The following is a 71,416-nucleotide window of genomic DNA, read 5'->3' as shown; positions in this document are numbered from 1 at the left end:
GCTCTCTGCCATCCTTGCACATCAAACGTCTGCAGAGTAAAGACAGTGTTTAGAATCTCAGCAAGATTTCAGACTTTCAGGAGGGCTATTAATTCTGCTGTGGGTTTTTCAGAGAGAAGAAATTATTCCAATGGGAAACCTCACACCCAAGAACCTTCTGGCTGTTTATTCCTACCCAGGGTAATTCACTGGCTAACACATTACAGCTTCCACCCCGATACCGTGAGAGTCGGAGGCACGTTTCCATCAACCCTCTGACTTGGTTAATCACATCAAATAATTTGTTTACGAAGTTCAATTCTATAAAGCCCAACCTGGAAGCAGGTATTCATCCTCCCAGATACAAGCACTTTTAAAAGAAATTATAACAAAGTCAAAGCTGATCTTTATCTACAAAAGGCCAGAGCAATAAGTATTTAGAGTGTTTAGAAAACACGTCTCTTTCACCACACCTGCAGCCCGGCTGCCAACTTTCAGCCGTGTGGACTCTTCACTGCTCTGGGAGACTCCGGTGCAGTAAACAAAGTAGTTTTCCCTGGCTTCCCTTGTACCAGCTACCTCTCCTAAATATCTTTTCGTACGCACACCCTAAAAGTCTTCATGCAGGTCCTGTTTGCACAGCATTTCCAAGGGCTCAGATTGGGTGCTGGCGGTGGGAGTTGATGGTAGTTGGGTTTTCCTCCCCTTCCTCTGGGTTGTCCTCTTAATGACTTTGCAAGAGATGCAGAAGACCCTTCACTGTTGAACAAGAGTGGGACCCATTTCAGGAGTTACTCCAAAGATTTTTTCCTTACCCTTGATGTAAGAGACAAATGAACTCCCGTCTTTTTCAGTCTTCCGAGCGAAATTTGTTACAGCACCCAGACCTGCAGCTGTCTCCCACAAGCTCTTCTATCTGACACAAGGTAATGTCCCATAAGCCTCTCCCTTGGCATCGACGGTGTTCATTTTGGTCATAGCAATGCCACTGAACAAACAAACTTCAAAGTAAAAAGCAATGCCAGAGCCAAGGAGACACGCCTGGGGGTGAAAGAACTGGGATAATAAAACTCACGGCATCGTCCCGGTGCCAACAACCCTGTACTTTCTTGCACCTCTAATTTCTGCAGCTTCTCGGAATGGTCTCCTAAGACTTCATTTCATTCTGGAGATGAAAGGAACACGCAAGGGTTAAACCGGAGCTGCCATCCCGCCACCCCCAGTCTATTCACAGCAGAAGGAAATCTGTCGTCTCCCACCCCTCAGCATCCTGTCTCTGCCGCTTTGGAAAACACACAAATCCCGTACAGCTTCCTGAGGGGCAGAGACCTCAGCCCGCTCCCAGCCGCCCTCCGCCCCGGCGGACCCTGCGGCATCCTGGTTTCCCCATGGCAGAGCGTCCTTCCCGGGGGGGTCCAGGCCGCAGCAGCTCCTTCCCTCCCGCCTGGCCCGGCCGGAGAAGCTGCTCCAGCAGCACCAGCTGGGTCTCCTGGGTGTCACCCCAGTAGCTGCTCAGCCTGGCCAAGCGCGAGGACTTGACCTCGGATGCAGCAAGCACGGCTCTTCCTTGGTCGTGGGCTGAATTGTTCCCGAGTGGCTTTTTTCCCCCCTCTTGTCCCCCTTACCGGGTCTACCCCAATGGCTCGTTTTCTCTTTTCTCTCTACAGTCGATGCGGACAGCCAGAAGGGATTTGAAACTGCTTCCTCAAGGTTGTCCCAAGCTTGCCCCACCGAGCATCCAAGACTTTCCCCATCCCACCAATGCCTACCCTGTAGTTCCAAGGAGCTGAGACACGCTCACAGCCATCAGCCACTGGAGATGGGGAACCCGCAGGCAACTTTCAATATTCAACCAAGTCACCCGAGCCTCCAGAAGTCCCCCAGAGGTCACACAGGCGTCATTGCCTTCCCTACGTGGCCCTTGGGTACCGCCGAGCACGTTTGCCTCCCTGCTGAGCAGAAAGGCCAGCTCCAGAGCCACAGGTCCTCACCCTCTTCCCTCCAACAAGCTCAGAGAACGGACCAGCCATCCAGCTCCCCCTTGAGACACAGGGGACGGGTGCTACGAGGAGAAGCCAACCCTTGGCACCCGAGGAGCCTCAGCATCGCTCAGAGCACCCAGAAGGCATCCCACCCACCGCAGCCGTATGGCACAGCACAGCCAAGAGGTGCTCGATATCCGCACAGCGGCATCACCTCGGGGCTCTGCCCCTGCTGATAAGTGAAGTTGGAAGCACGAAACGGCCGTGCTACCTTCGATCCATGAGCTGGAGCACGTCGCTGTCAGCTCCAGGGCCTCCGAACCAGGCGCCGTATGTTACTCACATAGAGGCATGCCCTGAGAACGCTTCCAAAGGGCAGGTACTGCACACTTTGCATCCACGTGGGGAATCTGTGCAACGTAACTAGGGCACTGTGAATTCACACCCCGGCTCTCTGTGCTGTAACTTGTCCGTGGAGACAAGCCCTGCACGGCTTCTTCCAACACTCCTGGTCACGGGGGAGCGGCACAGAGAGCTACAGCGTTGCCAAATCTAAACATTCAAAATCATGAGTCATAGTTTCCAAAATCTAACTGGTATTTAAAAAAAAAAAAAAATTTAATGAATTCCGGTTTTTTCCCCTTTCAGATGACACCCAAAAGTTTCTCCACAGTTCTTGGTGCTAGAAACTCAAGGAAAAACAAACATGTGACCAAAAGCAGAACTAGAAATTTTCATGCATTCTCATGATTCCAGAAGCTGGAGCTTTAAGGGGGGGGGAGAGGGGGGGACGGGACGACAAAAAAAAAACAACAACAAAACCACACAACAAAAGGCTTATGATACAAGGATTATGATTTGGCTAGCAGCAGAAGTAAAACCTCATGATTTATGTGACAAACCTCAACTCAAAATCTTGGAAAAAGAAGGTGAAACATTCCAGCATCATTTTGGCTGCCAAAATAACAGAAACAATCGTGCAAAATTTCAACACAAGAAAAAAAAATTAATGAGATTTGTTCCACTTTCATGAACTCAAAGACAAACAGATGTTGACAAAAAGATGTTGCAAATAGTTCTTGCTGTTGTTCAGCCGAGCTCAACTTGCAGCGATGCGAATGCATCTCTCGTTCATTATGTCATCCCCTTTGCTCTCGCTTTTCACTCGCTCACACAGAGCAGCCAGTGTCTTTGCATGCTGTGTGTTCTTTCATGTCTTTTACCAACACAATGGGTTTAATTTCAGTCTCTTGTATGCCATGTTAACAGTCGCAATTAATTATTCTCATTTATTCTGCAGGAACACACCTGTACTGGGTACTTCCCTAAGAGAAAGAGGCATGGACCCCATTTCAAAGACACATGAAAAAGCCCCACTCCTTCATAACATCTGCACTTTTTAATACGATTCTATAATTGGGACTACAAGTACCAAAGGGCTCAGCTGGCTCCTGTGTACTACTTTCTGTCCTCCTTCAGTACCGAAGCAACCCTTAATTTTATTTACTCTAGATTAGACCTGTAGGACCCAACCTAAACGATACTGAGATCCAAGAGGCCCTCTCCTAGAAAAAGGCTTCAGAAATGGATCCCATGTCCAAATTGAAGATGACGCCAGCACTGGTTTCATTTCAAGGCAATCCAGATGTTCAGTAAAGTGATTAGGAAGTGGTGTGTATCAAATATAAGATACTCTGCATTGAACTAATGCATTTATTTTCTCAGAATGGTTTTCCAGTTCAGGGCAGCACTTTGCCTGTCACAAGTAAAGTGCTTTGACAGAACACATGGACATTTCTGCTGCTTAAACTGAGGCAGCAAACAGAATCGCCAGCAACTCCCAAGTCTCAAAAGACTCCAGAGAAGTACTGTCACGCTGATATATTTATTTCCTGGTCAACTAAATGCATGAGTTCAGCTCCCATTTGTCAGCACCCTGCATATCCACAGCCATTTGAAAGGAAGCAAATAAACATAACAATGTTATCGGGGAGTCATTGAGTTTTCACCCTATTACTGGCTCACAGGTGTCCAGAGCATCACTAAAATCAGGTCACATGGCCCTTTGCTCTGAAGAATGGAGGCCAAGACCTTGTCCCAGCTATCGGTGGTGCAGCATCTCTGCCCAGACGGACTCGGCTTGTCGCAGCGCTGTCTCCAAGCCAGGTGGCCACGCTTGCAGGCCCAGGGCTCTGGTACTTAACCTGGCATCGGCTCTGTAACCGCAACGAGGGAGGCAAGACCCGTTGCGGGCTAGCAAGAGGTGGTAAAGCCTCGTCTCAAGCTACCGTAGAGCGCAAACGCCTCCTGCCTCTCCCATAGGGACCTGCTGGTGGTTTGTTGTTCCCTTCAAGGGGGAGGAATGAGGATGAAGAACAGCCGAGAGAGTTAAATAGGTGGATCCCCTGTTTTACTGCCATATTTCATAATCCGAGAGAAAGGGTAGCCCCCTTCTCCTTCATGGAGAAAGCTTCAGTGGATATGTCGACTATTACCCCGGCTGCCCTGGTTTTCTAGGGGGAGTTAAAGGAACAAAGTCTCCAGGCAATCGCAAAAACACACGATCCAGAGGCATCACACCCTCTGCTAATGGAAAACATCGTAGCTCCATCCAGCTCAGAAAAGGCACCAGCCACCCCAAAGGCAGCACCCACAGACGCAGGCAGGATCTCCCGCACCATCAGGAGAGTCCCTTTTGAATTTGGGCCTATGTCTCTTTCTCACCCAAGTTTCTCCTTGCACCTTCTACTTGTGAACAGGGAAGGACTCACAGGCACGTGGGGGGGGGAAATAAAAAATCCAGATAAGAGAATGCAGCTGGGTTGTAATTTGTAGTTTCACAGTCCTCTGTGGATAAGCCCCAACACAATACATCCATTTGCCTGCAAATGGAGAATTGTGTTAAACCCACGGTAGTTCTGATGTAACAATATCTTCATGCTGAGAAACTTGAAGACTGCTGAGAAATACAGCACTTAAGCAGAACAAAAAGCAAATTCCCAGCAGCACCTTCCACCCCCATGTTTTTATTGAGTTTTAGTAGAAAAGAATTCAAAAATACAGAGGGCCTGCAGACCAGACTAGGCATTGTCTGCATTAATTTGGGGTATATATTACTTTCAGCTGATACTCAGATGAAAAATTAACCCAGCATTCCTCTATGGTTTGGGATTTCGTGAGCGAGTTTTGCAGACACATCTCTGCTCCCTGGACCCCGTGCTCTCGATGATTTCCACTTAGGTGGGCACATGGGAAAAGGAGGAACAGCTCTGCGTGCGTGTGTGTGTGCGTGCATGGTGGCAAGACAGTCTCCCAGATGAAAAAGGAACATGCAGAATAATAGCAGCTCCGAACTCAGGAGAGCTCTTCTGGAAGGGATAGTGGTAATGTGGCTTTTCCCCAGCTTGAGTGACAGCAGAATCTGGCCACCAAGATACCTGATCTGTATTGGCCATGCAAAAGTAAATATCAGAAACAGATTTCAGTGGCACTAAGATTTTTTTGATTATTGCCTAAAGGGGCTGGAACCCACATCTTCCTGCACATCAGGGAGTGTAGGACTCCTCAGTCTTAAGTGATTTTGAAAGTTTTTATCCTAAGCTTATCCCTTAAGGAAAAAAAAAAAAAAAGTTTTTCAGGTTATATAGGTACTATGCTCCCAGCTGCTCTTGTCCCATTATCATGAGATTTTAATTTTCCAAATACATAACTTTATAGCTGTCATTTCATTAGGTTATGTAAAATGCAAACCAGAGGACTGTATTTATAAAGATATAAAGATTCATCAGTGGAACATATTCACATTTTCTAGCTTATTTCTGATGGAAGCTATGTTTTTAGCAACCACATGTAAAGTCAAGCACCTAAGGCCCTCCCTCGCGGTTACAAACTTGAGCCACTTCTCCCAAGAACATCTAGGGCCAACCAACTCTTTCCATAAGGGGCACTAATAAGCAAAAGCTCCATCTGTGAACGAGAGGGAGGAAAAACACAACCATGGGAAGGTAACAGGGCATCGCCACGACCCAGCCGAACAAAGCACGTGCCGAGCACTCCACCCAGACACCTTCACCAGCCACCCCACAGGCTTCACCATCCTTTAACGACAGGATCCCCCTCCTTGCCGCAAGCCCCTGATATCCACGGAGCTGAAATGGATGGGACCCTCTTCTCAGGGGCTGTATTTCCCTTTCCCCTTCCAAACCACCCCCTCTACAGGGAGCTTACCTTCCTCCTGGGCTCTTACAGCCTTGGGGAGCTCTGGGAAAACAGCTTGAAGCAGGTCAGGCCCCTTCCCTCATTACCTGCTCACAGGTGTAGGCGTCTTCCTCTCCTGAGCAGGAGCTGGAGGTTGCAGAAACATTATGTGAACCATCTCCCTGCTCTGCTTCCTAGGGTGGGATGGCTGGCAGGAATACAGGGACCTCAGCTCCAGGCTTTCTGGTCTGGACTGACACCTCCCAGTGAAAGGAGTTGGAGCCTTTAAGTTAAAGGAGTTTACATCAGGCAGGCAGGGTGGCAAAATTAGGATGAAAGCAGGTCGAACATTGGATTTTCAAAAAATATAGTAAAAATAACATTAGATGCAAGTGATTGGCAAGAATTAACATGGCCATCCTCACTGGAGCAAGATCTGCAAGCTGTAGCAGACAAATACGGGCATTTCTGTCAGGCATCGCTTTATATATACACCCTGCAAAAGCAAATCATTGGGTGGGAAATGAAAATCAAGAAGGAAAAATATATATGTTTCTGATTATTCTATCCTAATGTTGTGTTCTGTCATTACGGCAGATTGCTTAATTGTGCTGCTGATTACTTTTCCTGAATTCTTCCTACAGCTGTAGTTTTTGCAGCGCCGTGGAAACACTAATAAGCAGGAGGAACGTTGCCTTAAATTTTGTTACAATATCTACATGTAAAAAAAAAAACAGAAATCCTCGGCATTTACTTACTTAGTCCCCCTCTCTTGTTTGTTTAACCCATCTCACTCCCTGTTTATCTGTCCCTCCTGTACACCGCGCCTGGACGAAGGTGCAGAGGTCGCAGGCAGCCACGGCCCGCTGCCAGCGAGAGGCAGCTGTGATCCCAGGCAGCAGTTTAGATCAGTCCTTTCCACCCCACAAAATTCACCTTGTAGAACAATCCGAATGTGCATTCACCATAGGATGGGCTAGTCTTTGCGTGCGTTTGCTACTAGGAATTACAGATATACTTTGCAATATGCAAAACAAGCTGCTGGTATAGGAACATCTGCACGATGCTGTAATCTTACTGCACATTTAGACTCCACATTCTTAATGATCCATCACGGGGAATGATTTGATGTTGTTTAACTCTTGTTTCACTAAGCTGTGGCATGCGTTTGCCCTGCTTGTTCTGCAATATATTCCTGCAATATATCCACTCGCTAAGGAGAAATGCTTCTTATTTTGTGTAAATTAATGCTGTGACATCTTAATTTTTTTTATTTTTTTGTCCCTAAGTGCTTAACTGCTGGTTCAGCCAACCTTCCTCTTCCTCCTCCTCTTCACCCTCTCTCCAGCAGGTGTAATGGGAAGAGCGCAGTTGCTTTTCACTCAGAAGCACGTATGGAGCCCTCACAGAGGTTATTTTAAGAGGGGTCAGAGGGGATCCCAGTCTTACACTTCCACAAACCCACCAGTACGGGACTGTTTGGATTAGCAGCAAAATTTGAGGGGGGTAAAGCAGCACGCATCCGTTGACCCGATCTAGTACAGCATTTTTTCTGTTTCTTTTGCACATTTAACCACGGACTGAGCCAGCACCTCGGCTGTGACCTGCGGCCAGCCACCTCTGTCTAATCAGCATTTTAAGCCTCCAGCACGGGAGGTTTTTTGCTCTGGGCGCTTGAGACTACAGCTATTCCGTCAGCTCAGTTTGGGTTTGACTCCCCGGGAGCTCGCGCAGCCCACGCGCCCCGGCAGAGCCACCTCGCTTCCCAGGAAAGGAAACTCGGGTGGGATGAGAAACCTCTTCAGGCGCCCGCGGCTGCCCAGCGTGGCGACGGCTGACTCACGAGCGATGCCCGTCCCTGTGAAAGTGGGGTGCCTCAGCCGCCTTCCCCAACCCCCGGGCAGCCCTGCCTGCGCCCCCGAGACGCGAGAGAGCGAGCGATGGGTGTTTCGGTTCGCCGGCAGCACCAAAAAGTCAAGATGAAGCAAATCAAAAGCGGGTTGGGCTGAGCTGTTTAACAGACCGAAACCCAAGGCGAGGAAAGCAGCTCGGCTCAGCTTAGCAACTGCGGTGGGTGAGAAGTGCCCAAAACGTACTGAAATGGAGTTTGACCGTCTGAAGGCTGGGAAGGAAATCAGAAATCTGGCTACGGTCAAGGGCAGCTCACTAAGTCTCATTTACAAGCACGGAGCCAACCTTGGGGCTTAGAGCAAGTGCTCGAGGAGCAGAGGCTACGCACTGACACGGATTGCTCGGAGGCAACGCTTTACGCGTGCGCGCAAAATCCATTGGCTTCTTCCCGCATACGGTTTTCCACCAATATATTGCTCCTAGAACACCGCTAAAATGACTTGAAAAAATAGTGCTGCACACCAGGAGAAGGACTTCAGGGTGCATCACGCCTACCGAAGCCAGCTGTGCCGCTGGCACCGTGCGTAGGCAGAAACCCTGGCATCTCTTGGGCTTCCGACCTGCTCTTAAAAGGACCAGACAGCACGTGCACAGCCGGCCCGTGATGCTGGAGGCACTGGACTTGCTCTGAGCCTGCCATGGAAGAGCTCGTGCATGCTTAGCGGGCGAGGTCAGCATCTCTGGACATCTGGCAGCTCCCAACAGGCTGCCAGACATTGGGAAATCTGAGACAAACACACAAAAACCTCCAAATCTGCCTGTACGCAACGTTCAGGTGGAAAACGTCTGGGGAAACCTGCATGCGTGATAACCCTCTGCTCTGCAGCCTGCTTTGCTTTAGCCACGACTGAAACGCAACCAGTTCTGGGATGGGCTCGGACACCTGCGAACTGCGCTGGGCTGTGGTGGGAGACAGCAGCCACGTGAGCTGAACTTTATGGACCGGCAAAACGTTGCTTTTGCGATACAAACCTCAGCAGCCCGCGTACCGTGCATGTCTGGCTGTGCTGCTGGAGCAAAGCAAGCACAAACGCACAGCAATGCCTGGCGTTAGTACTGTACCAGTCACTGCTAGTTAGAAACGCTCCCACCGAGTCCTGCTTCAGAGCTCGGGCTTCTCTGGGGCTTGGGTTTTTTGGAGAGAGCATCCCTGAAGACGCTGCACAGCACATCCAGGACAAGCAGCACCGGAGACATCCCTCTGCCTCACAGCTGGGGAAGATGAAGTGCCCCAAGGCTTGGGGTTTTGTGGAGTCAAAATTAGGACCTTTATCCCTGGACCCACTCCACGGTCTGGTACCAATAAGGTATTTAGGCTCAAGAATCTCACTGAACAGCTAAATCCCATTGATTTCCCAGGACCTCTATTCACAGGGAGCAGTCCCTACCCAAAAGAGCTTGCAGGTGAGGAGCAGGAATGTCAGGTAGTACAGATTATTAAAAACTAACAGCACATACAGCAGATTATTAAAAACCAACAGCAGATACATGTCCTCTAGGAGAAAAGCCATTTTATCTGCCTGTTCCTAGTAAGTACAGGAAGATGTTTCATGGTCACCGTAAGTATTAGGATTGAATAATGTTTGGCTATATTAATCTGAAGTGCACAGCAGGGAATAAGGTAATTTTTCCATCCTTCTGATTATATGTAAAAATTTTATATGAGCTTTTTGTGGATTTGATTGCAGCAACTTGGGATGTTTCCCAATTTGCTCCTCTCCCAGGACAGTTTTTCTGGATCAGCTGCTAGTGAGCCCTGGTGGAACACACAGTATAAAATATTTGTTGCTTTAACATTTTAAACAACCTAGAGAGAGGAGGTCACACTCTCCTGGCACATGGCCCACGTGCAGTGCCTTCGTTGTCTCGGAGGTCCTCCTTTAATATCTGCTGCAGCCGAGCAGCGAGGAGTGAGATGGTCCTACAGCACCGCGTCGGCTCACAGTGACACCCGTGCAAACATAAATCCATACTTTCCTGCCCTGGCATTCTCCTCTTGACAACCTTTCAGTTTGGTTGAGGCAATGACATGTTGGCTAAGAATGGCCTCACCCACCCTCTAAATCTCAGCACATGTAAGTCACTTTGTTACTTAAATTCTGTATTTCTTTATTAGAGGAGATGCTGCAAAGTACTTGAAAATAAGCTTGGCTGCTGTGAACTGCGGTGCCTGATCAATGAGGGACATGACAGTCAATTACCCGTCCACTTTCTGATTGCCCCCAGCAATCAGCCCGGATCAATACCTTCAATCTCAATTGACAGCAGATATAAAATCTGAAATAATACGTTTCATTATTTTGGAAGTACTATCGCATTGTGTACAGGCGGCCACCGCATTTATTTAACCATTCGTTTCACTTCCATCTGGTCCAATCCAGCCAGGCGATGTGGCGTTCGAATGGCTCGCACGCATCCTTTCGGCACCAGCGCCCGGCCGCGGGCAGTTCAGCCTGAGCGGTGAGGAGCAGCAGGACGGCAGCTCATTGCCCTGGGGCATCTTTAGTGCAGAATTAGCCACCTGAGAGAGGCTGTGTGGGAGAATAAGGAAAAAAAAGCAGCAGCGTAGGCCACCGCAGCAGGGCAAAAGCAGGAAAATCAGGAGGGAAACTCCAGCGGCGAAGCGATGAAGATGTTTCATAAGGTGCTGCTCTGCCGCAGCCCTTGCTGTTGTCCCAGGCAGGCGGCTTCTCCGTCCCTTGCCACCCCTCGTGTCGCCCAGTTACCGTTCCAGCAGCGAGGGGCTCTCGGTGTGCACTCGCAGAGGGCTCGGCGTCACGGGAGGGAGAGCGGCGGAGGAGCAGGAGGTTGCGCCTGCCTTTGTTTCAGGAGACTTAGCAAAGCTTCCAAATATTCAAAGCAGCGCTGTGCCAGGAGCTCTTGCAGAGTTTCCTTTAAAGATGCCAGTTCGCACAGGCTTTTGTAATCGAGAAGGATCATTTACATTTGTAATGGTTTAAACAAAAAAACATACACACCGATATGGGTGTGATGAGCCAGGGCCCTGCTGTGGTGTCGGCAGGGACGGGACTGACTGGGATGGAAACGGTCTGGAACAGGGAAGAGCTTTTCTGCATTCCTGCCCTCCCATCCAAAAGCCTTGTGGGCTTTGATTTCGGTGTCCCCCGCGCATCCCTGCAACCACGGGCTGTATTCCATCTCCCAGCCATTGGCACCTATGGGTGTCCGGGCCCCCCACCATGCCAGACCCATCCTCTCGGTGCCCCTTCAACACCTGGCTTTTGTACAAGTGGTACAAGATCCTCCATGGGATGGCCACAGCAGCCAGAAATCCCCATGCCGACTCCCGGAGCGCTGCTGCCAGGTAGATGCGGGCAGCTCAGCTGAGAAGCCAAAGGTCTCTTGCACGTGGCAGTTGCTCCCTGCAGGTGAATCCCAAGCCCACGACTCGCCACCACGGGGCTGCCATCTCCCGCAGGATTCACTGCAGGTAACTGGCTTCTTCAGAGCACCGTGTCCTGGGGCCAGACAGCCAAGGTTCTCGGTTTCTCCTTAAAAAGACTTGGGGAGGGGTGGTGAAAATAGGAGAGGTACCTGCTGCATCCTTGAAGTCATGGAGAAAAAGCTGGAAAACATGAGCTCAGGATGTAGACAGCAAAAACCCCGCTTTCTTAAAACTGATTTAACTATTGCAGTTGGCTGTAACAGGTCTGAGCTATGGGTGCCCTCACCCTCAGGTCCCTGCAGCATCAGGTAACCCCACCAGACATCTCGGGATGCACTGCACGAGCAAACACCGCAAGCCCAGGCCAGGACCGTGGCTGGCTGCTTGTACGGAAAGGAGGAGAGAAATATTCAGTTAATCCATTCACCAGAGGGGCTGAGCACGGCACAGATCCAGCATGTCCCGGGGAGGACCAGGCTGGGTGATGCTGCTCACAGCTGTGCAAGTAGGAGGTACTCCCCACACACCTTCGGCTTCTCCCACCCTGCTCCTTACAGTCCCTAAATAAAAATATCCAAGGCAAGCAACCTCCCAGGGAAATTCAGATGCCCCAGGGTGTTCCCTCAGTCCTTGCAGCCCCAGCTCCTGTCCTTGCAGCATCCTGCCCTGCTCTTATCAGGGCACTGGACACAGGCTACCATTTTTAGAGGACAACCTAATGAAATAGATCCTGATTAGCTGGCCATGAGTTACTTCGTTTTGGTGTCCGCATGCAACGGGGGCAGGAGTGCAGTTGAAAGATAATGGAGATAAAGCATTAGCCCTACGATCGCAGCATGGCGAGGAGCCAAGGCGCTTCCTTTTTTTAATACACAATACTTGTTATAAGATTGAATATCCATTTGGGGGCAGAATTCACCTACTTTCCTTTGCGCATTCCCCTCTGAAAGCATTGTAATGCTTTCCTTATTGGCATTTTATTTTGATGAATAGGCTGCAATTGGTGCAAAAATATCCTGAATGGCATTAGGAGACTCAGCCATGTGACCGTTGGCCCATTTGCACTAAGTACCATCAGTTAAAGTTCGTATTACTTACAGGATGCTTAAGCCAGCGTATTTTCCTAACAGGCACAGTCCTCTGAGGGTACTGCTAAGCGTGTTGGGGACTTCTTTGAGGTAGCATAAAGGGTAATTATTCCCCAAAGTGCCATTTAAAAAACACCCTTAAAAACTAAGTTTTGTGCGTTTGGAGGAAAAAAAAAAAACCCAACCCAACACTCCTGCCTATGCGGTAGCTGGCTGCTCATCAGAGCAGTGCCTGGAGGGCCCAGTGCAGCACCGGCTGCCGGGCTGGGCTCGGAGCAGCGTGGGAAGGAGAAATGTCCTGTCTCTGCTCCTTGTCTGGACTGAAATGCAGGTATTGGGGAGTAAAAAAAGGGAAGAAAAAGGGACCTTGGAGAAATGTGGGTCAAGTACAAGAGGCTGCTTTTATTTGTTGTATTTTACGTAAAGGGCAGGGATAACACAGTGCCTGGGAAAAGCAGACCTCAACCAGTGGTTACAGCAACAAAGTCTCTGAGCTCAGGTGCAATTCTGCAACCTGTTACAGCCACGAAATAGCTTCTCCACTGACAAGCTGACCCCAGTACCAGGCTACCCCTTACCAAAGCCCTTTTCCTGTCTGCAGCCCATGAAAACACAGGTCCCCGGGGGGGTCTGTGCGGGTACCCCTCGGTGGGTGTTTTGGGGCATATATCACTATGCCATGTGAGGTGCAAGGGTCTGCCCTGCACCATGGAGCAGGCAGCAGCAGAGGGGGATGCTGAAGTTGTAACCACATTAAAAAATTTTAAAAATGCTCATGCAACACGGCTGGCTGCCCCCCAGCACTGCCCGCACCCTGGCACTGCTGCTGCTGCCCGGGCAGCACAGCAGGTTATTAACACCACCAGCTAACGATGGTGGTTTAACACATCAGCAGGGAAAAAAAATCCCACTGCTGGCCCCAGTCACCAAACCCTCCTCGTGCCATGGGGCAGGAAAAGGGCATCACCACCCCCAGCCCACTCGCCTGTATGGGTTTTGCTGGTTTCTTCCAGAATTGCTCCTGACCTTGTCAGTGCTGTAGGGAAGCCGTGGAGACGCAGCCCACTCTTACTCTGACTGCAGAAATGCATATGATGTGCTGTTGTTTACTTTCCAAGAGTTAGACTCTGCCAAGGCCCTGTCTGAGCACCAAAAAAAGCATATTTCCAGGTGGGAAGAAGAGGAGAAAAGCAGCTATTCAGTTCAGTTCAAGAGAAGGAAGAAGCCACTTGCAGTATATAGAGGCCCCCTCCATGGTTTAGTATTTCTAATTACAATTAATTAGAAATTGTAGCATGCTCCACCCCATGCTTTCCATCTGGCTTTGGGCAAGACGATTGGCAAAAGGTTTTTTCAAGAGTGTTTCATTTATGGTGTCAGAGATGTCACCAATGCGACGGAGCTTTGCCAGCGCTGCGTTACATGGCACTTTATGACAAGGACGCTGTTTTGCTCTGGTGTGGACACAAAGTGCTTTTCCCGTGTGCCACCAGGAGCACAGAGCCCCAGGAAGATGCCCTGTCCCATCCCCAAGGAGCAATGCCTGGGTGCCACGGCCAGCCCCCTCCTCGGCTGCAAACCTGCCCAGCCGTGACAGCTTCCCCCCTGTTCCTACAGCTGGTTTTAAGCTTTCTGTGTGCTCAAAGAAAGGGAGAAACACACAAGTCTAGTAGAAAGTTATACCGTGACTATTTTTAATGTGCAGTTATGCTCAGAACCCCCCCAGAAATCAAAGACTTTCTGAATTTGCCAGCAACAGCTAAAGAAAAATCCATTTCCTTACTGCTGTTCATAATTTAGATAGCCTCCCTCCTCTTACTCGCACTGTTTATACATGAATTCCTACAGCATTATGCACTTTGTGTAAGCAGGAAAAGTCCAGTCCAGACACGGCTCCATGACAGCTCCCCCTGACTAATAGCAGAATTATCTTTACATAAGTCCTTTCTCTTCCTTGGCATTTTTTTTCCCCACCAGGAAGGTGCTTCCCTGCCCACCCCGGCGGGATGGAAGCAGCTCAGCCCAGGCGCAGATTCGCCCCATCCTTGATGTTGCAGTGCCATCTGATGGCAGCTCTAGGGCCAGCCTTTCGCAGGAGAGCCATTTTCTTTCGACTCTTTGCAGGTATTTTTTCTTCTTGAGCTGTTAAGGTTTTAGATTTAGAACACCACCCCCCAAATCCCTTGAGATTCAATAAGTTTTTAATTACCAAAAAGCTCTATGTCCAAACCTTAAGAGCCTTCAAAGGAAGCTCCAGGACAGAGCACAAGCAGCAGAAATAATTTATTTTCTAAGAAGGTGATCAGCTTTCCAGTCCAGACTGCTGCTATATAAATGGTAACACTATACAAACATGTGTCTTCCATATTACAGACCATCTCTAATGGCCCCTTTATTTCAGAACAGAGAAAAAAAAAAAAAGAAGATAAAACCCGTACTTAAATCTGGAAGCCATTGCAGGCTTTGAACAGTAAACCTCTTGCAAATGTTGAACTTCCACTCCCATCTCCTCACAGCTCGAGAGGTTTCCAGCAGTAAAAGCCCAAATGCCAAGAGCAACACTTGCTCCATCCAGCACCCTTGGGCGCACAGTGGGAGCACCTCTGTCTGGGGACTGTTCCTTTGCAGAGGAGGAGAAGCAGAATGAGCACACACCGAAATTAGATGCTGCTCCCCATCTTGTGGTATGCCAGCAAGCTGATTAGGTGTGCTGGGAAAGCCATGCTTTCAAAAGACCTGTTCTTCAAGGCTTCAGCTCATCCCGTGCTCACAGGAGGATCAGAGGGAAGCGTAATCCCAAAGATTAAGGTCTGGATGCGAGCGGCGGAGGGAAGCTTTCTGCTCCTTGGAGCAGCAGCGCACGCAGCACTGCCTTGGAGGGCATTCTGCTTTAGCAGGCAAACCCCAGGAAAATCAGATGTTCTTTCCAACCAGCTCGGGACCCTGTTTGCAAAGGCCAGTGCCAGGGTGGGAGATGGGCTGTCAGCACCACCGAGGGGCTGCTGCCCTCCCCACCAGAGCCACAGCAACTGGCCCCTCCTTGGAAAAAAACACGGTTTATGTCTGATAAAAACAATTAGGGAAAATAACCACAGACGAAGAGGTGCAGCACCCTGCCCTGCCCTCCTGGTTCCCACCTAGGTATTTTCCACACTGCGGGGTCAGCCCCCAGGTCCGCATCCATCCTTCTGGTCTGGGTTTGACCATCTCAAGACTGTGGGCCTGGTAGGATTTAGATATCAAAAAAAAAAAAAAAAAGCCAAGAGGTTTCCTGGAAGCATGGCAGGGTGGCACGGTCATCAGCAGAGGGTTTGTTGCTCCCTTGTTTTATGTGAAGATGCTGCAAGAGGCAGGGCAGGAGCAGCAGCCGGGTTCCCTGCAGACCTCAGGCTGACTCCAGAAACAAGCAAATGAGGGAGAGAGGGGTGCTTGGGGGGATGAAGGCTGTGAGCTGCTAGAAACAGTGAACAAGGAGCAAGAAGGTTGGAGGCGAGGGCAACGAGGGCATTCACGTCATCTTTTGCCATTGCCTTGGCTCCGGTGGGAGAAACATCACCCTGATTGCCTCCAAAAACAGAGAAAGGGGTCTGCCCCGGGGCCCTCCACTCGGGTGTCCCACTGGGAGAAACTCCGGGAGAGCCACCCAGCAATCCCCTGCCACACAGCCGCAGCGAGAGGGTGGGGGATCTGAGACACAAAGCCAGAAGAGCTGCTGCTGCAGGGTGTGGGGAGTGACTAACAAGCTAGTTGGGAAATACTGAAAGCAAAACAAAACAAAAAAGTCCCCAAAAAGTTATCCCAAAAAAGAAGCAGCCAGCAAACTTCATGCAGACCGTGCCTGCGCTGCACATTGTGGGATCACTTTGCATTTTACCTGGCAGGTCACCCTCTCCTTTTAAAGGCAAATATTATTTTTAAAGGTTGCTAAGAGCCAGCAGTGCTAATGCATTTGGGTCAGGATATTCCAAAAACACTGTTTCGTGACCAAAAGACACTCGGGAAAAATCCATCCTACCTTTAGATCACATTTACCACATGATCTAGCCCATGCCTCTGATGGCTGCAGTGGGGGGAGGCAGAAGAGAAGGATACAGGGTGCCAGGCTGGATGCTTCCCCAGTAGGATGGGAGGTCATGCAATACGATTACCAGCCCAGGGAAAGCACAGCATTGCACAGGCTTACATGTACCATCCGTCACTTGCTGACCACGATGTTTTCTTTTTGCACACTCGTGACTACAAAAGGTTCCTATGAACTCTTCCCTGATGTGCAAATATAGCTTTAAATGACTTCTCTAGGAAAGAATCCTCACTATTTTATACAAATTGTCTTGCATGTTTATTACACCAAATCAGGATCCAAAAAGAAGGGGATTCATCCCATGCCTATTCATAACACTGCTCTCCCTTAACGCATTACAAGCTGGAACATACTCCAGGCCCCCTTACATGACGAATGATACCTACTTTGCTCTTCACTTCCAGCCTGCTCCAATTTGCTTATTTACAGAGCCTCAGTGCACTGACAGAAACCCTCCTCTCCCAGTTTCTCCATGAGCCAGAGCACATCGTGGGCGCTGGGCTTGCAACACGCACTTAGGAGGGGGAGCAGCAAGACCTGAAACTCCGTCTCTGGCCTTGCCGCTGTGCAAACACACCCCAGGACCGCTGGCTCCAGAACTGCTGCGCTTCCCACTGACGCTCTTCCCAACAGCCGGTAGTTTCTCCGCCACATTTAAAGCCCTTTCTCCCACCCCACGTCTCGGAGCGGAGCACCAGGCTGGCCGCAGGGCCACACGGGTGCACGGATGCCCACCCGCCCGCACCGGGGATGCGGTGCCTGGGAGGTGCGAGCGGGATGTCTCCTGCTGTATTTAGCTTGGCCGGCTCAGCCAGCCCATTCCACTGCCTGCACACAGCCTTGGGGAGAATGGGAGCAAACAACGTACCGGCCAGCCAAGCCAAACACCGGGAGGTCAAACACTGCAGCACGGCTTCTCGGAGATGACACGCGCACCCGTGGCAAGTCCACTTGTCTCCTGGCACGGGAGCATCTTGCAAAGCCCTGCGCTAACATCACAGCCGCAAACGTCGGCTCCTGGCCTCGGGCTCCAGCACATGCTGCCTTCCCTCCCAGGGATGAGGATTTTGCAGCCTGGGTGGGAGGAAGGTGCTGGGGTGGGTAGTCCCGGTGCAGAGCACAGCCCCCCCTTCCCCAGCAGCACAGTACATACAGCATTGGAAATAATCCAGTCTTCATTAACTTGTCAAAGTGGGAAATTGAGAGCTGTCAAAGTGTAGCAAAGATTGGAGGTTGCTTTTATAGCAAGCCACAGGATCTCCCACTGTTTGTCTAATCTAATTTCCTCACCGGCATTGTCCTAAGAGAATCATTACAAGAGAGGGAGAAGTAGAGTTGAAGACATGAACAGTTTCCCTCTGAAAGCACTTCCCTTCCGTGTGCGGGTGCAGACGAGAGGGTTTATATAGGCTGCTTGGGATCAGTAACTTTCCTCTGTCAGTCACATTTCTGTTTTAAGACAACTCTTAAGCTTCATCCTCTCTGGTCAATCCTGCCACAGGAAGAATATAAAAAGTTATTTCTTTTGTATTCCCATCAACTGGCAAAGGCAGAGCATTGACTGAGCCCCTTCTGACCCGCAGAGCTTTTGTGTTCCTCCCTCTGAAGTATTAAGTTAGTTAATTATTACTGAGAGTGTGCCAACCTGTCCTGAACCTGCCACACTAAAATAAAAGCACATAGAAGACTGAGCAAAGCCTGTAGCGTGAAATGGCTTTAAATCAAAGATACCTTGGTGCCCTCCTCTGCAGCGATCAAGCAACATTGCTAAGGCACATTGCACAATATAAAAGCACCTTCTCCTCTACTTGGTCCTGCTTCCCCCCCCCCCCCTCTTTTTCAACACTACTCTCCAAAACAAAACTCCACAAGCATCTCCAAAAGCATTTATGGTACAAATAAGCCACAGACCAAAACAATTCATTCCGGTATGTCTCTCATTTCCAGGACCGCTTTGCAAAGGCAGTTAAAAACCCCACAACAGTACAAAGTGAGAGCCCAGCAGAGAGAAGTCTTAATGTGCAGCTGCAGCTCCTTTCAGTGCATGCGAATGGTGCGAGTGCCTGGTGAGGAAACCCCACGTCCTTCGTGCGATCTCTCCAACACACGGAGCTCAGAGGGGAGGGGGATGCTGCTGTGCATGGAGTAACCGTGGTGGAAACCCTCCTCTCCGCAGAGGAGGCACGACCGGGTTGTGTGAATGCACGAGCGGCTGAGCCAGCAGCCCCAGCACTGCCGCTGCAGCAGGAGGGCAAAGGATTTATTCTCAGGGTGGCAAACATTCCTCTCCTCCAGCACTGGATTTTAAGGTGGGAGCACCAGAAAGTCTTCTGAAAAAGCAACAAGTGGGACATCTCAAGCCCCTGCAGCTGAGGTGAAGCCCTAGAGGAACCAGCTGCTGCAACAGCAGAGAGAGAACAAGCTGTCCAATGACAGCAGCAAAACCAAAGAAATTAAGAGTCAATACCATCTTTGCTGGAGAATGAAAGGTTAAAACCGTATCAGCAACTGGTTGGGGATAGGCTTTTGAGGCAAAGCTGCCATTCCTTGCCTGCTAATTGTTATGTTTTCTAAAGATTTCATCAACTAAGTTGTGTTCAACAAACTGCTATTTAATTACCAGAGTAGAATTCTGTTAATTAGCCAGCCCCAGAAGACAGCCCTTCATCCCCGTTAAGTGAAATTCCCAGCTAATCCCTCCAGCAGCAGTTGTGTCGCAGCCTGGGGAGCCACAGAGAGCTATTAGAGATGCCCCCAAAGTAGGGGGGAACAATCAGAGCTTGGCCCCCGCCTGCTGCCAGCGGCTGTCTTCAGCCCCGGGAAGGTGCAAACCAGCACAAGTGTAATACCCAGGAGTAAAAAGCTATTCATTCCTCTTACCATTTCTCAGCTGTCCCTCCTGTCTCCATTTGCCCCGGCAGCTTCAGCCACAGCCCGGCCAGCATCTCCTCTTCCACCAGGGCTGGTACTCCTGCTGCATCCCTGTGCTGCATCCCCGTGCTGCATCCCTCCCTCCGCACAGTCCATGCTTGTGCCCATGTAAGAGGCCATCAGCTCTCCTTCGGCCAGCTCTCCATCATCCTCCACTTACCACCACGTAGCACCAAAGCTTTTCCCGGCAAGACACGGCAAACACCTTCTATAAGGTGCTACAAACATTTCTAAAGCCAGCCAGAGCTCTCCCCCTACCTCTCATCTCACCCGGCTTCCCAGGACAGAGGACAATCCCCACGCGACAGTAATTCTGCACCCAGCAGACCCGGGTGGCAGGACAGGTGTATCAAGGATACGAAATTCCTACAAAATTCATAAAACCAGCCTGGATAAAGGAGACAAGTGCTCCAGCTACGTGAACGGCTTCGGTGTGAGGTCCCGCGCCAACAGACACCAGATAAAGCCCAAGGACACTGTCCCAGTGTGGGCAGGTATCAGCCAGGGCTCGTTACCATCCCAAGAGGGAAACAGGTTTCTTTAATTCAGCTAATGCAGCAATCAGGAATTTCTTTGCTGTCTGTAACCATGGAAGTTAAATGTTTTAATTTCATGTTGAAATGCCAGCACAAATTCATTTTGATAGAAAGCTGTAGGCTCTTCTTTGATATCCATTTAAACAATTTAGATTATTTTGAAGCAGTGGGGGGTTCATTTAATCAAGTTCAATAAAGCAGATCTCCAGGTGAAAATAATAAATATTTAAAAGACTAAAAAAATTAACTGTTCAACATAATTTGGTATAAATAAATCTGTGCTATGGAGATCAGTAGGGATGAAAGGACGGTTCAGAAATTCTACAAAATCTTTCAGTTAATGGTTGCAAAATTCCGATATGCAATTTGTCATGTTCCTGTAAACTTGCATTACCCATTTTGATTCAAGCCCAATCTTGGATTGTGGCATACAATACACTGAATTTTAGTCAGAAGATATCCATCAGCCCAGCTTCTAAGTAATAATAACAATTATCATCAGAATTAAGCCATACAGAAAAAGAATCCCTAATTTTATAAACTAGCGATTTAGAACAATGAAAAATTGACAACAGTTCATAGCATGGACTTTGGTAGTCGACATGCAGCTACTCTAACCTATGGCTAGGATAAAGTCTCTCTCAATCTCTATCCAATGTTCAAGCAGAGAGGTCTTCATATTAAAGTGGCATGCAAGGCAACTACATAAAAATAATTTCCTTCAATAGGATGAATAAAGTAATACCTTACATTAGCAAATTCCAGTGACATCACCCGATCGGCCGCTTCTGCCAGCAGATCCAACTCTACTGAAGTCAACATCCGTGCTCAAAGCGAACCTGGAGGAGAGGTAAGAAGCTCTGGCTTGTTTCCAAAAGTAAAAGTAAGCAGAGGGTGAGGTATGTGATTAATTCGCCATTAGTATTCCACTCACATTTCCTCCAAAGACAGGAAAGTATTTCAAGTGAGAAATCTTGCTCATCAAGCTGTTGAAAACATTTTTCTCAAAGTTTTCTACCCCTCACTTCTCCAAGGTCACTTTTTGACTCCATCACACAGGCCTGGAGGCTGTTTGGACACACCACACCTGCAAATATCCGCTAGCACTTCACAGGTAGCTGGTGTCCCCAGGCCTCCCTCTGCCCATTCCCTGGAAAAAGGGGAACCCCACTCATTGCAGATAAAAGCGAGGGCCACAGCAACGAGTTCATTTCACCTTGCAGGGAAAGCACCTTCCTATGTTCCCTTATTTCTCAAGGAGGTTAGATATCCCTGCATCTCACACTGCAGTGTGAATTGAAAAAAATCATATAATTATATAATCATATAATTAAACTGGTAATAGCCTCTATGCTTTTTACTTTGAAGCCTCAATCTAACTGCAACTCAAAAATACCTTAAATATTCACTGAATACATACAAGACTGATAAACTTCAGCACTCCTTTCTGATTTAATAACACACCAAAAAATCAATTTAAAAATATTTTTAATCTATGAGCAAAACAGCTTCTAAGAGAATAAATTTTACTAAAAAATACACAAGTTTAAAAAAGCAGGACTGGTACCATTTAATCTCAAAAGCAGTTACAGAAGCAAGACATTTGCATTTTAGAAAATTTGTTTTATTAATAATGCTCATTAACTGCACAGTTTTAATTCATAAATACAGATAAAGTTGTAAAAAACCCTCAAAATGTATGATTCTTATTTTTAAATTTATTTGATTTTAATGGCTGCCTCCTAATATACTAAAGATGTGGAAATCAGTGCAACTCGAACAGTTGCCAAACAAAAACCTCTTAACAATGAAGTAATGCTCAGTGGAGCATACATTCATCTCCACCTTGCAGCTTCTTCTTGTAAAAGGAACTACATCAGTCTTTGGTAGTATACTAAAACAAACCAACACCTCCAATACTTAATATCAACAAACATTTAAAGATTAACACTGTTTATATTCATATTTATGCTGCAACAAAAAATCCTTTTTTTTTTTAAAAAGGTCGCGGAGGAAGTCGTGATGGCTTGAAACTACATACGATGGGTTCTCTTCCCTTGCGCTGAAGTCAACAGCAATTCTGATACTGACCTTTGTGGCTGCAGCCATGGGCCTAAAATACTCACAGAACTGTGAGAGATTAATCCAGTTAGTCTAATGCATTAGAAATGATTCATGACACTTTTTCATGAATGTACAGAAAAACATCATAAGAAAGCATACAATATAAAAACATTTAAAAAACCCCATTCCCTCTTAAATAAGAGAGGTGTGGAATTTGTAGGGTTTCCTACTGAAAGATGTCTCATTCTAGTCTGAACAAGGGCTCTTCTGAAATCACTACAATTAAAACACTCGTTAACATCATCCCACAGAGGGTTAGTCCCAATATAAATGTGTTCTCTTTAGTTGCTCATTTAGTGAACACTTTACTTTTACAGTATGTGCGCCATTGTCAGTGCAAGACCAGATTATATTGAATATTAGAATAAATGCAGTGCAATTCCTTTCTCTCTTGGGACAAAACCAGTGAGTAAATCTTAACATGATAGGAATGTTTTAAAATGAAAATTGAAAACACATTTCACCAAGCCAGTATTCCTCTACACACAGCACATCTAGGAAAAGCAGCATACCATCTCTGTGCACATTTACATTTAACTAAGTACAGTACAGAATAAATGAAAGCCTGCTACTTTAATGAAATAGGAACAAGTATCATCTGATTGAAAAAAAAAAAAAAAGTGGCCAAAATATCTTTTAAAAGAAACAGTGAAAAAAAATCTAAAAAACCCAACCAGTCCAGAAGTAATGAATTGCATGTTTAGCAGTCAAGGCAACTGTTTTTCCTCATTTTCCCAGTTTGAAATGTTAGAAACTCAAAAGGGCCTCTGCGTGTAGTGCTTCTGCAGGGCTTCCACCATCCTTCTCCTTGTCCAGACCACCTCACACCACCGAATAAGAACAAATGCATTTGGCACAGACTGCACTTAATGTTTTCCACATCAGCCTTCAAAAGCACGATGCTCTCTGTGTGCTACGGAAGAGAGAAGGAAAAAAGAATAAAAGAACATGTAAACTCTGTCAATGAGTTGAAAAGATTAAAAAAGAGAAGACAACAATGTATAAAGCAGTTAAAGACGACACAACATGCCAACAAGTGATCTTTGGGAATATACTATTCTGATAATACATTTATAGAGAGCCTAAAGTAAGAGATCCCTTAAAATCCTGATTGTAAATGGTTCCTCTAAACAAACGCTTAAATTGAACAGCATGTAGTCTTGAGAGTTATCAAGAGATTTGTCTCACTTATTTTATGAATCAGGCATATCAAACATGGAACCAAATATATTCTACAATTAAACTAAAAATACCTCATATTTTGAATTATAGCTAACTTCTACATTGAAGGGACAGAATTTTAATGCAATGAGAGATACTATGTTTCTAAATGGTTAATGATGAATCAGGCAGGATATTCCCATGGAAATACCCTACCAGCGTCTTGTTTCTCTAATGAAGGTGGAAATTAACAGTACAAAATACTTACATTTATAAAAGATAGCTTTAAAAGATGTGTGTGGCAGAAGTTTACGTATCTTTTCTAAAACTTTTGCTTCACTTGCTAAAGAGGCATTCACGTTCCAGACTTGCACAACATCTTCACGGTCACGAACACTGACGCTAACCCCTATTACTTCATCATCTGCACAGAAGAGGAAGCATCATTAAGGAACGAATACTTTAAAAGTGAGACATGTCTAATTTGATACTTATGTATTATGAAACAGTGCCCAAAAGCTGAACAAACTGAAGAAATGAAAAAGAGCAATCTCCAGTGAGGAGAATACTAATGTCCAAACCAGACAAAATAGTTACCAAAAAGAAACAAACACTGTATTTATAGAAACTGTTGGAAATATTACTCCTAGGGGTTTTAATAAAGTGCCATAAGATTATTTGGCTTTGCTATTAGCACTCTTATCCTTGATTAAAAGAGAATCACAAGACTCCCTTCGGTAAGGTTAGCAATATAAACTACTAAAGATAATTCACCTACAGTAATGTCTATAAGCAAAAATGGGGAGTGAGGGCGAAACAACTAAAACCCCAGGAAGGAACAGTACCAGGTGGATAACAGACACCATCTTCTCCAGACTTTGTTCTCTTTTTCCTTTATGTTTTGTCAAGGCAGGAACAGGAACAGGAAGGGGGGTGGGGGGGAGAAGAAAAAAGCACCAGTCAGGCTGCTGCTGCTAGTGTTGGTAACTCTGTGCTTCACTGAAGAAGCCCTTTTTGGTGTGAAATTCTCAGGATGCAGCTTCATGGAGAGCTCAGCTTAAGGCCATGCTGCAGCTCGGAGCAGTGGCTGCCTCCAGCAGTAACCTCCAAGATGCAGCTGCATCGTGCATCCCAAGGAAGGGGTCAGTAATGATAATGCAAAGGTGGTGTCAAGAGCACACAGCCAAGGGGAAAAACTACCTCTGTAGGCAGCAGAATATCACATATTTGCTTAATCTGACCCTGAGACCACCCTATCAGTATATAAAGGGCAGGAACACTCCCTTCTTGACACCAACTCAATTATGCATATTAAGGATTTTGAAAAGCAACTGTCAGAAACATCTCTCACAGCTTGAGGATTTGAGGCTTGTATTCTGTATCTTCCAATTCTGAATGTTGGGAAGGCAATGAGAGAAATATACTGTTTGAGAAACTCCTTCAACAAAACTTTTGTAGAAAAAACCAAAGCTACCAAGGTGAATATACCAGCAGCAGCCTACTGCAATATGCCTGCTCTACCACATTAGCTAGGTGCAAGAGAAACTCCTGGAAAGGTTTTTGCTGACCTGTTCTGTGAACCCGAGAAACTCAATTCTTTTCTCTGGAATGATAGAGCAGTGAAGGAACAGTCCTAACAGGATATTCACCATCACTACAACAGCTAGTTTAATCAGATACTCGTGCTTAGAAAAGAAGTAAATATGGTCAAGAGAAATGATGGAGAAATGTCATTTGAACTGAAAAGTTAGTTCAGCTTCCAGAACTCCTTCCCTCCAGGCCAACGGATGATTAAGTTCATCATTTGCTTCACCCAGAAGCAAGAAACGGTTCTGTAACCAAACCTTAACAAATTAAATGGTCACGGACTTGTACTCCCTTTTCATGATTTGATGCTCTATCTTAAGCCAGCTAGCACTCACAGTCCCTTCCCAGGCTCCACCTCCGAATGAAATGTGCAACCTTGCAAGCCTAGAGAAGATACTTATTCTGAAAGCAACATCGTTAAATTGTTACCTCTGAGCAAAATCACATGTGAGCTTCTGGATGATTAATGCCTGTTTTCCAGTAAACCGGCAAGGTATTTTAAGAATATTTATGAAAATTCAATTACACTAAAGACCCCTTTGACCTAAGCAGTACTTTTAAGTGATAATGAAAATATTGCCTCTGGGTAGAGTGCTAACCTGGGATTCAGGAGAGCCAGGTTTGCATTACAGCCCTGCTATGGGCTTTTAATGTCACCACAGGCAAACCACACAGCTTCCCTCTGCTTCAGGTCTGCACTAGTGCTGCCCTGACAACTCCTAAACATGTTAGGAGAACAAAAGCGACCAGCAGGGCTAACAGGGGCACCTATCTAATTTACTTGCCTCCAACAGTGATAGTACAAACAATCTAGTACGGAAGTATCAATTGGTGTTCCAGAGTCCTGACACTGTAGAATTAATATTTCTTATTTACATGCTAGCTAGCAGATAGATATTTAATAACTAGAAAACCTGCTGGCTTCCCAGGGATGCAAGCTGTTGAGCTTGAGTCTTGTGCTGAGGCAGTCAGAATACCTTGTCCTCTTAATGGCAACAGGTGTGAATAAGATTTCCATCCCTGTATCCCATTTTTAGCAGTGTTTCCATGTTCTGCATTCAAACTCAATTTGTCATGCTGGCCTCAATCATTTTAAGTTACCTGCTGCACAACAGTCTGTAAATTGCTCTCCAATAGTTGCTAACAGTAGCTCTTTCCAAACTGCAGCCTAAGGAGGGTGAAAAAAAAGTTACATTTGCGTTATTATTTTTTAATTTAAAAGTTAGGTTTGCTAGCTCAGTTTTGAATGCATTCTCTTTCTGAGGTTATCTAGACAAAAAAGAATATTTATTGTAAGTACACACTATGTTATATAATTAATTTCCTCACAGTTGGAGCAATACATACTATTACACAGAATTGTTCCAATAAATATTTTACATATTTAACAGTAAGTTTACCTTCACTATAGCTGTGTCCACAACTCATCCCAAATGCACGAGTTAATGTAAAGCATGAAAGTTGTATTCTCCCAAGAATTTCCCATGATAAAAGACCATAAGGCTCCACTTATGACCATTTGTTTCTACAGAAAAGAATTACTAACCACTTCAAGAAAAGTACCTGAAAACCCTACCGCTAAACTAAACTGATTTATATTTAAACATCATCTCTGATTTGCCTTGACTGTGAAATAAGTCCATCTTTCAACAAATTCAAATGCTCACTACAAAAGTAAAACAGGGGAAAGCGATCTGCCACTTTTCTTTGGCTCTTAGACTAATTACACTGTTACTTGCTTTTGACAGCAGTTATCACCTAAGCCAAAGCCCATACAAAACTTCGAATGCATCTGGACCAAGATAATGCTCCAAGGTGTGGGTTTACAGGGACAGAATATTTTATTTATTTATTGAAAGAAGATGTCAACATGAATATTTGTCTATATCGCCATAATGACTTTTTCATATACTACTTGATAGGACAAGGGTAACGATTTTAAACTGAAAGAGGGTAGATTCAGATGAGATATAAGGCAGATATTTTTTACGATGTGGGTGGTGAAACCCTGGCCCAGGTTGCCCAGAGAGGTAGTAAATGCCCCATCCCTGGAAACATTCAAGGTCAGGTTGGATGGGGCTCCGAGCAACCTGCTCTAGTGGAAGGTGTACCTGCCCATTACAGGGGGGTTGGACTAGGTGATCTTTAAGGTCCCTTCCAACCCAAACCATTCTGTGATTCTACAATACTTTTAAGGAATGTCTTTTCTGCTATATGAAGTTAGCTTGAGTTTTAGTACTATTAAAAACCCCAACATATCAAATGCACCAGGTTAAAACAAAAAGCAAGCAGCCACAAAGATGGCAAACTAATAAACTCCTTTAATGGCTGTTTGTGAGTACTCCTAAGCCGTCTTCTAGAATATGAAGGATCTGGTGTGACTCACTATCATCTAATCCAATGCATCATATAAAGCTGTGTTATGGGAAGGACCATCTGATGCTCCCGAGGCAGGCTGAAGACGTCAGCGTGACAGCCTCTGACACAGTGCCTTTCGCCTGCCAGTGGAACAGCTCAGAGATGAATGATGGGACTGACCACGCACACTCTCATTACCAGGCGCAGTGCTCACTACTGTGAGTTGTCCTAACGGTCTCAAGGGTAGGAAGCACTTCATCCAGTAGTAAGCAGTTGCAGGATCAGGCTTATGAGGATCTAAAAAGTATTAGTTTTCATATTAAAAATTGGCATACAGAAGTGTCACCGTACACATGCAACAACACTTAAGTGTCAGTATTTTGTCAGTCAGTTTTTCATACCACTTGAAAGACAGATATCTTTAGAAAAACCTACATTTTCCTCCCTCAACACCCTCAGCAAGAGCTGCTATAGCATATAATCTTTTTGCATTAGGTCTGCACAAGATGGTTTACCTTAGCCAAGGAGACACTGTGTGCACATGATGAAGAATGAAGCCAAAAAGTGAGAAACAGGCATAAAGGTATTATTTATGCTATTTACAGAGGCACTAAAAGCTGACTGAAGTTCACTTTCAATTAAACCTTTCAGAAGTGACCTAGGACATGTGGTACATAGCTTGAGAGATCAAAAAGTACCTTCCTTTCAAAAAGGGGCTATCATTCAGCCTCTGAGGTCCCTAAATTCACCACCCAGTAATGCAGGCTCCCCAAACCACTTGTCACTTCTGACAATCTTCACACCTTGGATTATAAGAGGAAAAAGAAAATTTTAGTCTTTTGTGATCCCTTGGGACTGCAGGGGAGGAAAGCTGCAATTCACATATGGGGAAAAAGCCCACAGGCAAAAATCAATTATCTTTTGGCTGAAATTTCAAGTAACATCTTTCAGCATTTAATGCCTTCTGCAAGGCTGTCACATTTTTCTGACACTTCACTTTTTGAGTTGAGAGACCTGATCCAGAACATACTTACACACATAAACACCACATGTGAAGAGGTCAAATCTCCTCACCGTGACAGTTCACAGGAGAAGTTACTCACGTGCATTTGATTAGGGGCACAAAGAGAAACCCAGTTATTTCAGCAGGGCTAGAACAACAACATGCCTGACCGGATTTTATCTTTCACATTTTAAAATAAAAAAAAAAAAAGGGGGGGGGGGGGGCAGGGACTGAGCAACACTACAGTTTCACAAGATGTACACAAGGTGATCTGACAACTCACTGTTGCCAAAGGGGATGATCCTACTCGTCTTTTCCTCCTTTACCCCCTATACCCCATCAAAAAACCTCTCCTGGCCATACACTCAAATTAAAAATAAAATAAAATAGGAGACTTTTTCTGACAGAGTGCATTAAGCTGGCTCACAAAACAGTCCAGTGAGCCCCAGAGCCCATGCAAGCGGGATCAGGAGAGAATGAGCAAGATCTTCCGCCTTCAAGTGGGAACAAGCCGTGAGATGGGATTAGTTATTGGTGGAAATAATGCCTTGGTCCACATTTGGCTACAGAAAGTCACAGCCATACATAGGTGCAAACAAGCAGTGCCAAGCAGAAGTAGTCCTACTGAGTCTGACAGAATGTTTAGGAGCATTTCAGTGAAACTCTGAAAGTTGTGCTGGACTCTGTGTGTGGACTTTTGAAGAGCATTACTCAGGTTCTGGCTATAATTTAACATATAATATTATCAGGAAAGGTTTTTTATATCTTTCTTTGCATACCTGTAAGCAAAGAGTCTTGAGAACAAAGGTGATTCTAAAATACCGTATTTCCAAATGGAAATGGAGTATAACACTACAGCTTTCATTTGCTTGATAATACATTGACAAATGTTACCAAAAGCATGGAATTATTGGAAAAGAAACTTTTGCTCATTGTCTTAAAATAAAGGTTTATAGACATTAAAATAGTGTTTGGTTGTTGTGTTGGGTGACTTCAGAATTAAAAAGCTTTACAACAGCTTTATCAGATGGAGTTTAAAGAAACCCCCTTCCTAAACAAGGTCTAAGAAAAAAGTCAATATAACATACCGTACTTTCTTTAGAGACCTTCATTTTCCATATACCTCCTTTGGCATTGCTTTCCTCTTCCCTGGTTATGGGAAATAGATCAGTGAAAATAAACATTCATATCCAAATCTAGATAACCTTATGTTTGGGGTTTAACTTTCCCAGAAAAATCCCTTCTGAAATGCAATTACTAACTCCAGGTAGCATGACTCAGGCTATGACTTCTGACATCAGAGATAATTCTTTCATTGTTCATATAAAATGCATCTCAACAACTAATCCCTTTCCTAAGTTTTGTGTGTTGGAAAACACTCACATTTTCCCTGACTACAGACCATCTTTGAAGTGGCTGCACACTATATGGGAACAAGCCACAAAGCAATTTTATGTTTTACTATGGTAACTTTTTATTTTGGAAAAACTCTGGCATATTTTCACAAGCAGCTTATCACACTCGCGTTTATCCAGTTTAACCAAAGAATACGAGTGCACTTCATTTCAGTTTTGTGACAGCTAGAAATTAATTGCTCTTATTAAAAGAAAGGCTGAAGCTGCCCAGGGTCAGGGCAGACATAACCATTAAACTGCTTCGTAATGACAAAGGCATGGTGTACAAACCTGTGAGCTTCAAGTTTATTTTAAATTAAGGTTCTAGGTTCTTGTTAAAACTCTGTAATAGCAAAGTTTAAGGAATAACCTAAAATTCATCTTTGGAATATCGAAGCCCAGTATGAGACCTATAGATTCTGCAGGGTCAATGGTCTCCCACCAATCCAGACAAACACTGGGGAACAGAGGGGGAAAACTTTAGAAGGACATCCTCAAAAATCTGCAGTCCTCAATTCTTACATCAGGATTTGTTTTTCTTCCTAAAAAACAGTACTTTTAGAAAAGTAATGTAGAACTTCAGATGCATTTCACTTGAGAAAATTAATGACTTGTTCAGTAGATTGGGACAGAAATCTGTAGTAAGCCACCACCCACTTAGACTTAATATGATCAAGTTGAAGAACTCTAATTCAATCACAATCTATGCAAACAATGCCAAAAAGATCCAAACTCTTCAGAAAGTGCTTAGGCTCTCTAATTCACATGTGACAGAACTGCACCAGGAAGAAGGTATGCAAAACTCAGTTTCTGAAAGGAAAACCTCAATGATTTATACTTTATTCCATTACCATCCTACAATCAAGTAGGAATTTGCTGCAGTGAATCATTTCATAATGCCTTAAATTAGTTTTAATCCAAGCTATATGTGCATTTATATGCATATGAAGCATACTTTTGCACAGGTGAAGAACAGTTAAGGACCATCAGTCATTTTCATCATTATTACACGAGCTTCAGTGGAAAGAAAAAAAATTGCAAGTTAAAAATAATTCAAATACAAGTAACATATTCTGCGTATTCTTGAATTGAAATTCAGAGTCATATTTTATTTTCTTGATTTCTATTTCATAAGTTAATTTTTCTTACATTTACGTTCAGAGGTGGACAATTAAATTACAGTCTGATTTTAATAAAGACTCCTTAGCATAAGTCACTTTTAAGCTTAACAAGATCCTTAGGATATTTCTTTCATAGGTGTCTTAAGTTCAGGCATTTGCAGGCAACAGAAACATCACCTTCCACCACTGCAGGTTTTTTCACTGCCCATTTCCAGAAATGCCTGATGATAACACACATACCAAAGTGGCCGTCTTTCTCCCCGCATTAAATGGTAACTACATCTCAGAGGCAAATTTGTCACAGGAGGAATGTTGTTGTAGACACTCCAGAAATCCTTAAAGAGAAAAAAATACTAGTTGCAGTAACGCAAGAGAGTAAGTTTCATGGAGATTTACTTCCTTATTCGTTTTCTCTAGAACAATTAGATATCCTGCTCCTTAGAGAACTGACACCTTCTACATCATAATAAAATGCCTTGAAAAGAACACGTTGCAATTTCACTTCTACTTTTTTTTTAGATGCCAATTCTGCATAAGGTGGAGGTAGAAAAAAGGGAAGCAGCTGAACTGTGGGTTACTTTAGAATCAAAGTCCTTAGGAACAGAGAGAAAAAAAATCATCAAAATCAGTTACACTAAATATGTCAGAACAAAGCAGTCCATAAAACTTTCTTAGCATATTAAAAATATATACTTCTATCAAATATTCACCTTATTTCACTTAAGACTAGCCTAAAACTTCGTGATTACCTTGAGTTACAAAAACACCACAAATAATAATTCTGTTGAATTAAATGCCTAACTAGCAATACAACTACTTTGTCTAGATCACAGTGAGAAGTTTCAACCAGATGCAAAGAACTTGAGATGCACATGTTAATACAGGAACGGGGGAGAAATTAGAAGATCCAAGTTACCAGGAACCATCAGGATTACTTCCCAGCATTTCTGCAGAAGCTGTCATACATGTTTGGGGTAGATAAAAGGCACCCAAAAGCAGTGGGTGCCAAGAGCAACAGGGAGGGATGAATGAAAAGATCCCAATCCCCTTTCTTCTTTATCCAACAGTTGGGAATAAGAAAGGATTTTTAAAGACTTACGTTGCAATGATGCAATATTAAGCATTAGTACAACTCATTAAGTATTATCTAAGAGCACAACTTCAGAAACAAAGATTGCAACATCACGTGATAAAATTTTGTGGCCCTTGACAATTCTACCTACCAGCCATGACCCCTACCCAGTCATGAGAAGAGATGGAAGGCTATTAAAAATATAAAAAATTGGTGTGAAACAGCCCATTTCAACTTTCATCTTACTCTTACCTGGTTGTGTGCCCAAACCCTAAAGCTACCATCAGAAGTAGAAGGAGCAGAGCTATGCCAGCAGATGACTGTGGAAAGATTTGAGAGTTCCTTTGTCCTGAACCAGGGACTCAGTTTGGAAGGTTTGGTTTTCAAACAGCCTTCAGGCGCTGCAGACTGGCATTGCTCATTAAATAGCTACTGCCCATGAAGGACAGTGATTAAGTCAATGAAGATTTTCGTTTTGCTTCCCCAAGGAAGATCATATTATTCATATGATAGCACAGTAAGACACACCACGGACCACACTGCTAGCTTCTGATAACCTCATCCAGATCATGAGTCTTCCCAGAGGAACTGAAGGCAGTTTTTGTATTTTCAACCCCAACCTGATGAGAAGAAATCCTCAGGTTTTTCAGACAATAAAGCCTAATCATTTTAATAAAGAAGGCAGGATTCAGAGTGGGAAAATGGATAACACCGGATACTGCATACACTACTTCATGGTCTTAAGCTGTCCACTTGTCCACAGGAGCCATTGCAGCCCATTTTGAAATAAACCCACTTCTGTTGTCAGCTTTAAGTTCAGAGCATCACTTCATTACATGACTGATGGGAACATTCTGCTGACATGGAGAAGTGAGAGGGAACCAGGGGTCTGCATGACACTTCCATGCTTTATGCCAAAGTACTTCCACTGATAACCCCGTCTCCAGAAAACTCCAAAATCCAATTCCTTTCTTATGCCTGTTAGCTAGGAAGAAAAAAATCTCATGCAATATAACAAGTTGTGCAGATGTTAATGAGAAAGCCTTGTTTAAAACTTCAATAGATAGCTGTGGCTGGGCTCCTTCAAAGAGACAGTTTTGGCACTACCTTAGAATTTCAGAGATTTAGTGAACTAGGGACAACTTAGCATTAAGGTGAGACAAATACCAATTTACTACATTTTACGCTAAAACATTGAAGCAGAAATGCAATTTTACTTGCAAGAGATGCCTGCTGCTCGGCACTGGCAGATGATAGAGACACACACAGAATTTCTCATTGCTGCAAGTGTTGCACGATTTAAAAGTAGTTTAATTCAAGTCAGTTTGCTAGATTTTTTTTTTTTTTAAATTCATGCTCAAGGAGAGGAAGACTAAAAGTTACAGCATGTGGGGTTTTTTTCTTCTTGTGTAATGATTTTCTGTACTTAAAAAAAAATGGAGAAAAGGTAGGAAAAATATTTAAAATACATCAAGTATAACAATCCAATGGAGGCACAAGTGCAAACTCAGACAAGGTTAAGAAGCAGGGGCTTGCCTGATCAAGCCAATATGCTTCCTCCTTTCCTGGTCTGGAAAGCCAAATGAAATTCAAACAATGACCAAGCAATACCACACACAACCAATAACACGTTTCATACCACAGGTACACAAAGCCACATGTGTGACTTGTCTGTATGAGGAAAAATGAAACCTAAGGTGTGAAGTTACATTAAAAATGTGTGGCAACTCCCATAGCAAAGCTATGCGCCTTACCTGTACTGTTTGTACTGTATAAATCTTCTTCAAATTTGATGCACATTCAGCTGCTGTTGTACCAGGAAGCGACCTTGAAAACAAAATGGAGATCAATTAAAATATTTATTTTATCAAGCAGGGAGAAGGGAGATGGATGAGGAAAGTGAATCATATGAGTGTGAAGTTTAAATACTCAAAGCTGCATAATAAACTCCAACTCCAATTATCAGGAACCATTTAAAGATAGGAATTCAAGTGCTTTTATACTTTTGAATAAATTAAGATTCACCCGGTATTTTGTAAAAATTAAGATTCACCCGGTATTCTGTAAAAATTAAGATTCACCCGGTATTCCGTAAAAATTAAGATTAAACAGGGGAATTAGGAGCTTTAAACCAAGCCTAACAGTGCTCCTCCCACTGGCCACCCCACATTCTGCTGCCCAGCACCAAAAATTAGACCCCACCGTTGTCCCGGGCTGCCGCTTCACCGCGTTTAACACACCCCAGAACCCCCTTCGAGCCTTTTAAGGTTTTCCCGGCGTTTCATACTTCTAAAACCGAAGCTCATCCACGGCGTTGCGGTAATTATCGAGCCGTGATTATTCCGGCAGCCGCCACCCGCAGCAGAGGCCACTAGGTGGCAGGGGCGCGCGCGCGGCCGGCGGGCGGGGCGGGGAAGGGGCGGGGCGCGGGCGGGGCGTGTCCCTTCCCTCGCCCCGCCCTCCCGCAGCACCGCCCGGTCACCCCCGCGATAAGGACAAGCTCCTCGATATCCCCGAGTGGATGGGACACGCGTGGGGGCTGATGAGGAGCCCAAGCCCCAGCGGAGAGCTCCCTCCCCTGCTGCGGGGAGCCACAGCAGCCGAGGCGGGCAGGAATACCCCAAACTTTCGGGCGGGAAACCCCCAAAATTTCAGGGGCTGTTCTGCATTTATTTCTCCAAGCCGTGGCTACTGCCAGCACTTCCCATACAGCCAAGAGGTCCTCGGGTTGAGTTTCTTCACCAGACCTCAGGGTTGCGATGGTGGACAAGGGGCACAGTTTAGCTCCTCGAGCTCACCCTCACACTTAGTTTCCACCAGTTTCCAGTTTTCCACTCCCAGTTTCCACCCAGAGCTGCTCCCTTGAGGCGCACACAGCACCCCGTCGACTTAAAGGTCTTTTTCAACCTAAATGATTCTATAATATTCATCAGTGCATGCGGCATGGGACGGTGCATCCACATCCCCAGGCACCACTGGCTCCCCTCACCCTGCTAACAGCGCATCCTAACACCCATCTTACCATTCCCAGCACATGCCCCCACAGGCACAATTTGGGGGGAATGAGGTCAAAATTGCTAAGGCACATTCAATTTGTTAGAACTGGAAACACCACCCCCCCCCGCCCCCAAGCTGAAATAGGATTTCTAAAGAAAAACGAAGATCAAAGACAAATCAACCTCCCATTGCATCTCAGAAGAGGAAACAAAAATGTGTAAAATGACTACATTTGGAAACAGAAGCAACAGAACAGATTTATGGAAACAGAGGGGAAAAAAAACCCCAAACAGTTGTTGCCCAGGTACCTGCTGAAGAAAAGATAAAGGCAAATAAGACCTCAATAACCCTCCCATCAATGTGGCTGTTTGCCCTGGTACATCTGATCAGCAAGAAATATGTCCAGGAAAACACTAAAGTAACTCTCAGTTCTTACAGATATAATTCACACTCTGGGGCAAACCCCAGATATTCATGTAAAGGAAAAAGTTTAATATGCAAAACTACTGAAACAGCATCACATCTTCAAAACTTTAATAGCAGCTGCAAGGCCTTTTTTTGAAGGTGCCTTTCAAAATAAGTTACTTCAAAAATACATACAAAACCAGCAGCCAAATCCCTCCCAACTTTTTCAGTATAGAACAGACAAACTAAAATCTACTTTACTATTTGCTTGTTAATCAGTAGACATAAGAGTACATTGCAACGGTGGAACTGATGAGAAAACAGTGTTACATGTCCAAACCTCAAAAATAACTTTAACTAGAGGTTATAAAAACACCACCACCACCACCCTCCCTACCAAGAAATTGCTATGATGCAGGTACAGGTTCTAGTCCTGTGGCTCATGAACTATGAAAACTCCCATGGAAAAACTGATAACTTGAAAACAACAACAAACAACTTGCTTAAAAGGAATTATCATAGTAAGGCTTAGGGGTTTTTTGGTTTGTGGGTTTTGGTTTTTTTTTTTTTTCCCCTTACACTCTATGCTCAGCATGAAAGAGAAAAAAGAGAAATTCACAATAGTTAACAGAAACAGAGTTAGTCAGATGGCTTTTGAATGCACACACAAAAAATGTAGTGAGTTAAAACAGACTTTAAGACTTATCAGGTGATTTAACTGTGTTTGTCAGTAGGGAGCAGTGGCTTTGCAACAAACTACCCCTTGTTTTTACCCTATTGCTGACAGAAGTAGCACTTCTCTGCTAACACTTTGTTTCACATGTAACAGAACACAAACAGGCAAAACCTGAGAGAACTCTGCCTCTTGCTGTCCCACACCACTGCCCCAAGAAATTACTTAGGCACTACTGCTGCCAGTTTGCTAACTTAGTAGTCATCAATGCATATAGGGTTAACTTTGCTGTACAACATATAGTATCATCGTTCTCTATACTCAGACTGATACTGCCACACTGCTTCGATAGTAAGGTCTGCTCAAATAAAAGATTAAAATCTATTCTCTAACTATAGCCTTCAAAGGTTATCTAGATAATCATGGTAGCCATTTAGCAAATTCAATACCATTTCAAAGAGCAGCTAAGACAGATAAGACAGAATATTCCACTCCGAGGTTATAAAATGGTTCATTTTAATAGTTGCAAATAACATTTTCCTGAGAAACTATGTGATCAGCTGGCAGAAAACACCAACCGACCAGCAAATTGTCTGTTTTAACAGTTAAGGTGAGTGACCATTTATTTCTAGTAACCTGCCTGGCAAGTGCTCCATGCCCACCAGATTACATGGCATTATTTCAGCCTTTCACACAGCTCTGGAAAGTGTCAGTGATTTATGGGTATGAGCATGAAGCCCCAAACTTTTCATTAACAAATAAACAAAAAAAAACCCCAAACCATAAAACCCCAAACCAAAACCTATTGAAAGGACTGCAAATGATGACAGGCAACAATTTAAAAGTTCAAGGTCATTTGCTGCAGAAGTTACACCTGCACAAATTTAGTTTAATGAATGAGAGTAAGGCAGAGATGGTTTTTTAATCACAGACAGAAGGCAAAAGCCCAGAATTTCCTACAAAATTACACTGCTGACAAATCTGAACCCCAGTGTTTCTGTGATAGCTACCCATAAACTCAGCAGATCAGCACAGATGACAACTGAGGGAGTTTTGTGCCTTGAAACCTGTGAAACTGCGGTTTTGTTGGTTTTTTGTTGTTTTGCTTTTTTTTAACTGAGTACACAGAATAAGTTTAAATTAAGTTAGCAGAAATGGCAGATGACTTCCAAGTGAAGGGATCTGTAGAAACTCCTACTTCCATAACTCTTCCAGCAAACACTTACACTATAAGCTAGGAGTAGTAAGATGGTTGTGTATGTTGCTAAATACCTCAATACACATGCTACTACAAAACGAGAACCCTTCAAATGTGAACCGTTGAAATGAAGCCATTACAGGATTCCTCCCTGTTGGATAATTTTACTGTCATCAACAGTAAAATTATCTGATATGCCATACTGAACTGCCAATTATCGCCATGGTGAACAACTTGTCTCCAAGGAACTCCACAGGCCCTGCAAATCCCCACGAGCACCCCAACAGGAGGGGACATGGGTCACACCACCAGCCAGGCACCGACAGCTCTTCTGGGGATGGAGATAGTTGGTCTGTCACCACACCACCTCCAAACACACATCTGGGTTCCCCGTGGAGAGCCTGCACGTAAAATATTCGACAGTTCTCCTGGTCTGCCTGTTCTGTGCCCTGTAATGCTGCTTTTCTGCATCTTAGAATCTTTACGGGGGAAATTTTAGTGCAATATCAGGAATAACAGAGTTACCTAATCAGGCCAGACCACTGTACAGCATCTCATGGTAAACCGCATGGATGTCAGAAGTGGAACATGGAAACAGGAATAACCTACACAAACTGAATCCTAATGCCAGCTTGCTTCACTACTCCTTCATTATTCCAGCATGAATAAAGAACAAAGGATAGAAAGATAAATTCCATTGTTTTATCCATGAATAAACCTCCAGGTGGTTGTGCTTATGTTAATGTCTGATGCTGAACTGTAGCTCTTCTGTTTCCCTGCAAAGAATTAAGGATAGAAGTTTTTTCATATGTGCTCACACTGGCCTTTGTTTCCCAGTGGGAATCTCATCATGGCTTTAGCGGGAGCTTTAAAAGCTGCCAAGCACTTTTGAAAATACCCCTGTAAGTACTCAGCTGCAACTGCTTTTGATATAAATAAGCAAAATATTTACTTACAAAGCATAAACTCAAAAACACGCTGTGGCAACTAAATAAATCTGGTAATCCATTCTGAATACAAAGACTGATTTCAAGCCATCAAAGCCTGTCAAAATGCATTTACCGGGTTGAACGTTCTTATAATATTAACCATCATTTTTCTTTGTAAGCCACCTACTCATAAGCTTTTATAGATGAAATAGATGATCCTAGATAAATAAGATTTTGCTATAGGGAAGAAGGGAAATTATTAAGTTTAGTTACAAATATCTGATGTGTTTAGTTATAAAGATTCACAATTATTATGAAAATGGTTCAGTTATCAGAATTTATCTACTAAACTTCATTTATATAGAACTCATCAGTATAACATGAAGAGAGAAAAATCAGCACATAAGGATAATATGTTTATGCAAGAATATTGTTACTTTCCTGGAGTAGACCAATAACATTGCATTATATTTTACAATGTTGATAAGCATATTCTTCCCCTCACAAAGATACAGAAGAGTTAAACTGTTCTTGCAATAGAAATGAAATTATCTAAAAAGCACTGTTAGAAGTCAGGCAAGAAGACAAGGCAGGCAGGCCATGATCCTGCAACGTGATCTCCCCTGCTGCACTCTCAGACTTCCATGGAAGCAAGCGCATCTTTCACGAGGTTTGTCTAGAAACGAGACTTCTGTACTATGCTTTTGTGTGATGTGTGTTCAATTTCTGGTAGCACTGATTTGTATAGAAGGGTACTGATAGTTTCCTTTCTGTTGTCTGTCAGCAACACTGGCAGCTCAGATGCAGTTTGATCTTCAAAAGTTGTCTTTTTGCAAGGACACGCAACATCTTCATTATTACGTGTACACACACACACATTGGACCAAAAACTGTTACCACTGACAAAACCCCCGGCATCTCGTTGTGAGGCTGAAAAAAATCAGACAGCTACTAGTACTAGTATGTTCCCTCTGTTATTTTGGTAGGGAAAGGCTTACTTGGTGTAGTGTTAAACATAAGATGGCATACAATACCCAGACTAAACAATAGTCATGATTTGCAAGGTTTACAGAGTAGGATATTTGTATCATGGCCACATGTACACCAAAACGTATAATCAGCTTCACAGCTTTATATTTACACAAAGATCACACCCAGATCCACAACCCCAAATCCCATTCAGGGATGGCTTCAAGTGCCTAACATGGCTTGTTATCCAGGACATCCCAGCCTTTGATGGTCACCTCACTTGACTTCCTTTGTGCAAGCCCCGTGGCTAATGTGCTACACAACCCGAATATAATGACCAGATTTGTAAACCTTGTTTTTAATTTATTATATTCAGTGATGCATATCAGCACTTTGGTGTAGAAAATGGAAAGACTACACAGTGTACCAAAAACTAGAAAGGCTATCTTTCATTTCAAAGCCAGAGGCCACTATGAGCCAGACCCTGCACCAATCCAGAGCCTCACCAAGAGAGACACCAGTGTGAAGAGCCACCAGCAAGAATCAGCTTCCCAAGGTGGCACCGAAGGCATCTGCAAGACTTGCTGAAATTCCCCATGCCCCATAACATGGCTTCATGCAAAAGTGCTATGAATGAGACATGTAGGTATGAACTTGGAAACCTGCAACATGCACAAATGAAACTGCAGTTCTGAACTCCTGGTTTCAAAACTTCTAGCACATAACCTTAAAACATCCTAACAGTTAAAAAGGAAATCTCATTTCTCTTGAGAAAAACACCCGACAGCTTCTCTGCCACCTTCTGTGAAACTGCTGACCTGCGAGCATTTGAAGATCATAGATGGGATCTTATTTGTCAAACTGGTGAATAATATTCTCCCAAAAGCTTCCATCATGCTCACTTTCCTAAAGCATACATGGCGTAAGATACAAGAGAGCAGTATCAGATGGTTACTATTTCAGACACACATACCAAGAAAGGCTTAGCACTTACAGGAAACGCAGATGCCCCGTGAGACGTGTAAGATAATGGCAATGAACCAGAACCTGGTCACAGGATCCCAGCCTCCTGATGTTAAGCCTGTGCCAAGCCATTCACAGAAACGAGTGCTGATGTAGATAAAATAAAGGTATTTACTTCTAAAGCAGGAGATGTATCGAGTGACACTACGATAAAAGCAAGGTCATGAACGCCAGGGAAATCACTTGGTAGCATATCACTAGTTGCGATAGAAAGTACCGCTTAGACGATGGACATTTACTTTAACAGTGTGACTTACTGAAAAGATACATTTTGAAGATGTTAAAATGTATGTCATAGATCTCTCTCACAGTAATTTAGTAGAAAAAGATAACTACATACCCATCTCAACATCTATTTATCCTTAAGCATCACTTCTTCCTGCTTTTCAGTCCAAGCAGGGTAAAATGTAGTAGCAGTCAAAAATCAATACCATCTCATGAGGAAACATCACTGCTTCACACTAGGTCTTACTAAAGTAAGTTAAAAAAAATGCCCACAGTTATCTTCTATGGAAAGTCCAGCCTATACAAGCCTAAGCAATGATCCCTCTATCAAATCTGCATGGGTGTACCAATAAACGTCACAGCCACTTCTGCAGGACTCTCTACAGAGACATGAACCTTCACACACTGCAGTAAATTAAGTTCATGGTTTAATCTCTTGTGTGCTTTTTAATGCCTTAAATGGTTTTTAAATGTATGAAGCATGCCTTGTTTGCCGCCATTCTTGTTCCCTGCCATTACTCTATCATTGTTGCTGGTAAACAAAACACACAATATATAAGGTCCCACTCTTTTTTTTTTTTCCCTTATATATAGACTCTTGATTTTACAAGTTAAGGAACAACAATACTACCTAATTAAATGCACTTATATGTGATCAGAAAGAGGGGGGGGGGGAAATCAATAGAATAACTGAATTTTAAGAGCCCACAGTGGAACCAAGACTTAAGAAAAAAAATGATGATACAACTCAGGAACTTGAAATGGATTTTAACTTCTGATGTTGATCATAAAAGATAGACATGCTTATCTCCACATGGCTTGTGTAAACAAACAGATCTGGATGGTAGCTTGCTTAAACAGCAGTCCAAATGGTGCTTTTTAAAAAACAAACGGAAAACACAACTCAGATCCTGAACTGAACCATAACTATGTCATGAGTTCAAAAGGATTAACCAGAAATAATTTGTGGTGGGTTTGGTTTTTTTTTTCCATAAGATCTGATTTGCAGGACCTCATAATATTTGTGTGCTTTCAACAGTTTCTTGCTGTTTGACTGTCATGACTTGAAAAGCTACCAAAAAAACAAAAAACCCCAAACCCCACCAACAGAATTTTACCAGTAGCATGAGGCAGTATGTTCAGCGGCAGAAAGGCTTATAAAGGAGAGAACTTTCCTTCTGGAGTGCGGGGGAGAGGGGAGAAATACAACAGAAAATTGAGAAAAGGGAGATGTAGAAGATTAAAAACAAGATGCCAGCAAGAAAATACACACTAGGAAAAAAAAGGATATCAAGTTCTGGTTTTAAACTTTCTATTTCCGTTTCGACTTTGGCACATTTTCCCTATGCTTAGTTGTATGCACCGGGGGGGGGGAGCTCCCTTTGCAGCAGCTTTCCAAGACCATTAGAGACCAAAACTCAAAACTCCAAGCCCATCAACCGCAACAGGAACGCTTCGGTTAATAAATTTTAGCTAATCCTTCAAAACAGACGGCTGCGGGTTTTAAGAACCGATCATCCGCAGGAGTCAAACCTTGACTATCGAACTCGACACGCCACGGCCACGGGTGACCGGTGGGACTGGGTCGCTGTGGGGCACGGGGGGGGAGGGGGGGCCGGCCCGCCGCCCACAAACACGGCAGCAGCGAAGCCTAACCTTTCGCCTTCTATTTCTGGGGCTTGCGAGCGTCATGCCTAAATTTAGAGTTTAACCCACCACCGACGTTGCCTCAATCACCGTGAGGAGCTACAAAACCGAAAGCGTTTCCGAAACCCACTTCACGGACGAACTCCCAGAGACCGCTGACCCCCCCCGGGGGGGGCCAGGTTGACCCCCCGGCTGTGAGGAGCAGAGATGCTTCCCTCCCTCAGACGGATTTTTTTTTTTTGGGGGGGGGGGGTGTCCCTCTTTAAGCTCCCCGCCTCGCCCCACCCGGGTCCCCGCGTCCCGCAGGGCTGTTACCCACCGCCCCCCCCCCCCGGTCCCACTCACTTGTCCAACCAAAAGGTCCAGGGCGAGTGGAGCGGTAGCCCAGCCGGCTCGGTCGCTTGCCCGCCCCGTCGCCGCCGGCCCCGGCCTCCCGCCGCCTCCCGCTCGTCGCTGAGGCGCTCGGGGGGGCTGAGCGCCATCTCCCCGGCCGGGGCTTGGGGCGGGGGGCGGGCCGGGAGGCGGGGAGGGGACAAGGGACGCTGAGGGATGAGGCGGCGGGAAGCCGTGAGAGGGGAGCGGGAGGCGGGAAGGACGGGCGGAGGGGTGAGGGAGGCACGGCGGTGGGCACGGCCGGGGCCCACCCGGGGGCTCCAGGAAAGGGCCGAGGCCCAGCACAGGCAGCCGCCCCCGGGCAGGTGTCCGTCCCTCCGGAGGGGGAAGCCCCCGAGGGCCCGCGGCCGTGAGGGGTTTGGGCGGGCAGGGCGGCCCCTTCCCTGCCCGTACCCGCACCTCACCTCAGAGCCTCTGGGGCCGCCTTTCTGAAGAAAACGACCTTCGTGCTCAGTCCGGCTTGGCAATGCTGACCGGAAAACTAAATCTCTCTGGAAAAAAATCCACTTTTTAGGACACGAGACCCTTGCGCGTTCACGAAACAGAGGGATGAGTACCGTGCAAACTGGCCGTGGATGAGACGAGAACCTTTCCAGCCTTGGGGTGGCGGGGGATGATTTATCTGTTTTCTCATCTTCTCTACAGCCCAGTTAATTTACACGCTTGGTTTTATAGGGAGATGCTCCTCATAATCCGGCATTAGACACGTGCTAAAGACCTCACGTTATTTTATAATAGTATTTCTTAAATTAAGATTCTCCCCAGCGGGACTATGCACAGTAGTAAAGTTAAACACCCACAGCAGGATCAAAGACCATGAATCACAGAGGTTTCCTTGCAAGCACATTTAGTGGGATGAATAATTTTATATATACTGCATCCCAAAAGAAAAATCAATAAAGACACACTCCTTTAAAGAAATAAAAAAATCTAACAGTAAGAAAGGGCAGAGATCACCCGTAAAAAGCAGTCTGTACAGTGACAATGAAGAAACAAAAAAGTTAATGATTATGTTGCGCAGATGGAAAATGCTAACTGCTAAGCCAAATTAAATAAGATCTGCAAAACCAGTTGCACCATCTCTCGCAATTTAATTTACTCGTCTTTAAATAGAAGGCAAGATAATGACCGTTTGGGAGAGCTTGGAATCTAAAAATTCATTGCTATGCCCACTCCAAGCGTTTTCTCTCTATTTTAATGGTGAGCCCACCAAAAATGTTAATCCTGAAAAAAAACCCCGCAATAAATGGCTATATCTAGGCACAGATTGTCTCAGAAGAGCTGGAAAAGACAGGAGGAGAGGAGGAGAGTGCTAATTTCTTACAGCCCTAAAGGGCCACATCTTGCCTCCGTGACTGCCACTAATAGTCTCCACACCTAATACATTTTTGGTGTTCTCTGCTGAGGTTGCCAACAACATATTAAATCTCAGATATGCAGCAGAATCACTCTGGAAATAAGGCCTAACCCACTAGACTGTACTGCAAAAACTAACTTTGTATCCAGCACCTGCATGGGAACTACAGGCTTCAGTGAAAACCCCCAGATTCCATTATCAGAGCGCTGCTCGTCGTTTAAAACACTGTAGCTCAGGTCGAAAAAAAAATTACTCTGTTATAAAAAATCTGAGCTACAAGAAACAATATAGAAGTACAACCCCCACACCTCCGAGACATGGAGTGAGTACCAGGCAGTAGAGTCTGCATCATTATTCCAAATGAGACATGTAAAGCCTCCCTTTATTTCTTGTTTACATGGGTAAATGCCAGGCTTCACAGTGGCACAAGGTATGCTGTGGGAATCTCAACTAACAGTAAATTAATCTGGCTGTGGAGGAAGGGCAATCACAGGATGTATTGAATTAGCGCATCTTTTGCCTACAGAGATTTCTCAGAAGTCGTGACACAGAGGCAAAAACGAGTCTCCTGAGATGGATCTCACAAGGAAAAACAATCACAAGAACAGCATTCTGATTCTGCTTAGCCACATCACGCTGCCAGCACACCTTGAATGAAATCAGTTCAGAGATTAAAAATCCCAGGAAATTATTAGCATTATCAGAGAGATAGTTATAGGGCTCTAATTAAAAATGTGTTTTGTTGATATTTGCCATATATCTGGAAGGCTCCTTTTAAAAGAAACCCTGGTGATGCCAGCTCTTGTGCCTTTGTACCTTCTCAAGCAGATTTACCATAAACAAACCGCGTTATGGTGCAGTCCCGTGCTACAAGATGGTGCAAAGGTGAGATGAGTTGCTTAAAGCTCACCACGTAGAAGGGGCTTCTGGCTCCATTCCTTACACCTTCTCCCAGCCACATCCTCCTTTTGCTTGCAGAGTTCTCCAGGAAAACAGGCAATTTTCTGCTAAGGCCTTATAAAGCAGGACTCTGGCCAAGAGCAGGAGTCAGCTGGTAGATCAGCTCAGCTGATTACAGAAGGGTAACAGCTGAAATTTTCCCAGGTAACAACTGGGGAGAAAAAAAAACAAACCAAAAAACCTGGAGTGAGAAATACTGTTCTGCCCCATTCTGTGCTCCTCGTACTGCTTGTCTGCACCCACTTTCAGGCACCTGAACCTCTTTGCCACAGCAAAGGCCCAAGTCCCTCCACACTGGGCTAATTAGAGCTGAAGCAGGCATGTTACAGCCAGAAGAAACAAGGAATACCTCATAACTCTTTCCATGGTTTTACCTGAGATTTAAATCCCTACTCTTATAATCCTTGCTGATCCCAAAATCTTGACAGCAATGGGTATGTTACATGTGCTTGAAAGGTTATTTGCCTGTTCTGGTAGCTTTTCCCATAGCCCCTGCTCCCAGCTAGTGCAGGGAATCCCCGCGATATAAAGCAATGGCAGTTTGAAGGGGCGGACTGCCTCTTAAAACCTTCAGGACCATCCTTTCTCCCACTGACAGCTGTGTACCATCACTGTGGCAACAGCAATGCCTGCATACGTGAGAAATATTAGGAAAGCATTAGGCTTATTTTAGCTATATTCCAATGCAATGTAGCACCTGGAAGGGAGGAAGGGAACAAGCACCATATGAGCAGTCATATTGCATTTGCACCCTGGAAGCGTTCCACAGCTATTTCTGAGGCAACAGGTACTGCACCTTAGAAAACATCTAACAAATAACCTGGGTTTGTTTGTTCAGTGCTCCTGACACAAAATGAACCGTGTGGAATGTTGGGCTAGACCTCTCTCCAGCCAAAGCTCCTCTTTTTAACTCCAAGGCAGAGCTAGTTGGAGCATAAACCTTCCCGGACCTGAGGGATGGCTCGAGCACAAGCCTTGGCTGCTGTGCCCAGCTGCTGCCCCGCTGCCTCGCAGGCTGAGCCAACAGCCATGAAATGTGATTTCTCTACCAAACGCTGGTGTCACGATCACTTGCTCTTGAAACACTGCCTGGGACTTCAGAAGCATATTAAGTAACACAAGAGCTGCTTCTGAGAGGTTCCCAGGAAGATAAACTGATCAACCGAGAGCCGAAGCAGAGGTGAGGTTGAAGGGATTTTATTTGATATTTGCTTCCAGTGGCTTAAATAAATGTTTTTTAAAAGCTAAAACGTGGTATTAAATTGTTGAATCCCAATGCTTTTGGCAAAAGCTCCCTCATCTAGGAATGATTTCATATCAGCCAAGCTGTTAAGCAGAGGTTGTCATGGAAACAAGTTATATTCAAATGATATGGCCAGAGATATGCTGTATTTAGTGAGTTCTTCATTTGCTGCATAGTGGGAACATGTCAGAACTAAATGATACTGCATAACTTTGTTTTGTTAAAAACAAACTGGCTCGCCGTGCCTGTTTTTCTCGCAGGCTTGAGTCCAGCCCTGCCTGGGACAGAAGGTTTCCCGCACAGTACCAAGCACTGCTCTGTGGGAGAGGCTCCTCACACAGCTGGTTCCTGCAAGCTCCTGTTTGCTGAAGTCGTCCTTCAAATGCATGAACCTACCAAAGTCAAACAAGCAGAGAAACCTTTCCTTAGCTTGTACAATTGGCATAACTGTTCACTAGTCCAAAAGGAAGTGCGGTTCAACTAGATCCTTTCCTTCCTTACTGAAAAAGTTTCTACATATGCATTGTGAGTGTCTAAAAAAAAAAATAAAAATCTGTACAATTACATAAAAGTAAAGCCAGTTCATGCCTTCATGGGCATCTCGTAAGTGTCCATGACCTCCTTGTAAACATAGGACTCCTATTAACTTTCTGTCTGTGAGTGATGCTAGAACAAATCTCAGAGAGGACCATGTGCATACTGAATTTGTACAACTGCTTTTTTAGCTGTGGAGCTGTTAAAAAGCACAAGAATTTTGTCCCACATGCTAGGAGTAAATGCATATTTTTTATATTTAAAAAAAAATAACAGAATAGTTCTTGCTCAAGCTATAAACCAAAATCAGATCGGCTTTGGCCAGGACACTGTGTGGAAACTTCAGCCTGAAAAGTGAAAACAAAAATGAAAGACAAAATTGGCTCCAAAATCACTGTCATGGGAACTGCTGTGCAGCTTTTACAGAGCAGCGTCCAAAAGAAAGTGTTTTAAGCAGTCTCCCAAGGGATCAAGATTCCTGATTGCCCAATAGAAGCCGAGCATTAAGTAAAAGTCAAACAAAAGTAAAGGCTTACCCTTCAAGTTGTTACATAACTGGACATACTGTAAAAGGCTTCACGGGAAGGCAACGGCATCTCACAACCTCCGGGTCCAGGGGCCTGTGAGAATGGAATGGGAGCTTGCTAACTTCTGGGGCAGGTGATCCTAAATTTCTCCAAGCTTTCTCTCTATTACAGTTTATAAAGGAAAACCCAAAGCCAAATAGCTCCTCTGGTATATGAAAAAGCAAATCACAGGACAGACTTCTGCCAGATGTGAACATGAAGAAGGCAGTACCAGTCCTCTAGCGACCTCACATTAGTGTACTAGCTGGGAAGACATCAGTCTTTCCAGGATCCTTGATGCATTGCAGAATCACAGCTCTCTTGGGTTACCATCACTTGTGAAGGAAGGCTGAGCCTCATCCAAAGCCCTTTTCAGTTAAGTAAAGGCATGTATTGACTTCAATATGCTTTACATTAGATCTTTATTATTTACCTAGCCATCTTTGGGGATGGCTTAACTCAGCATCCAGTCCATGCATCGGGTATTAGGAGACTTGAATTTCTTACTCAGCTTTGGATACTAGGCTTCTACCTTCATCCCTCCCCCTTCCCATTCTCCACGCTTGTAAGGCACTGGAGCTATCTTATTTGCTAAAGAAAGAGATGCCCAGCAAAGGTGGGGTCAGGGGCATAAATGGAAGAAACCTGTCAGACCTCAAATCTAAGTTATATCTTGGAAACAAACTCCAAACAGCTTGCTGTTCCTTATTTCCCAGTAAAATATCTGCAGAGTGTTTCACTTAGATATTGCTTCCCCAAACATGGGGATCCCAAAATAGCACCATCCACAATGCTATTCTGTGCTATACTAAATCAAAAAGAATGTTATTGGCACCACATCTGGCATTGGCTTTGATGTGGAATATGAGCTTAAATGCTGATCTTTTTTTTTACAGGCATCCCAGTATACATCTGAAGGAAACAATGTGCAAGAGTCACATCCTACACACCGAGCAAACCATGTTAGCCTGTACCACAGAGTAAGCCTGGGACGGAAAGCCTCATCTACTATTGATACTGTAAACAATAACTAAATTCTAAAATATAAAAACCGCAGAAAATAATATTTGTATAGGTTTTATGCCTATCTCTTAAAAATTATGAGCTCAATGATGCTTTACAGTTCAGCTCATAGGGGCCGTTCAACTTTCTGCCATCACACTCTATCAAATTTGGTACCCGTCCAAGTCAGTAAAGCCAAGGGCCCCTCTGGAAATAAACCACTAGAGGGAGACTGACTTCAGCAATATAACACCCACAGGGAGAAAACCCTGCACATCATTTTTTAAAAAAAAAAATCAAGATTCAGATAAAATGTGCTCCCTCTAGCTCAGGTCAAAATTACTCTCTGTGTTTCTTCTTCACAAATAAAAGCGGCTGCAACTGATCGGTCAAGTTTGGCTTCATTACTGTAAATTGAAGGAGCATCACGTAAATGGGATCAGGCAGTCACGTATTCTTCTACTGTTTGTAAGGGAGGTTAGGCCGACTCTATTAAAAAAACCACACCAAAAAAATACCCCAGCCAACTGAAAATACTAATAGCTGTATCCTAGCAACATCACGGATTTCATGTGGACTTTGTTCTGGCGTCTACAGTCTTATTTCATCACAATTATTGACTTTCTCAAAGTCTCTAAACGACCATCAAAACCCAGTTAGTGCTTAAAAAAATACAAACATTTAATTAGTTACATTAATATGAAAAAAAGAAAAGCAGCATTGCATGCTAGTGCTCCCCTTTCATGGAGCTCAGTTTAGCTCCCTTTCAAATCAGTGTCAAAATTCCCACTTTATTTATTAGTAGTAGAGCTGGGTCTCTCCTTCAAGAAAAGCTGGAAATGGCCCTACAGGACTTGGCAGATGAGGTTTGTTTCCCAGGCTGGGCTCAAGCATTGCATGGATGAAAATCATACAGCTCTCCGCAATCCTCCCAGTCATCATGTCCTTATTGTAAAGGTAATTCAATTGGCACTCAAACGATATATAGAGGCTTTTGACAAGGCTTTTGTATGATGCATATAACCAATGCATATAACCACAACCATTTTTTTCAACATCACAAACAATGTGAAATCCTGTTGGCTCTTACCAAAAGCCCATACCCTGCTCCTCTCAGGTATGAAGACTTCAGGTTTAACACAGCTCTGGGAGGTTTTCCCTCATCAGCCCTGCATCACTGAAGTGAACTTTATTAGGTAAAATACAAGAGCAAAAGGCCAAATAAATAAAAAATGAAACCACCTAATCCTCCCAAAGAAAAACCCTTTGCACAAAAGGAACAACTAAGAAACAAACCAACCCAACCCCAAACAAATAAGCTGTTTGTTATCCTTAACAGCTTGCATGATGATCCGAGGAATCCTGGGGCATTTTGGCATTTAACTCAGGGTTTGATCAGGCTCAGATTTTGGTCACAATTTTCACTCAGCTCCAAACTACATCAGAGCTTTTCTGACAGTTTTTATCTGTTATTTCAAGCTCTGCTTCAGTAAGTTAGCAAGACCTTTTACCAGAGAGAAAACGCTATTAAAATAATAGATTCCTTTTCATCAGCCTGCCTTAAAAGCTCAATTGATAGGATAGCATGGTAAAAAATGTTTCTCACACTTTACTTTTAGCCTACAAATTTGGTTGAGACCCACAAACACTTCTAAACTGCAAAACCTTTTTACATGCTATTTCTATAGTTCAAAATTAAATGACAAGAGGACGCCTTTGTTGAATAAGTAATTTAAATACAGAAGGGTTAGTTAGCGACTTTCAGCCCTTGAACATGAATCTGGTGATGGCTTGATTTGAATTCCAGACATGATGCTGAACTGTCTGTACTGCTTCAGCAGTGGTGGAGAGCCTTGAGCTGACCTCCGAACCGCTGCTCCTGTTACGGGAATACGCTGCTGGATTATCATCCCATTCCAACACCCTGGCAAGGGCTTTAGCTAAACAAACAACGCCCATTTAACTAAGAATTTAGCATTCAACTAGTGTTCATAGACTCTCTGATACTGTTAAATCTCACAGTTTTAGTCACATTGAAGGTTTTTACATTGCTGGGTAATATGTAAAAGTCGGGGGGGAAGTGAAATACACAATAAGATGAAGATGCTTTGACTAACCAAGAAGATTTTATCTGAAGGCTCTCTTTAGCCTTTAGTAAGCAACTGCAGCCTGTTGACCAGCTGCAGCAGGATTGCTTTTGATGGCAGACACTGTAGACAGCGAGTGGAAAACAGCAAGGGCTGAATTCATACCAAGGAAGTAAAAACCTGCTTTCACAGTGACTTTGAAAATGAACTTTCAGTTGTGCATTACCTCTTATTTTAGCTAGTGACAGGTGTTCATAGTAGTTCTATCCAAAAGCAGAAAAAGGATAGCAATGGAAATAAGTTGTTTCATCATCAAAACAGCCACCTTTTGTTCTGAAGCTGCCCACGCTGTCCACGGCGAGTTTGCTTTTGGGTGCTGAAGGCTATTTCACCATGACGAGGGTGGTGGTTTCACCCCGCACTGACGAGATGGGGCAGCCCCCGTGCAGAGAAGGCAGTTTGCGAGGGTTGCAGTCAGTCGTGCAGGGAGACGTGACAACACAGCGTGTAAAGCCTGTTGGTGCCTGTTTCTCCCGCTGCCAGGTTTTACCTCAGTCTGTGGAGATGGCAGCAGCACATGTGTGTATGCATGTAATTAGGAATACACTTATTTATTGCAACATGTTATAACCCTTCCTGCTAATGAAGAACTTGGGGCCTGAGAAGCACCACAGCGGCAGAGCCAAGGGCTGGCAGTGCTCCTAAAGGCAATAAGCTGCTTATCTCCGGCCTAAGGAGTTTATAGCACCCATGTATCTCCAAAAGCTCATTAGCTCCTCAGTAAGCAGCTGAGACATTAGATACACAAGCAGAACAGCAGCGGCTTGAGGTTGCTACAGCACAGATAAAACTTCTGGGGTTGGCGAGTCTGCAGCAGGCTGGTTCAATAGCCTGAAGCAATCCCACTTACGTACAAACTGGAGAAAGCCTGATCCTGTGAAATGCTCCTTAGTATCCGGCTTTGCTAGGAGGAGAGCGCGTAGCTAAAACTCAGCCCCGAGGAGGAGCTGCACCCAGCTCCCTGGTACCCACCGAGAGCCGAAACGGGCAGGGCATGGTGTCTTACAGCATCAGCGGCCACGGCAGCGGAGGAAGCCACGCACCCTGACACAGCCTCACGCCGCATCCACTTCTCCCTTGCCCTGTGCTCCTCCGGTCACTCACTGCCTCCAGGGCAGAGGGGTGGGAAGTGCAGCCCAAGCAGATGGTCTAGATCCCGTGAGAGGGAACTACGGAGAGAAGAAGAGAAGGAACAGGAAAATCTGTGCCTGGAGAGCTTCCCTGGAGATTTGAGAGGAATGGCTTTTCGTAACTTTCTCAGCATGTCCATGGGACTGGATCACGGCTACTACATGATGTAGAAAGCCATAATGTCAGGGATATTTCCTGTCTCGCTGTGGATGTTCCCCATGTCACAGGGGAGCTCTTCCTCAAAAGAGCTGCTTCTGAAGAACAGCATGTCACCGACAATTCAGCGGGTTAAGTTTAGCAGAGCCAGTGATAGAAGTGAGCAGGAAGGAGCTATTTTTCCCCTCTGCTTTTCTTCCCTCTCCATTGAGCAAAGTCTTTAAAGACCAGCTCCCTTTGCAGAAGGCTACAGAACTTTTAGCAAGTGGCATGCATGGAGGCATTCACAGCCATGATACCTGTGTCTGGTTATTTCCAGTCAAAATAATCTCCTACTCAATTATGGAGAAGAATAGAGAAGCTCAGCCTGACTCACAATCACATGGGGGAAAAATGAGAGGAGTTGTTCAAGTTCAAAACGTTCAGCTCACTGTGGAGGAGGATTAGTACCGCTGTGGAAGGAGGCTTTCTCTCCCTCTGCAACAGCACAGCACTAAGGGATGGAAAAGACCCGAGTCCACTTCCCTGCTGTGCCAAATATACTCCTCCGTTCTTCTCTCCTCCCTCCCCAAGAGAGCATATGAAGTATTAAACAGCTAGGAATAAGCCCTTGAAAAATGTGATAGCTAGCTGTCAGATACCTCTCTGCCAGATAGATGCAGCTATGTGACTGTTTGCCTGCAGATCCTCTGCTGCCATCCAGGAAATCAGGATTCAGCAGTGACATTAATACTCTCATCCACTTTGGTGTCATCTGTACATTTTGCACGACTGTGCTAATACTTCTGTGAACAAAACCACACCCAAACTGCTTCATTGGTGTTTTGCTGGGCACAGATCTGGCCTCTGCTTGCCCACCCATGCATCTTCCCAGGGTGATGGCAGTCCCCAGTTCCCCATCCCCAACCTGACATCTGGGCCCTCTGCAAGCAAGAGGTAGGGTAGGGGTTTCCCAGCGTTGGTTTAAATCTGTCTTCATTTCACTAGCATGTACCATGGCTGTGCCCCGATTACAGAGGGCAAGCATGACTCCTGTGCAAAGCAGTTATTTTGGGTAGCACTGTAAATTTTGCAGACTTAAAACTTCTCACGCTGTTTGCATGTTAGCCGGTGCCCAAACATTACCTTAATGTGTCATCTTCTGTTCTGTTGTTGTCACAAAGTATTATCATAATCCTTGCAAACACCCACAAACCCACCTCATTAGCTCCTTGCACTCCCTCCTCTCTCTGCAGGGATGAGTGATAGCCGCGGTTGCACCGATGCCATTCCCTACGCTGCAGCCTTGCTGTTCACTCGTCCTCCCCCTTCTCCAGGGTTCCTATCGGCTCTCTCTCCCATCTCACGGTTGGATTTTAAGTTCCCTTGGCAAAGGGACAGCTTTTTGTTTTGCTTATGTAGCACCCTGGTCCCTGACTCACTCCGTTAGGTGCAAAGATAACACAAATAACGAATGTCATCCGGACAGCTGTCTGGGAATTACAGGAAGCTGGGAAGGAGGACCCAAACTTTTCTTGTGCCAGCATCCGACTCAAGCCTCCGTTATCCCTTTCTGCTCCAGACTGACCTTTCCATCTCCTTGATTACCAAGCCTGAAAACTTTTCCTTGCCTGAATTATCTGTGACGGCAAAATTGTTTTGGCTGACTGCTCTCACCTGTCCTGCTTGCCGCTGGCGTCTCAGCCACGGAGGGGTCTGGGTTTGTCCCTCAGGCACGTCCAGACATTTCCTACTTCTTCCCTTATGTTACACCAGAGATAACACTGATTTCTACTACAGTAGTACCACAGATACAGGTCACTTTTCTTTCCAGAAACGTTATGCAGAGCTCCCAGACACAAGAACACAAATACCTCCACCAATAATAAATAGCTATGGTTTCAGGAAGAATACCAGTGACTGGTGGAAAGGCAGCAATGTGCCACAGTACTTGCTGTAAGAGTCTGTATTTCAGCTGTCTTTCCCGTTCAAGGCAGTGAGCAGAGAACATGAAGAGGCAGCCAATTCAAGTAAAGCACATTGAAAGGTCAGAGAAGCCCATCTAGCCTGTGCAGCACCATTTTGTAAGCAGAGAATAGCTCTTCATTAAACCTGTTTTGTGAAAGTGATTATAGTGAGAAAGGGAAATAGCTTAACACACTCATTACAATCTCTGGAAATTACCTGTTCCCCATGGCTGCTGTGATGGATCTGGCTTTTGTTTGGCTATGCCCAAATCAAAATACACCCAGTGTTTTCAGCCCCTGCCTGGGCACCAGAGGTAGGAGCCCAGCGTTTCAGTGCCGTGCCGTGTCCAGGAGTACACCCGTGCACAAAGGTGCTCCCGCTCAGCCGGGGGCTGGACGCCCGTCAGCGCACCGCAGAGCCGAGCAGCGCCAAGGGCGAAGGCTTCGCTGTGGGGATGTCAGGGCAGTCCTTGCTGCTCCTTTTGACTCTTAGCGTTGGACACCTCCCCAGGCACCGCAGTCCCTGCAACCTGGAAGAGCTCCTCGAGCAGCTCTGCAAAAGCAAAGGGGCTACAAAATACCCCATTTCTCATTTTTTAGTCAAATACTGTAAACGTGGCACCGTCCTAATGTCCAAACTGAGACCCAGCCTGGGCAAGGAACTTGGTTGAACCTGACGGGTCTGATGCAAAGAAGAGGTGAAGCACCCCAAGGTGCAGGCATGCCTGCATGGGGCAGGGAGGGCTCTTCCCCTGTAGGGAAATCAGAACAAGGGCTGGAGTGTAACAGGCAGAGTTAGCCTGGCGGGTCTAACCCCACGCCAGCCCCTTTGGGAGGCAAGGACCCTGCTTGTATGAAGACTGTATGACCCCCCCCCACCTGCCCCTTATTTTATCCATTGCTTTTGGCTGTTTCATTTAGCATCATGCCTCTCGGCCAGCCTCGCAAGGAAGCTGGCCCCAAATTCCTGGCTCACACTGCCTATAGCACTACAGAGCTCCATCAGAGGAGCAGGCCTGGGAAGATGGATGAAACACCATTCCCTGCCGGCTCTCCCCTCGCTACAGGTGGGAGAAAGATGAGCTAGCAACTTGCTGCTGGCCTGGCAAGATAGCAGTGAATTACGGCAGCTCCTGAGCCAGCTCAGCTGCGCTGGCGAGCATTCAGGGAGAGGAGAAACCCTACCCGCAGGCACAGAGGAGGGAAGCAGGTGTGTTACTCCCTTTTGCTCACTTGATGGCAGAGATCAGAGAGCTAACACGGACCATGAGGTCTCCTCTGGTCCTCTGAAAAGCCACGCACCCGCAAGGACAACCGATCCTCGGACTCGTGCTTGGCAAAGCGCTTTGGCTGCTGGCACCCCGCCATGGGAGAAGTTGTTAACATGGACCCGCATTGCACCGGGGGCAAGCGAGGCACCAAGGTGTCCCCAGCTCCTCCAGAAAGACATTGCTCCCGACGCTGGTGCTGGGGCTGCCGAGGGGACATCACGCACCCAGTGCTCAAGTCACCGCACGAATGTGAGAAACGCCTTGAAAATTGCACAAAGCACTGAACAACCCGTGGGCAATTCTCTGTCGCAGTAAAACTTCGGTGCAAATGAGAAACCTAACAACTGAAAACAGCTTAGATGTACTGGTAGGAAGCAAAAAGCAGTCTCAATTATCTGCCGCTTTTTTTTTTTCCTCTCAGGATTTCTTTGCTCTCCCAACACTAGCAATAAATAACAGATACAAACCAGATCCACGGGCAAATGAAATCCTGCATGTGATACAGGTTGCCCTCAACACGTCTTTGGGCCAAAGTCTGGTTTTGGTGCCACCGCTGTTTAAATGCCAGGAGTTCAGCAGAGCTGCTCTGGATGTCTGGTGGCATGATCGAGGTCGGTGCCTGCCCCCCGCCACACGCAGCGAGACTTTCTGAAACCAGCCAGAAAGATGCGCTCAAAAGCTGCTCCACCGACATCCGCTTTTGGGGCTGATGCAGGCAATTTAATTGCTATCGTTTCTGGAATAACGCTGAATTTACTGATGGCTTTTAATAGAATGCTCAAAAAGGATTTCAGACGTGTCCTTCACAAGAGGCCATGAAGGAAACTCAGTAATAGTACGATAATTGCATTAGCATCTCCAGCGAGCCCAGGGCCGCGCGGTGGTGCGTGCCTTACAAGGCGCACAGAGAGGCCTTGCCCTACATACACACGGATGGCAAAGCGGGAGAGAGAGGACAAGGATCTGCTCCTCCCTGGCCTACATTAATTAAACTGCCCGTTATAAACCCGCACCAACAGTACGGGTGCATCAGCGGAAGCTTTGTGCTAGCCAGGCCAAAGGTGTTTTACCCAGCTCACAAAAACCTGCCCGACCCTGTGCAGCTGAGCGTGGGAGGTGGTAAGCCCCTGCACAAAGCAGAAACGCAGAAAGCATCCACGTGGGTTAGGGACATTTTGCCAGCTCCCCTCCCGTTCTTGGGAACCCCAGTCAGGCCCCAAATGTCAGGCTCCTGACTTGCAGAGGCAGCTTTTCCTTGACGTTCACGCTGAAACACTCTTCCACGCGAGCTCGCCGCAAAGCTCCTTCCCCAGCAAGGGACGGCGTGCCCGGACAATCTGCTGCAACAGGCGCTCCCGGACTTGCCTCCCCTGCGTGCAGAAAGAGCGAGCGTTCAATGGCCGTTCAGCAGGGCTAAATCTAGCAAAAGCGCATCGGTGAGCGTGCCACAGGTGTGCCACCGCTGCACGGATCCACCGGATCGAGAGATCCACGCGCTACGCACCAACACGGGTGTGCACGGCCGTACGCCCACACCCGGGCCGTGCAGACGGCTCCATCCATCCATCGCCTACGACCCGCAGCAGCGCCGCAGGGATGCCCACCCTCACCCCGCATACCTCCGAGCCCCATATCTCGCTACCGCCCCCCCCCTTCCCAAAACCCCGCTGCGGCAGCGGGACCTCCGCGCCGCTCCGCGCCGCTGCGCGAGTGACTCAGCCCCGCGCTCCGCAAGGGGCCGGGCTGCGCGGGGCGGAGGCAGGGCGGAGGGAAGGAGGAGGAGGAGGAGGAGGGAAGGGAAGGACGGGAAGAAGGAGGGAGGGGGATTTACCCCATTGTCCTCGGCGGGAGCTGGGCAGAGCCCGCCGCCGCTGTGCGCAGGCTCGCCCGGCCCCCTCGCCCGGCGCGGAGGAGCAGCTCGCCGGCGGTAAGGGGGGGGGGGGGGGTGGCTCCGCGCTGCTCCGCTCCTCGTTCCCCCCCAATTCCCCCAGCGCATCCCCATGGGGCGGCGGCGGGCGCGGCCGTAGCGCGGCCGCGGGGCGGGGGATCCGCATGGCCCGCGGGGAGAGCGGCGGCGGCGGCGGCGGCGGCAGCAGCAGCGCCCCGCGTCGCCGGAGCGGCCGGGGCGGCGGCGGCGGCGGCGTTGGCGGCGGCGGGGGGAGGACGGCGGCGGCGGCGGGGATGGGGGCGCCGGGCGGCGCGGCCCTCGGCCCCGGCACGCTGCCGCGGCGCTGAGACCCCGGCCCTGCCTGCGCGGCGGCGCCGAGGAGGAGGAGGAGGAGGAGGAGGAGGAGGAGGAAGGACCCGATGGCGAACAGCAGCGAGCTGGGGAGCAGCAGCAGCCCGCACCTGCCCAGCGCCGGCGGCCTGCTGAGCGCCTCCGGGCTGAAGCTGGCTACCTTGGGCTTGATCCTTTGCGTGAGCCTGGCGGGCAACGTGCTCTTCGCCTGGCTCATCCTCAAGGACCGGCACCTGCACCGCGCCCCGTACTACCTGCTGCTGGACCTCTGCCTGGCCGACGGGCTCCGCTCGCTGGCCTGCTTCCCCTTCGTCATGCTGTCGGTGCGCAGCGGGGCCGCCTGGCCCCACGGGCCCCTCAGCTGCAAGGTGCTGGCCTTCCTGGCCGTCCTCTTCTGCTTCCACGCCGCCTTCCTGCTCTTCTGCGTGGGGGTGACGCGCTACATGGCCATCGCCCACCACCGCTTCTACGCCAAGCGCATGACGGGCTGGACCTGCCTGGCCGTGGTGTGCATGGTGTGGACCCTCTCCATGGCCATGGCCTTCCCCCCCGTCTTCGACGTGGGCACCTACAAGTTCATCCGGGAGGAGGAGCAGTGCATCTTCGAGCACCGCTACGTCAAGGCCAACGACACGCTGGGCTTCATGCTCATGCTGGCGGCCGTCATCGCCGCCACCCACCTGGTCTACATCAAGCTGCTCTTCTTCATCCACGGCCACCGCAAGATGAAGCCGGCCCAGCTGGTACCGGCCATCAGCCAGAACTGGACCTTCCACGGGCCGGGAGCCACCGGCCAAGCGGCCGCAAACTGGACGGCCGGCTTCGGCAGGGGGCCCACACCGCCCACCCTCGTGGGCATAAGGCAGGCCACCCACAGCCAGATCAAGAGGCTGCTGGTGCTGGAGGAGTTTAAGATGGAGAAAAGGCTCTGCAAGATGTTCTACATGATCACCTTGCTCTTCCTGCTCCTCTGGTCCCCCTACATTGTGGCCTGCTACCTGCGGGTCTTCATTAAGGCCAGCTCCATCCCCCAGGTCTACCTGACCACCTCCGTCTGGATGACGTTTGCCCAGGCAGGGGTCAACCCCATCCTCTGCTTCATCTTCAACAAGGAGCTCAGGGTCTGTCTCCGAGCCCGCTTCCCGTGCTGCCAAAGCATCCAGAGCACCCAGGGCACCATCCTTTGCGATCTCAAGAGCTTTGGGATGTAGGGGGGCTTTTCTTTTTCTAAAAGAGAAAGATGGATGTGGTTTTCCGTGTTTCTGCATATGATCTCAAGAGAGTGGGACCTGTGGGGGACATACTAGACCACCGCCCAGCACCCAAACCTTAGGCTGTAAGAAGCTATTTTATTTATTTTTCTATATTTTGCGTATGCTCTCTTCAGAACATAACAGGTTGCTGTCTATGGGAACAGGTACTTGTGCAGAACACCCCCAAACCTTAGGCAGTAAGAAGCTGTTTTTCTTTGTGGTTGTGTCGTTTTTAAAAACAAAACAGGGCTCCGAGTTTCTGGTCTTGCTTATTCTAACATTTCTAGACATGATTCCAACAGATATGGATTAAGGCCATGACATTTTTTTGTTTGTTTGTTTCCCTATTCCTGTCTGTTTTGATAAAGGCTTAACAATTTTACTCATGTAATATTTGATAAGGGCCAAGACAATTTTATACTAAAGTTATTTTTGATGACCTCAAGAGGTGTTGTTTTATTATTATTTGATTTTAAGTGAAGAACAAGAAGAGGACGTTCCTAATGTGGTCAGAAGTCAGTTTTTGGTAGGAGCTGTTGGGTTCATTCATTCTCAAATGGTTTGAGTATTTGAAGCAGTTACTTATAACTTTTTTGCTTGACATGCAAACAGTGTAGAACTAATTTCAATTTTCTTGTTGCACTATTCATTTGGTAATATTTCAGAACTATTTGTGAAACGTGATTTTAAAATATCAACTTTAAAAAATAATCAACTATAGCAGTTTTTAAAACCTAGATTGAAATTCATATTTTACTGCCTTTATAGGAAGTTATCTACAAACCTGGGTAATACTTGTACATTTTGACTGTTTTCTTTAATAAAATATTGAAAACCTTTACTGTATGTAATTGTTTCAGAATGGCAGCATTCTGCTTTGCTGACAAATAACTTGTGTATGTGGAAGGTTGTATGTCTTGTGTCTGAGTAGATTTCACAGCTGAGGTTATTATGGACAAGCACAATCCTTATTTGCTGTTAGATCTCAATTTAGGTGTTTATACCAATAAAAGTGACTAAAGCTATTTTTAAGAAGACTTAAGTTCATGATGGGCAACAGGTTTAAATAGCACAATTCTCTTTGTCTACTGAAACCAAATTTCTGTTTTAGCTAATCGCTCCTCTGTTAACGGTAGAAAAGAGTGTGGAACTGTGGATTGCTGATTTTAGTTGGCAAAGCAGGTTTTTGACATGGTGGCTTGGTTAATACTGTACTCTACTCTTTGGTAAACTATATTCTTAACAGGTAATTTACATTTATTAAGCATGGCATTTTAACCTGCTTTATTGTTCTACAAAAACTTCTCTGAAAGTGTTTTAACCGGCAGCCTGATGGCAGGATCCTGACACAAGTTTTTAGCCATCTCGGGGGAAGCTGTCCCTGACAGGCTTGCTTTCTGGTGTATCATGTAACATTTACAAACATTTACATTACAGTGCTGGAGCAAGTCGCACACAAAATGACAGAGATAAGCTCAATTTCCATGAATAAGTCTGCGTCTGTGCTAAGAGTATTTCTGTAGAGAGTAGTCCAAAGTTGTTAGACATTAGCTGAGAAATAGTTGCCCTTACACAGAAGGGACGCGTGTGACAGATCAGAAGAGGGCTAGGGTGGCAGCTTCAGGTTTAGGCAGGGAATGAAATGAGGTGGGGCATCTGGTTTGGTTTTACGTCTTGCTTTCCACCCCCAGCTCAGATTTGAACACCAGAGAGGCAACATTTCTTGAAGCGCGTAAGGAGAAGTTTGCAATTTCAGCTTTTGGTATAGCTGCAGAGAAGATAGGCAGGGAGGAAGATGGAGCTGTACTGATACTGCCAGGGTTGGGCTAAGAAACGTGACCATGGATGGGCTATCTTGAAAACAAAGTGAGACTTAATGATCATTTCCAAAGCTGTTTGAAAATGTATCTGGGTACAGAGGGAAAGTTGTCAAGAACTTCAGGACACAGCAGAAGCTGGTTATCAGTGTTAATTATATTTTCCTCATGGAATATCAGATCATAGCTTAGTGAATCTTAGAGAGTAATGGGGCAGAGTTGTATTACAAAGACTTAGGGGCAAGGTGTCAATGCTGTTGCTGGGAATTGTGTTCCAAGTATACCTTACATGCCTGTTTTACTGTTAGGTCTTTTCAGCAGGGTTCCAACTTTTGTGGAATCATATTTCCTTAAAATTTAAGAAGCTTCCTATGCAGGGGCCCAGAACTGAGATCTCTGCCTCAAATCTTGCCTTCTTTTCCCTAATCTTGGCTGGTACCAAAGCCAATGTTTTCTTTCTTTTACTCTATTAAAAATGCCTGATATTTTGGCATCCTATCTCTCTTCCAGCTATAAGTAGTATGGTTATGATTCTATTTAAACCACAGAGATGAGAGAATAGTTATTTTAAAACCTCCTTAAAAGCTGCAAGGACCAGATTTTTCACTTCTAGAAAAATTAAGCACAAGTTGTATAGTCAATCATATATGCGGGGGATGAAAAAAAATCACCTTTGGGTGACCCGATGGTTTTTATTTAGACTTAGCTTAGCCACACTGCTGTATTGAATGCCAATCTGTGCGTAGGCATCCCCCATCTCGGCAATGCCCTCACTAGATGGGTAAGTCTAGTTCTTAGCCACTGAAGATAACAGATGCTTTGCTACAACCCATCAGTGGCAACCAGACCCATCCATGACTGAGAATAACACTGGCTACAGCAAAAGGATACCAAAAAGTTTAAAAAGATTATCTGTATACCCTGCCTTTTGCTTGCATGTAGCTTTCAGGGCTGTCTCAGGACTTCTGATGTACTCTGAGGGCAGAATCAGCGCCGTTTGAAGTTAATTTTATATTTTAGGTACTTGTAATGTCAGGCAGATTATGATCCTGGCCACGCTAGTGCAAAAGAGAAGGAACTCCAGTAGCTTTAATTCAGGGTTTAGATGGATGTTGTACAATAGGGCTTCATTCCAGAAAATGTGAAACTAAATATCAAGGACCAACACGTGGCAGAAAATGAAATGGTACTTGGTGCCGGCACACCAACAAACACCACTTTGCAAGTTTATCCTGCTGGCTGAGAGAGCACCAAGAAAGTATGAAAAAACAGAAAGGGCTGGAGAGGCACCAGAGGATAACTATTCTTTCTGACATCTGAGAAGAGATAAGAAAGTGGCAAAAAAATAGCACTTCCAAAGCACAGCATTAGCATGTTCTCACAGCATCCTTTAGTCTGCATATGGGGAAAATGGGTCGCAGAGATTAAATGCTTTGACCAAGATCAGAGAAAGGATGTCAGAGAGGATGAAAGCCGGCTCAGGATAACAAAACAAGAGAAATAACATTAGGGAGAAGGGGCTGAGCACAGGGAGCCATTGCTGATGCTGTTGGGACCTGTGAGGAGCAGCTGTAACCCTCCATACCCCCAGCTGCCCATCCAAAAACCAGAGTGTTGCTGGCCTTGCTCAAGAAGTGCTAATGGCTGAGACTCAGAGCTGGGTGATGATTACCTCCCGCATCCACATGAGAAGCTATTGCAGCTTGTTGTGCAAGTCCTGGGCTCACTTGCAAAAACTCGGATGGCCTGAACTCCTCTCCCCATCCTCACTGACCAAAATGCAAAGTAGGAGGGTTTGGTGAGCTGCATGGCCGTGGGGCTCTCCCAGCTCTTCCATCTACCTGTGCTTGACCAGAATATAGATTGAGGCTTCTCTATACCCCTCCAGGCAGATGTATGATAGTTTTCCATATTCTGGGCAACACGAGTGCTGAGTATCACAGGAAATACCAACATCATCTCCCCCAGAGATTCTCTGCAGTCTGGCTCAGAGGTCACGGTGCGCTTGCTTTTGCATATCTGTGGTGAAGAATTGCACTGGGAGCTGCTCTGGAAAAATCTTGGTTGCTGCTGGCGTCTTCACTCACTCACCAGGTATTTAACACATTCCTTGTAAATGCTCCCAGTCCAAATCTTGAAGTCAGTGGAGTTTTTAGCATAAACTTAAATGTCAGGCCAGCTTGAAAAATGACACTGGCCTGAAATCTCAACAAGTAACAGCTATGGCGACGTCCGATTTGCAACATTAAACGCTTGGAGTACTGTGGGGTGCTTCTAGCTCTGCTGTTACATTTGGAAAGAGTTTGCTAGGAAAGGGGCTGAAATATTTGGCCCCAGCCAAATTATCTTGTTGGGTAAAGGTCTCATTCAGAGGTCGTGCTCGAGGTGGAGGATGAGCAGGGAGATGCATCGCCCACAAGCTGTCATCATTTGGTTTTCCAGTACCAGATCTGCACCAGGGGAGACAAAGCTGCCTCCCAGAATGGTGTGAAGCCGGTAGCCTTGAGGAAAAAGGGCAGGAATTTGGCCGATAGCAACAATTCTTTCCCGGGGCTCTACCTGGATGTGATACAGCTACACCTCCAGAAGGCTGCTCTGCCATATGCTGTGGGACTGCCCTGGGATATGTTGTGCTGAGCTCAGAGGAGAGCAAAGCTGGCATTTTCCCTCCCTTCCCAGCAAAGGATGCGTGGAGTTTGGCTGGACCTCTGCCACTAGCCCCACACGGTTAAGCACAGTCACTTTGCTCCCCTGTAGCAGCTGCCCTTGCTCAGAACTGCCAACAAACCAGCCCGAGAGAAGTGGCTCCGGACAGAGTAACGGACACATATTGGCAGAATGCGATGTTACGTATCTCAAGGCACTTCATTAACTTAGGCTGCAGATCAGATAATTCTGTGTAGTTTCAGAATACCCCAGAAACCTTATTAGATAGTTATGCTGCAAATCAAAAAACTATTAGAAACATGGCAGGGGGGCTGTTTTCTAATAGAGGTTCCCTAAAATCCTCAATTTTAGCACAGCTTCCTTTATAGTTGCTCAAAACACTGCACAGGCTACAATTAACTCTATTGTGATACAAACCAGGAAGTATCTCCCATGCTATGGTGTTCTTGAGCGTCAGAATATTATAAAGTATACGACATCTCAAAGAAATGGAGCCATCAGAGAAAGACCGTCGGTGAAGATGGTGTCTTAAAAGCTGCTGCAGAGTCGTGCTGGGCTGGGGCTGTGTTGATGGACGTCTTACCCCAAATCTCCTTTTATGCTGGTGGCCTCTGATGCCATGTCATTCGTGAAGAACCTTGTGTGGGGTAAATCCTTACTCATCCGTCGGTTGTAGAACTGGTGACCAAGAGCTGATTTTCCAACAGGCCTGACATCTGCGGCCCTCTGACTTTCCCTAGAGCTGATGATGCTGAGCATCTCTGAGCCTATTTTCAGTTGGTACAAGTCATTAACTGCCCCACACCTCGGTACTTTATCTGAAAAATGATTAATTATTCTTACTCACCTTTGTAGAGCACAGAACTACTGATGGCAAGAGCAGAGCATTATCACGGGTGAACAATCGCTGACTACATAAGCTTTCATCACTTAACTTTAAAGTCAAGCTAAGCCTTTAATGCAAGCTGTTGCATTTCTGTATTTCTATTCATGTTTAATGACCTCAGTACTTGCACTCTGTCTTTGATCTTGTGAGTCATGCATGGTTGTACTGTGGATGTATTTATCGGAAAGCCACTTTCTTCAGTGCCACATTTTTCACCTCTACCGTGACCAGGTTGATAGCGCAAAGCACTTTGTGTAGGAGGCTTTCAAGTTCAAAGCTAGTCTTGCAAGGGCACAGGGAAGCTATGAAGTCCCAGTTAATTTCAGGCAGTCATCACAGCCCTAGTAGAGTAGGCAGAAATCAAGAGATCACCCAGTGAAAAGAAAGCCCGTCCTAAAGTTTCTGAATGTTATTTACTGGTGTGTCATTAAAAAAAAAAAAAAAAAAATCCTGTGTTTTTGTGTGAGGATGATTAACCATTGGAACAAATCATCCAGGGAAAAAAAAAAAAACGGATCTTCCATCTGTGAGACGTGCAGTGTGAGCCTGCATGCCTGCCCACGGCACACCTGCCCGGGCGCCTGCTGCCTGCCCGGCCGGGGTCCTGCACCAGGGTCTGGGGCTCAGCCCGCGCACGCAGGGAGGAAAAGAAATCAGAAACACTAGTAAACAGCACCAGAACCCTCTCTGTCTCACAGTGATTCACCCCTTCCTTTTCCTAACTGTTTTACAACACCCATTTTATCATACCTTATAAATACCAGTGCTTGCTTCCCTTGGAAATTTCAGCAGAGGTAGAGCTAAAATGGCTTTGTCATTAAAAAAAAAATCCACAGAGGGAAACACGGGAAGATTCAGAAGGAAGGGCTGAAGTCTGGGTGCTTTCTGACAGCGAGAGGAAGGAATGATTTAGTGGAATATTACCTCACTCCATCGAACCACTCAATCTGTCCCCATCTGTCACCAAGTGCTTGCAGGAGGGTGATGGAAAGGAAACCGTTGAGTAGCTTGATAGTCAAGTAAATCAGCCGGGCTTTTTTCCTTTTCCTCCCTCATTAGGCCTTGCACGCTCCCACTACACAGCGGGTCCCCCGGCACGCTGCGCCGAGGACGAGGCAGGAGAGGGGACGGTGCCCCGGGTGCCGTGGGGCTGCAGCGGCCCCGGGCAGAGGGACCAGCTCTGGGTGCCCACCGAGCCGGGCTGCCCCGGGGAGGGAGCGAGCTCCGGCAGAGCTGCAGAAGACATCTGGCTGTGGAGGAAGGCGGATGAACGTGCAATATGTTCAGCCAAGCTGCGGTGTGACTAAAGGGGGAGAATGCGGGCACCCGAGCCAAGGAGCCGGCAGAAGCACAGGCAGAGGTATAGCCACGGCGTGAGAGCGAGGAGGGACGCGTTTAGGCTGAGCATCACCAAAGTGCTTCCCGGCAGGGCGATGAAGGATGCTGCAGAAGCCGGGCTCTGCAGGACCTGCCGGCGGTGCTGGCGGTGGGGATGGGGGTCTCAGTGCTATTTTCCCCCCTCCCAAGATCCTAAAGTCTCAGCCAGCCAGACTTATTCTTACTCTCCTTTTGTGCAATATCTGTCTGAGCTTAAGTGCTGATGTAAACCAAATCCAAATAGTTGAAGGCTCTGTTGCAATGCGTGAAAGGTTTGTTAGCAACTTTGGGGAGTTTAATGAAACCAGGGTGGGGAAGGAGTCTAAATTATGACACCACCACAGTCAGGAAGTTTTGCCACTGAATTTAAAGGGGTGGGGGACCTTCCTGTCAAGGTTTCACCCATGTGAGAGAAGAAATTGGGGGTGGGGGGGAATCTACTAATTTGACAGGATGCAGTGAAATTTTTGGAAAGAGTGAGCATGCTTGCAGCTGCCTCGCCAGTGCCTCTCCCTGAGCTGGCCTTTCTGGCAGGTCCCATGAAAGCAGTTAAGAGATGTGCTCTGCTGCCTGGGCTCCACTGTAGCCTAGAGGAGTAAATAAAGGGTGGGCCCTGCTTCACACCCCCTGAAATTAATAGCAGCTTTACTCGTTTGTGGACTCTCTGCAGCAAGAGCCACGGCTGCCCGTTTGCACTGAAAGAGCCCACAAACGTCTGCATGAAGTGACATGAGTGCACTCACATGTACAAGAGAAAAAAGAAAATAAAGAAGGGTCAGCCCTACTCACTTGGCTGGAACCAGACCGTATTTTCAGCCTGCTTCTGAACTGCATTACAGCCTTGGGATTTACAAAGCCACGTTACATTTAAAACCAGATTTAATCCTTTCCACATGTTGCGATGCTGTGGCAGAGGCACAGCGCTGGGATTTGGGAGGCCGGGGTGGGATTCCCAGCCTGAGAAGAGATACACTGCCCACGCGGTGCAATGCGGAGCCCCACGGGAGTCCCTGCGCTCACGTCTGTGGGGCTCTTCTAGGGATACAGCTACAGCCCATCCTTCCCGTGCCGCCTGCTGGGACAGAGCACAGGACAGTTCTGCATCCCGGGATAGCTCAGGCTGCAGTGGCGTGGGTACACGCCACGTACAGCACAGACACGTGCTTTGGTCTATGAGATTTGTAACTTTCTGGGAACAGCAACGTGCCTGTAACACTCAGATATCTGGTGTCATGGTACAAAGCAGTGTCGATCTGGGATGCTCTGGACACTCCTGGCACACAATTAACAAGTAGCCAGTTTCCCAGGCAAATTGGGGTTTGCAGATGAGGCTTTTTGTCATTTTTACACTGTGCGGGCATTCGTTTTTCCCCCCGTACTACGCTGTCTTACACTCAGACCTTTGGGAAACCCCTGCCATGGGGGTGTTTACAAGTGTGCTATATGGTTATATTGCTCATTCCTCCTTTCCTGCACACCTTGCTGTTACCCTGCGCTGTACTTCTTGCCATGAAACATGCTGCCATCCACTCTCCCTTCAGTGCAGCAGGCTTATTCGGCTTCAGCCCTTCACATTCAGCCTTTCCCAGCCCTGACGACCGGGCAGAGCAGCTCAAAGGCTCCACCATCCTCCGAGGCAGCTGGATGATACGGGGGAATCTGCCCTGCCAAATCATTGAGATGTATCCTACTGCACTGGGCTGGTCTGCCCGCACTCAAGCCTCTCCTTGAGAAATGATAGGTGATTTGCTGTATGTTTGATGTGCATTAAACTCATCTCTGTTCCTGTGCTCAGAATTATTGATTAGTCTAACAGCTGTACCCCCGCTGGTTTGGCATTTCATATCTATGTAATAAAGAAAGGCGCATTGATTTTGCTATTATCAAAATCCTCTTGTATTTGCACAGTCTTTTCTCTTCCTGCAATTTTCTAATTCCTTCTGGAAAACATGTTACACATTGTCAAGATCAAATTCCTGAGACATCTTGTTTAAATCAAGGGATTCTCAGCACCTTCTGTTTCTTTTGAATATCCATCTGTGCAGTAATAACAAATCGAGAGCTACTGGGGCAGGGGAAAGGCATCAGTGAGGACCTTGCCTGTGGTCATACTCACAAATTAACAAAGTACCCCTTGACAAGGTATGCTATAAAATCTCCTAACTCACTAGAGTTACAGGGTAAGAAAAAGTCTATAGGTTCCAGCCCACCTGCAAAGGAACAAAACCAACCTTAATCCTGTTTTTTTTTACCTTAGAGTGACCCATGTGCTGCTCCAGCCTCTTTTTTCAACCACCAGACAAAACTTCAACCTTGTGTTAAGCAGCCTCACTTCAGCTACTTAGGGTGACCTGTCTCCTAGGCAAGAACCCACACATATCTGAGTCCTACTTGCCACACAACCAGGAGAATTTATGTTGTTTCACCCCCTCATTCAAAGACTTTGTAACTTTTTTTTTTTTTTAAAGTGACCAAATTTTCCTGGGGGAATTGTGGGCAGGAGGATGTAGATGAGACCGAATTTCAGCTGGGTTTTCTCCAGCTCAGCAGCAGAGCTTTCCCTCCAGCTCCCTCAGGCTTACAGGTGCGTGCTTGCTCAGCCAGCTGTGCACCCGCAAACCTGAAACACCTTGTTTCACCTTTCCTAATAAGCATGTAATCAAATTAAGGCAGCAACTCATTATATGTGGTGGTAGTATCCTTTCCCGAAATGGCTCTCTGTTAACCCAATATCTGGTAATAAACACAGAAACTCCTACAGGTTTGTGTGATATCATCATTATTCTATAGCATATCTGCAACATAAATATTAATATAATATTAAAAATTAATGCACACATTTCTATTAATAATTAATACTATTACTCCAATATTAATAAAATTAAACCAAACGTTGGCACAGATCTCCTAAGTGAAGTGAATAAAGGAAAGTGTTTAAACAAGGCTCTCTCCTAAGAAGCTATGTGTACTGGAGAACGAGACTTCTCCCTTTCACAAAGGTGTTTCCAGGGCTGCACGGGTTTTGTTCTCTTTTCTTGTCTGATTTCTCTTGCAAGGGCCTGCCCCCTTCTCTTCCTCCCAGGCAGGCGAGGAAGCTGGTCCTGACCTGGGATTATTGCCAGGGCGATGCTGAGACAAACCGAGCAGCACAGGGGGCTGCGGAAAACCTTTCACGGCAGAGCCGGCTCGAGGCTGGCCACCTTTTCCATCATTCATATTGAGTCCGGTTTGCTGTGCCCCTCAAGTCAAAAGCTGGCTCAAGGGAAAAGCAGAGGGACACGCATGGTCATTTACATTTCAAATACTTCTTGTGGTCACTGGTTTACCTATTATCACTGTAAAGCAAAGGGCTTTCCCCCCTCCCCTTCCACTGCAGAAAGAAATTAAAGGCACTTTGCAGGTGTGCTTGCGTTAGGAAATCTCCCCCAGGACAGGAGAAAAGATAATTGATTAGGACAGAGTTTAGGAAAGAATTGGGATGCAAAAGCTTAATCTTCCTTCCAAAATGATCTCTCAGATCAACTAACCTTCATCATGAGTGTCAATTAATGAGAATTAAATTACTAAAAGGGGAATCATCATAATGATTGCCAAGTGAATGTAGTGGGGATGTAGGACAGTGAGGTTTTGCCTTTAGCTCTTCTGTGCCAGCAGCCACGCTCCCGCAGCAGGCAGAGCGGCTGCGGCAGGGAAGGTGCGGAGAAGTCCCTTGGAGGCAAGTGCAGGATAAGGTCTCTCTCAAAGAAGCACCTTCCTAATGCCCTGTCCAGGAGCATCTGCAGGACTCGAGTACTTCGACCTCCTATGGATGGTGTGAACTTTGATCTCGTGTAATTGGGGCTGTTCTCATTACCCAGATAAATGCCTAATCCCACAAGTTAATTGGCACAAATTACAACTACAAAGCTGCTCTGCTCTTGTCTGATAAACTCTCCTAGGAGGTCAGCATGGCAGGTTCTAAGGCAGTCATCAGATGTAATTGTCCACTCATTTACAATGATACAAACCAGGATTATTACCTTCAGTGGAGTCACTGGTGATTTATGCCAGCAGGAGATGAGAAGCAGGGCTGGCGTTTCCTGCTATGGTTCATCGTTTCAAGCACCAAGAAAATGTGCTTTGGTAAAAATGAATGGAGCAAGAGATGGGACACATACACGCTTGGACTGCTTCTATTTTCCTTCTTGATTCTCCCTTTGAGTGTAAATTGAAGTCCATGGTATTAAGCTAATTTTATACTGATAGACATGGACAGAAAAGCATAAAAGACAGAAAAGTCTTTAAATCCAGGTTATGGGAATTTCTGCAGTGCTCACGTGTCACTGCATTAGCATGGGAATGAGCTGGTCTTTCATCAGCACAATTCAGCCCCTTGGGTTAGCGATGAGCCCCTCTAAGACTTCAGATCTAATACAGGCACTCTGTATCTGATTACATTAATGCAAACCACATATAAAATTATCATTTGGTGGCACCTCAGACTTTTTTTTTTTTTTTTTCCTACAGGACCTGAGTCTGTTGCCACTTGCAGAGCTGCTGTATCACCACCGCAAAGGCTGAAGCAAAATATATAGAGCCCTGGGGTTGGGCTGTCTTGAGCCAGGAAGATGCAATCCTCTCTCACGACATTTATTTTTCTAACATGTGCAGGATCCACAAGGATCTGGCAAAATAACAAGGCCAGTTGTTCCTTTCTCTCTCCTCAGGGAGGCTGTGGAGCCCAGCGGCAGGTACCTGGTAAACTCACTGGGATGTTTCTCATCTTCTCTAAGTAATACAGGTGTTTGGCTTAATACAAGCATGCTAACTTTTCTCCCCCCTTCCCCATCGTCATCAGCAGCAAAGCACTGATTGTTGAAAGATGAATGACTTCACTTCTCCAGTTCCAGCATATGTTTGCATGTCTGAGAGCAAGAAATGTGTGAAACTCACACAAACTATTGGAATTCCAGCTCCAGGCATGACAAGTAAATATGAAGTTGCACAGCATTTCATAGAAAACCCACAAATTTGATGTTCACTGGGCTAAAGTTGATTCTTTGAGGCACGTGCCAAGAAAAACCTCTCGTATTAGCTACACCAAGATTCCTCCATCATCTAAGACTGCAGCTTGGTTGAGGAGTTCATGCCTTGTAAACTGTTGAGTTTCCCTAAAAGCAGCCAGAGGCATATAATCTTTTGCTAAGCTATCCATAAGCAGCTCTGCTAGCTTGGGTGAATCGAGTGTGTGATAACAGATTACACTGAATAAAAATGGAAAACCACAATGACAAAATAATGTTATAATATTAAAATAAATCAAATCATATACTGCCATTATTCTGATACAGAATTTTTACACAGCAAATTTGATACATATACAAGAAGTCAGGCAGCCCATTACAATAAACTTCAGGGTTCCTTTTTTAATATAAACTACATCTTAATACATAGTTTGAGACGATCAGGTAGTTTTACACCAACTCAAGTAACAACAACTCCTTCTCGTCTTAGAATACTAAAATAACAAAATCTTTTAATGCTTTGAATATTGAAATGCTTTGGTTCCACCCGCCACTTTTAAAAAGTGTAAAAACTACATCTATTGGTTAAACTTTCACCCTAGAGATGCGCCTAACTTACAAATACAGTTATATTAATAAAGATACGAAATGTAATGTAAATACAGGTTTTTGGCAATTGTCATATGCTTGACACTATGCAGTTATTCAACTCAGTTCGATTCAGGCATTCCAAAATGTAAAAAAGTGGCCAAAATTTTCCAAAACTGACAATAATCTTGGATGTTTTCATTCCGGGGTTAAGCTGGAACCATGAAGGCCACGAGACGGTTCAGAAAGCGTTAAGCTCCTGCCCTCAGAAAGCAATATTGCTTTAGCAGATGTCCTTTCGCTCGCCCCAAAATGAAAGCATCCGCCACCGCGAGTCCTGAAAACCTTGGCCACTACAACACAGTATCCCATCTTCAGTTTTAATGTTGGTGAGGCAGGAAAGTACGGTAAAGGGTTTCCCCTGGCAAGTACCTTGTTCATCACAATAACAAGAAAAAGAATACATCGAGCGGCTCTTCGTAGCGCAGAATAGCTCCTGCTAAAAAAAGACATCTTCTTTTCTGAAGTCCGGTAAACATTTGAATTTGCTGGGAGAAGTCCGTACGCAGGCCAGGCCGGGGAGACACGGGCAGGTGTGGTGCATCCGCCGTCCGGAGAAGGGAACCTGGGGACAAAGAGCACGGACATCAGGGACGGGGAGCACGGCCACCGTGGTGCTTGGGGGGGCAGGTGGATTCGGGTGAAGAGTGGGGATGCGGGGACAACTCCCTCCACGGCGGTTAGATCCCCACAAGCTGCAGCACGGGGGCTGGAGAGCAGATGGTAAAGCCAACCCCATCGCATTTCCCGGTCAAGCCACAGTTAAGAACAAAATATAGCAGTCCGTGCTGGTGTGTAAATCTACATCTGTGACACATGTTCT

The 71,416-nt window shown here is 45.9% G+C and overlaps 3 protein-coding genes and 1 long non-coding RNA gene across 4 annotated transcripts in view; 1 reads left to right on the top strand and 3 right to left on the bottom strand.

The window, feature by feature from the left end:
* The window catches only part of LOC142042775 (uncharacterized), a 3,036-nt gene extending 248 nt beyond the window's left edge, over nt 1–2,788 (bottom strand). The window contains exons 1-3 of the long non-coding RNA XR_012653846.1: nt 2,233–2,788; nt 1,055–1,144; nt 1–738 (exon numbers count right to left, since the gene is read on the bottom strand). The exon at nt 1–738 is cut by the window's left edge and continues 248 nt beyond it. This is a non-coding gene — a long non-coding RNA (uncharacterized LOC142042775). The remainder of the gene's footprint in view (nt 739–1,054; nt 1,145–2,232) is intronic.
* An 18,794-nt stretch (nt 2,789–21,582) lies between these two features.
* On the bottom strand, nt 21,583–42,546 carry EIF4E3 (eukaryotic translation initiation factor 4E family member 3). The gene is made up of 7 exons (XM_075053611.1): nt 42,343–42,546; nt 33,686–33,758; nt 31,100–31,194; nt 29,433–29,493; nt 26,085–26,151; nt 23,665–23,820; nt 21,583–23,148 (listed from the first exon to the last, which is right to left on the bottom strand). The coding sequence occupies exons 1-7, from the start codon at nt 42,477–42,479 to the stop codon at nt 23,117–23,119; spliced, it is 621 nt and encodes a 206-aa protein (XP_074909712.1). The 5' UTR covers nt 42,480–42,546; the 3' UTR covers nt 21,583–23,116.
* Nucleotides 42,547–56,510: 13,964 nt separating this feature from the next.
* GPR27 (G protein-coupled receptor 27) lies at nt 56,511–59,377 on the top strand. The gene has a single exon (XM_075053610.1). The coding sequence runs from the start codon at nt 57,011–57,013 to the stop codon at nt 58,151–58,153; it is 1,143 nt and encodes a 380-aa protein (XP_074909711.1). The 5' UTR covers nt 56,511–57,010; the 3' UTR covers nt 58,154–59,377.
* Nucleotides 59,378–70,215: 10,838 nt separating this feature from the next.
* Nucleotides 70,216–71,416, bottom strand: part of PROK2 (prokineticin 2) — an 8,159-nt gene continuing 6,958 nt past the window's right edge. Inside the window, exon 3 of the mRNA XM_075052835.1 lies at nt 70,216–71,158. Coding sequence (XP_074908936.1) covers nt 71,033–71,158 — 126 coding nt within the window. The 3' untranslated portion in view covers nt 70,216–71,032. The remainder of the gene's footprint in view (nt 71,159–71,416) is intronic.

Source organism: Buteo buteo, chromosome 21 (assembly GCF_964188355.1).
Source record: "Buteo buteo chromosome 21, bButBut1.hap1.1, whole genome shotgun sequence".
NCBI classification, from domain to species: Eukaryota; Metazoa; Chordata; class Aves; order Accipitriformes; family Accipitridae; genus Buteo; species Buteo buteo.
This window is presented reverse-complemented; position numbering and strand designations above follow the sequence as displayed.

Coding starts and splice junctions, on each gene's coding strand:
- EIF4E3 (XM_075053611.1), bottom strand. CDS start 42,479: ATGGCGCTCAGCCCCCCCGAGCGCCTCAGCGACGAGCGGGAGGCGGCG. Junction 26,152..29,432: donor AGGTCTCTAAAGAAAGTACG/GTATGTTATATT, acceptor CACCCTCCTTAG/GCTGCAGTTTGGAAAGAGCT. Junction 23,821..26,084: donor TACAGACTGTTGTGCAGCAG/GTAACTTAAAAT, acceptor TCTTCTGTGCAG/ATGATGAAGTAATAGGGGTT.
- GPR27 (XM_075053610.1), top strand. CDS start 57,011: ATGGCGAACAGCAGCGAGCTGGGGAGCAGCAGCAGCCCGCACCTGCCC.